Here is a 72,089-nt window from a genome sequence, read left to right as displayed (position 1 = left end):
AATGTGCATAACATAAAATTTACCATTTTAAGCATTTTAAATTAATTAATTAATATTAGAGAGAGAAAGTACGAGTAGGGGAGAGTGGCAGAGGGGGAGAGAGCGAGAATCTCAAGCAGGCTCTATGCTCAGTGCAGAGCCCAATGTGGAGCTCAATCCCACCACCCTGGGATCATAACCTGAGCTGAAAACAAGAGTCGATTTCTGAACTGACTGAGCCACCCAGGTGCCCCTATTTTGAGCACTTTTTGTAAACTGTAGAGTTCAGTTTAACTAAATATATTCACATTGTTGTACAACCATCACCACCATCCATCTTCTCTTTTTATAACTTTACATTTTGCACAATCTTTAAATTATTTTATTTAGCTTATTTAAAGCCCTTGTGAAATTTAATGGAATACAATTCAATCAATTCAGTCTGGGGTGACTTCTTTTAAGAAACATGCTTTTTCTCCCCCCTTTATTAAATTTTTCCTTTGTGTCAGCAAACTTTTGAAATGATGTATCTAAATATCCTGCATAGTTTTTGCTAAGTTTATTCCAAGATAGATACTATGTTTTGCACCACTATGAATGGAATTTTTCCATTGTGTGGTTTTAAATTTGGTCATAGTTGGTCTACAGCTTTGCTACTCAATATTGGGCCACAGAGTGGTACAAGTTGGAGAAATGTTTACTTTTTGATGACCAAACAAGAAGTTTGTGACAGAATGTAAATTAACTAAGGACACAGTTTAGTTTAGCTGACTTTATCAAGACAGCCCTGATAAGAGAAGCTGTGGATTCATTTATGTTTTATATTTCGGGGGGAACACTCTATATTGTTATAGGCTAGTAAGAAAATGGTTGCAGATGAATTGTTTTGAGCACTGGACTATATAAAAAACTATTAATTTATTTTAATTTGCTTGTAACAAATATTCATGCTGAATTCTTTTAAAAACTGTTTGGATAGCTCTCTTTAAAACCCTGTTGCAAGTCTGAAACAATTATATTAACCACAAAATGGGTAATTAAAAAATGCTTATTTTGAGACAAACAGAGAGAGAAAGAGAGAGAGCACAGATGCACAAGAAGGGGAGGAACAGAAAGGCTGAAAGATAGGGAGAGAGAATGCCAGGCACTTCCATGCTCTCAACACTGTGCCAGAATCAGGGTTGGGCTAGAACTCACCAATGAGTGAGTGAGATCTCACCATGTGAGATCATGACCTGAACTGAAAGTAAGAGTCAAAGGCTTAACTGACTGAGCCACCCAAGCTGCCCTTAGTTAAACTATTTTAAATGTCATGTTAAGAAAGTATTCTTCCTTTAAGTGTTTAAACTCAAGTATCATGATGAAGACAAATAATTACACATTATGTATTAAAGTCCTATGCCATTTATATCTCCAACTTTGGAGTAGTTAAATTCTTGGAGCTATCTCTCATCTGTAAGATTGTGTAGTGGGTTGAATGGTAGCCCCCAAAAGATACGTCCTTGTCTTATTTCCTAGAATCTGTGAATGCTAAATTATTTGGACAAATGATCACTGCAGATTTAATTAAGGATCTTGGATAAAATCATCCTAAATTACCTAGGTGGGCTCTAAACCCAATGTCTTTATAACAGTGTCTTTATAAAAGACAGTAAAGGAAAAATCACAATACACAGAAAAGGCAATGTGAAGACAGAGGCAACAATAATAGAGATGTGGCCCAAACCAAAGAAGTCAATAAATGTTTACAGCCACCATAAACTGGAAGAGGATCCCCTAGGGGCATGCCATGCCAATTCCATGATTCTGCCATGCATAATTGTGACAACAAATTTTGGTTCTTTAAGCCACCCAATCGTGATAAATTTTGTTGTGGTGGACCCAAGAAACTAATACAGATAGAGAAAATAATAAATAACTCATAGATTTTTGGAAATTAAAGAAAAAATACATGGCAATCTTGGCTTATGGTGAACACTCAATCATTTTAAGTATTAAAATTATCCTTTTAAACCAATCATAACATTTTAATTCTCTCTCTCTTTTGTTTTAAAGATATAGGTTAAATTTTCAAACCATTTCCTATTTAGAAATTATATCAAATTTGTATATTCTCTTTAAGAATTATAATAACATTTTCATAATATATCCCAACTTTATTTAGAACAATTATTTAGTTTCAATTCTAAGATTAAATTAGCTTAATGCTCACTGCCTCTATACCATACCTTCTCTTATCTCAAACTCTTACCTTTTTTCCTTTATTGAAGTATATCTGCTATACAAAAACTTGCACACATTTAATATATACATACTTAGACATAAGCATCCCATGATACCATTACCACAACCATTACCCCTAAAAACTTCCTTGTGTTCTTCTGTAAATTGGTTTTGTTTTTGTTTTTGTTTTTGGTACTAACACTTAATACAAGACCTACTCTTTTAACATATTGTAAAGTGCTCAATACTGTATTGTTAACTATAGGTACTATGCCATACAGTAGATTTCAAGAACTTAACTTGCATAACAGAAACTTTCTACCCATTGAAAAACAATTCCCCATTTCCTCATCTCCCCAGCCCCTGATTACCATTATTCTCCATTTCTAAGCATTTGTTTATTTTAGATATTTCATGTAAGTAAAAACATGCAATATTTGTCTGTCACTGGCTTATTTCACTGAGGATAATGTCCTCCAGGTTCATCATGTTGTCGCAAGTGGCAGGATTTCCTTCTTTTTTTAACACTGAATTACATTCCACTGTGTTTAAATACCTCATATTCTTTATCCATTCATCATCAATAGACATTTAGGTGTTTCCATATCTTGGCTATTCTGAATAATGATGCAATGATCATGGGAATGTAGATACATTTTGAGATCCTGATTTCAATTCTTTTGGATTCTATACTCAAAAGTGGGATTGCTGGGTCACATGAAAGTTTGATTTTTAATGTTTTGAGGATCCTCCATACTATTTTCATACTGTAGAATGGCTGTGCTATTCTACATTCCCACCAAAATTGTATAAGGGTTCCAATTTCTCTACTTCTTTGCAACACTATTTATGTTCTGTTCTGTTTGTTTGTTTGTTTGTTTGTTTGATTGTTTATAGTAGCCATTCAGATAGGTAGGAAATGATCTTCCTTTTGACTTTGATCTTCTTTTCCCTGTTGATTAGTGATGTTGAGCATCCTTCCATAAACTTGTTGGCCATTTGTATGTCTTATTTAGACATATATCTATTCAAATTCTTTGCCCACTTTTTAATTGGGCCATTTGTTTTTGTGTTACTAAATGAAACTCTTAATTTTCCATGATGACTCTTCTTGATGGTGTTTTTAAGTCTTGATTTATTAAGGACAACTTTCTGGGCTTCTTCAATGAGTGATAATTTGACAATGAATATGTTTTTGGCTTTGCAAAATTTTTTACTCAAAATTTGGTTGAGGTAATACAATATTTTTTTTCTTAAAATATTGTTGCAAAAAATATTGAGGGGTGCCTGGGTAGTTCAGTTGTTTGAGTGTCTGACTCTTGATTTTGGTTCAGGTCATGATCCCAAAGTTGTGCGATCAACTTTCATGTCCAGCTTTGCACTGAGCATGGAGCCTGCTTTAGAGTCTCTCTGTCTCCCACTGCCCCTCTCCCCTGTTTATGCTCTCTCTCTCTCTCAAATAATAATAATAATAATAATAATAATAATAATAATAATAAAAGAATATTGAAAGCCTTTGTAGGTAAACTTTATTATTTTTTCCAGCTGAATTCTTTGCTGTTCTATTTTTCCTGATGAATTTAAGCCTGCTATTGTCTTTTTTAGGTAATGTTTTTTTTTTAATCTAAAAAATCCAAAGTTATTTTGTTTGTTTAATTTTTATTTATTTTTTATAATAGCTCCAGACTGTTTTTATTCTATTATCTATTATTGTTTCTTAATTTAAAATTACTGTGAAAATTGCTCTGTTTCATCTTTTCTACTCTTCAAAAACATTGATTATTTGCATTTTAGATTTCCATTCTCTATTCTTAATACCAAGTCTTTTCTCTGATTATTTTCACTTCTTATTTGTCTTCTTCCACATATTGAGGTTCCTCAAGGCTTCCATTCACTCATTTCATATGATTTTTTTTAACAATATCAGTTCTACTTTCAAGGGCTTGTAAGTATTTTTTAATGTCCTCATGGTTTTAAAAACTGTCCTTTAATCTATTGAGTCTTTCTTTATATGTCTGTCTTTCAGCTAGTTTCATTTTTAGTTAAGTGCTGTCATATTTCAGACCTTGTTTTATGTGTCTGATATTTATTTCCATTTTCTGAAAAAATATTTTCATGCATTTTCTTCCTGTCTTTTTGTTATGTACTTTTTGACTCATACTACAGTATCTGTGTAGTAGTAAGTTTGGCCTCACAAAATAGAATGTCTGGCCTTTGCTCTTAACTTCTGAGTGATAATCTCTGGACCCTTGGAACATTATGCTTAACAACTTGGAATGCCTTTGTTTGTCTGAGGGCCTTAGATGACTGGATAGTCATAAAATCTTAGGATAGGGGCTGACCACCCCAAGGGAACTGGCTTGGGATCATTTGGTCTAAGTTGACCTGGAGACAGAGATCAACAATATAGGCCACTCATTCATTATCTATGTGAAAGAAGTCTCAATAAAAGCTCTGGATTTTAAAACTTGGTAAACTTACCAAATTTTATACGTTCTCTCTGTATGATCACACATCAATTTCAGGGAAGTAATGATTCCTGACTCTATGGGGAAAAGATAATGGCAGGTCTGCATTTGGTACTTCTCCTGGACTCCTCATATGCTTCTTTCCTTGGCTCATGTTTAACTGTATCTTTTCCTTGTAATAAACTATAACCATGAGTATAATAGCTTTTGTTGTGTTCTGTAAGTTCATCTAGAGAATTACTGAAACTGAGGCTAACTTTAGGACTCATCCAAACTTGCAGTTGGTGTTAAAAGTGAGGGCAGTCTTGTGAACTATGCCTTCCAAGTTTGTAGTTGGCCCAAACTCTTTGAAGTATTTGTCCATAGACTTTGAGGTAATGTTTTCTTTATTAGTCAGAGAAAATTTTAATCCAGGTCTGGAATTTTTATCATAAATGGGATAAAGTATCCTTAAATCTTTTCTATTTTGAGCTGAAAGCCTTATTCCTCATTCAGTGAAATGATCATCAGAGACTATCAGGGAAGGGCATTACAAACATGCCTATTATTTTAGCACATTGAGTGTGTGTGTGTGTGTGTGTGTGTGTGTGTGTGTGTGTGTGTGTGAATGAAACTACCATGCCATGTGCTGACACGTGTTGAGTTAGGCTTTTTCCAGGTTTTGATACATTGCTGTATATTCAGCTCAAATTTGGTAAGCATCTGCCTGGAACATTAATTAGTGAAAGCAGAGCATAAACTTAGAAATCCATCCCTTCAGATCACTCACTTACAGTGATACACTGCTATCATGCATTGCAACTCTCTGTGGCCCAGGTCAATAGGCCCAGTTTCTCCAGGCAACTGTCCCTGCACAGAGAATCAAAAGTGCAGAGATATTACAATTTCAGATACCTGAGCTCATAAACCTGGCTGCAATTGTTGTTTTGAATGTAAACATCTCTAGTGATGACAAAAGGGATGACAAATGGAGCTTTTGTATTCCTGTTGTTTTTACTGTCCATTCCTCATTCTAGTCCCCTTGTTGGTTAGCCCCAACATCTCTTCATGGGATGATATCTGAGAATAATCAAGAGTGCTATTAAGTAGGTAAAAGAGGACTAGATGATGGGGCACCTGGGTGGCTCAGTCAGTTAAGCCTCTGATTCTTGATTTTGGCTCAGGTCATTATCTCACAGTCATGAGATTGAGCTCCATGTTGGGTTCCACACCAGGTGTGGGGTCTGCTTAAGAGTCTCTCTCTCTCCCTCTCCCTCTGCCTTACCCTCCTTTCTCTCTCTCTCTCTCTCTCTTTCTCTCTCTCTTTCTCTCTCTCTCTCTCAAAAAAAAGGACTAGATTAATGAATAGCTTAAAGGCTGAGCTTAGCGTGTAAAGTGGCAAGAGTACCAAGTGAAGGAGTCAAGGGATCTATACTCCAGTCATATATTTGTCTTCATTTTAATTTCTACCCTTGGTCAAGTTAGTTAACCTCTATTAGTAGGTTTTCTTCATTTCTAAAACAAGACCAATAATGTGTACTTTCTCTAGTAAAAATAAGCTGATATACTTTGCAATAATTTGAAAAATAAGCCGCATCAGATGGATGGCAGGAGCTATTATTTTTTCACACATGAAAAGCATTATTTCTAAACTGGTTAGTAATATGATGAGTTTGGCACCCATGCAAGAAGAAATGAAGTAGGAATGTAATGAGTGAATTGGGGTGGTGCATTAAGTGGCCACTCCAAAAAGAGAAGATGGGTGCAATCTTAGGGATATTTCAAGTAATGAATCAATGGAACATGAAAACTAATGGGACATGAATTGAAGGAAAATAGTCTAAGCCAATCTCAGAGTTTCTAATTTTGTGAACCAGAAGAATGCTTATATGATTCACATATACAATGACTTTTGAAAAGAAAACCAGAGAAGGCCAAAAAAATAAAAAAGGAGAGGCAAAGAGAAAGAAAACAGGAAAATAATAGAAGATATGTATATATTTTCTTAATATTGTTTACATCTACAATTAAAAAAAATAATATCTTTCAAAGCCCTAGATTTGTACATATATTCCTTAAGTCATTTTCTCTTTTCTTTGTTAAGGACTGTTCAAGTCTATATAATTTGTTTAAAAAGTGAGTTCTGTAATGCTTCAGGATATAAGAAAAGATTGGAACTGTGCTTTAAAAAGCCACATTTAAAGATTACTATCAAGGTGTTTTCATTTCAAACTAAAAGTGCCCTTTTATCTAAACAATAGCAGATTAGATATGCATGGAATAGACATACTTATCTCATGCTTTTCTTCCCATTTTGAAAGGGCTGAAATAAAACACCATTAAAAAATGTAATTGTTTTCTTTTAAGAAATCATTGCATAAGGAAAAATAAAAATGTAAGATCTTTGAAATAATATAAAAATGTTGTTAGGGATATTTCTTTTTTATTATAATTACCATTCTTTGAATTGTTTGTTATTCTCATTCATTGTTGTGGGCAGAGACTGTGGTGAGAAAAGACACTAACAGAACCTACTTAAAGGGTAATGGAAAAAAAATTACCTATTATTACAAAGTAGTCTTACTCCTTGAAACATGTAACCCCCATTATACTAATGGAATAATGTTAACACATTGAATATAGTAGGCTTCTTTTGCTGCAAATAGAATATTTCATTTTCTGTCTTTAAAGTACTACTAATCAAGTAAAATGACCTTGCCAGGTCTGAAAATTAAGGTACAAAAAAGTTGGAAAGCTAGTTTTCCCATTAAATGCGTTATTGATAAGCTTGGTATTTTTCTTAGTGTCCTCAAAATCTTAAAATGATCTAGCCTCGTTATGTCTCAAATGGTGCTTCCAACATGAGCTGCAGCTGAACCTTAGCCTTCCACAGTAAGTTAGGGTGAGAAAATGAAGGTCACCAAACTTTTTCTAATATGTTTTGTTATTGCATTATGCAACTAAATAACTTATTAAAGTAGCCAGTAAGTAATAAGCATAACTGATTCATATTTATCTTCATCAGCTTATATAGTATATATATACCCACACACTCTCTTTTCTGCACAAAAGACGAACACATATACATACTCTGCTAAAACTATACATGAAACATGGAATTTGACGTAGTTGTCTTCTTCTTCCACTTTCTTGTAAAAGATTCTCACTTCTTAGATCTTGTAACTCTTAGACTGTAGTGGTTCCCTTCCTTTTTACCTCTCCTAGTAAGGGTGTTTTAACCCTCCCACCCTTGTTGGAGAACACTGTGCTTTTCCTAGGGTAATTTCTTTTCTCTCTGTCTATATCTGGAACTTCTCTCCTGATGTTACGTCTTGTATTTTCAGCTACTTTGTAGATATTTCACACTGAACCTGACAAGTTCTCTTGAGACCAGCTTTTATTTACAAATAGTCTCTCTATTAATAGCACTAATATATATTCTTTTCATCAGACTTCCTTAATTCCTTACTATCTCTCCATATTGAATCAGTCCACAATCACCATCAATTTTTTCCCGTATTGCTAATTTTCCCCATTTCTATCCTTCAACTCTGTCCTTCTCTAGGCTCTCATTACTGTTTCTGAAAATTTATTCATCCTCAACAGAATTTGTTTATGGATCTATAGGAAACAGAAAGATGAAGAAATTTTGAACCTTGTCAACACAGTTGATAATCTAGAAGGATGGACAAGATATGTCAAAGTGATAATAAAGAACAATATCGTTTATACCCTAAGTTAAGGAAGACCTACACTACGGAGTGGGTGACTGGGGAAGATTTCACTGAAAAGATAGTATTTGAAGTAGAATGTGGGTAAATTGAGGCCATAGCAATTCTAGGTGAAAGCAATTGAATAATCCAAGGTGGAAAAACAGGAAGGCCCAATCTGGATGGGGCATAACAAACGTGTATGACAGCAGTGAAACATTGGGATGGGAGCATAACTATGGACAGCTCTCTGTGATGGCCAAATACACTAGGATCTTATTCTATAAGAGTCAAGAGCCATTAGATATGATTGATAAATGTTAATTTGGAGTTAGATGACTTATCTTCAAGGTTTGATTCTACTGTATTCTGCATAAATAACCTGGACTAAGATATTTCACTATTCTATACAACTGCTTTCTCCTTTCAAAGTGAAAATAACCATATTAATCTTGCTTATGTCACAGTGCTAACTAAATATTTGAAAGGAAGATATTTTAAAAATTACAAAATTCCATGGGTATATCTAACATGAAGTTTGTGATGCTCTTGAGTGTGGCCATTTAAGCATAGGGACAGATACTTTGACAGATACTCCTTAAAACTGGTATAATCTTTGTCTTGGTAAGAAGTGAAAAACTATACTCCTTATTTTTTTCCTTTTATTGTAATATGATCTGACTTAGTGAGCATTTCCCCTCAATTATGTTCTATACATGTCTAGTCAATGAATGAATTTGAAGACTATGAGAATGAGGACTATAAGCAATTCTGTAGATAGCCATCTTCTATATGAACAAAAATATTTAAAATATTATTTAAGTAAACATTATGTTATATTCTACTAATATGGTGGGTATCTTTAAAATATGTAATGTATACATATGATTCTTTAAACATAAAACTCTATCAGTGAAAATCTTATTTTTCTTCTGTCCACAAAAATTCTCCTTCCTTCTGCCCTAATAGCTAGCTATTTCTAAAAATCTTTCTGTGTATTATTTCACTTTATTTATGAAATTTCCAGTGAAGATGAATATATTCAGTCCTATCTTCTTTTTTATTTGTATAAAAAACAGCACACTATATATTATTCTGCTCTTTGCTTTTGTCATTTATGATGTATCATAGAGATATATGTCATATCATTATATATGTCATTATCAGTACATATAGATATATGTCATTATCAGTACATATGGAGATTTCTCATGATAATAGTTCCATGGCATTCTAGTTTTGATAATTTTCCATTGTTTATTTAAATAGTCACCTCTGGAGGGAAATTTGGGTTGTTACTAGCTTTTCGCTATTATAAACAATGCTTCATTGAATATCTTGTTCATTCATTTCACAAATATGCTGGTTTATTCATAGGTAATCTGTAAGTCCTTTTATAATACTGCTCTCTGTTATTAAATTACCCTTTCTGGAGTTGTACCATTTATCATTACCTCCAGCAACGTGGAACAGTGGTTGGTTTCCCTACAGCCACTACAACACCGTGTGCTGTTAACTTTGGATTTTTGCCCATCCCATAGATATGAAATGAGAATACTGTTAGTTTTAATTAGCATTTCTTTTTTTTTTTTTTAATTAGGATCAACAACTTTATATCCACTTAAGGACCATTGGTAGTTCTCTACTATGACATTTCAATTCATTGTATTTGATAATTTTTTTTGTTTGTTTAGTCGTAGTGTTTTATTTCTTGATTTCCAGCAATTTTACATATTAAAAGGATTATCCCCATTTTCTAAATTTTTTTTTTCAACGTTTATTTTTATTTTTGGGACAGAGAGAGACAGAGCATGAACGGGGGAAGGGCAGAGAGAGAGGGAGACACAGAATCAGAAACAGGCTCCAGGCTCTGAGCCATCAGCCCAGAGCCCGACGCCGCGGGGCTCGAACTCATGGACCGCGAGATCGTGACCTGGCTGAAGTCGGACGCTTAACCGACTGCGCCACCCAGGCGCCCCTATCCCCATTTTCTACAACAGATACTACCAAGCTTTTGTTCATTTGTTTTTTGTCTTTTGACGTTGTTGTTGTTGTTGTTGTTGTTGTTGTTCTTCTTCTTCTTCTTCTTCTTCTTCTTCTTCTTCTTCCTTCTTCTTCTTCTTCTTCTTCTTCTTCTTCTTCTTCTTCTTCTTCCTCCTCCTCCTCCTCCTCCTCCTACCTCCTCCTCCCTCCCCCTCCTCCTCCTCCTCCTCCTGCTTCTTCTTCTTCTTCTTGTTCTTCTTCTTCTTCTTCTTCGCCAGGCAGACTTTTAAATGTATAAAATTACCCATCTTTTCTTTTATGGAATCTGGATTTTTAAGTCTCAACTCCAAATTTATGAAGGCGTTTTACCATGTTTTCTTCTAATCCTTAATAGTTTCAGATTTTACATTTAATTTTTATTCTGTTTTTACTTTATTGCATTAGAAATGTGGTTTATGGATGAAATTTTATTTTTCTCTAAATGACTTGTTTCCAAATACCATTTACTTAAAAAAAGAAAACAAGAAAAGAAAGAAAAGTCTTTACTGCATCTATTAGAATGCTGCCTTTCTCATACAGATTTCCCACTTTGTGTCCACTGTTAGACTTTGCAAATCATTCCAGTGGTTTCTTTATCTTTTTATACATTAGTGGAGTAAACCTACATTTTTGAATAATTACCATATATATGTATATATGTAATTTTCTGTACCATTACAATACTGTACCATTTGTTTTTAATTAAAGGGGGAATTATTTTCATTATTTCTATGAGAAATTTATCCCTAAGTGTTGCAACAGTTATAAAATCCTTCCCTCTCTGTTACTCTGATCCCCACTATCCCCAATCTCCCCACACATAGTTTCTATTTTGATTGAATTTCAGTTGCTTGCTCAGATTCAGACCTTTTATGGTCAAGACTTTGGCAAGGAGAATGACAAGCTTTGATATAATACTAGATGTGTTTTGCTGAGGCTGTCATCTGGCAATGGGACATTTAATGGTTGAATGACAGAGAATCAGAATACTACTTACAAGGCAGGCATAATTTTGCAGGCTGCCATCTATCTATGAGTTAAAGAAGTCAATAGAAATAGCTGAAGGAAAGACAAATGGAATTTCTTTGCAATAATTTGAAAATAAAAAAATGCTTTATACCTTTAAAAACAAGTATTGAAAGAGCAACTGACTCATTTTTCCCCATTTTATGTTTTATCTGGCTCTGAAAATTAGAAGACTGTGTTTTCATATCAATCACATCATTACTACCATTGATTAAGCAATATGCAATAACTGTGATTTAAGTTCACATGAACAATCTGGGCTTTTTTAATATGAAAAAAAGTAAAATTTTCCATTTTCTTACCAAGTAACACATGTTAGTGAAGTTACAATGTTCAATATGATGTCACAGATAAATTAGGGAAATAGAAACTATTCAAGCATAAATCTGACATTTATCTAATTTATAGCAGAAACAGGCATATAAAAAGTTAGCTAAAAGTAAAGGCTGCTTGGGGCGCCTGGGTGGCGCAGTCGGTGAAGCGTCCGACTTCAGCCAGGTCACGATCTCGCGGTCCGTGAGTTCGAGCCCCGCGTCAGGCTCTGGGCTGATGGCTCAGAGCCTGGAGCCTGTTTCCGATTCTGTGTCTCCCTCTCTCTCTGCCCCTCCCCCGTTCATGCTCTGTCTCTCTGTGTCCCAAAAATAAATAAACGTTGAAAAAGTAAAGGCTGCTCAGAATAAGTGACAAATGGATGAAGAGAAATTAAAGTTTCTACTAATTCGAATAAGGGAGATGACTTTCCATGGTTAGAGGGGTAGAAATGCTTTTTGAAGGCATGGGCTTTGAAACTGACTTTGAAGGGCAAATCATATTCAATAAATAAGGAAGAAGGAGAACTTGAGAAGCCTCAAGTGTTTGGGCCAGTGAGCTGAAAAATACCATAGTTCTTCTGGCTCAGTGTAAGAGTATTCTCATTGCTCTTGGTGATTAACAGTGTAGCCTTGTGAGTTATTTGAGCATTTTGATTAAAGGTTGAATCCTAACTATTTTTCATCTTCCTTTGAGAAATTGTGCATTACAGTTACCCTGTTTTAGAACTTCCATTTCAGTATACAGTGAAGTTTGTCTTTATTATGCTAAATTCTGGCAGCATGAGGCATCATCTGCTGGGATGAATCTGGGCCCATCCATCTTAGGTCCTATTTAAATGAAGCATATTTTCTACAATTTCTGTTCATGATGTTATATTTTCTTGAATGATGAGGAATGACTTGTGATCTAAATGCTTGAGATACCATATGTTTATTCTCATAATTACACTCGAATAATGTCATTTTTTCTATTTATTTATTTATTTATTTATTTATTTATTTATTTATTTATTTATTTATTTATTTTAATATAAGAAATTTATTTTCAAATTGGTTTCCATACAACACCCAGTGCTCATCCCAAAAGATGCCCTCTTCAGTACCCACCACCTACCCTCTCCGCCCTCCCACCCCCCATCAACCCTCAGTTTGTTCTCAGTTTTTAACAGTCTCTTATGCTTTGGCTCTCTCCCACTCTAACCTCTCTTTTTTTTTTTCCTTCCCCTCCCCCATGGGTTTCTGTTAAGTTTCTCAGGATCCACATAAGAGTGAAACCATATGGTATCTGTCTTTCTCTGTATGGCTTATTTCACTTAGCATCACACTCTCCAGTTCCATCCACGTTGCTACAAAGGGCCATATTTCATTCTTTCTCATTGCCACGTAATACTCCATTGTGTATATAAACCACAATTTCTTTATCCATTCATCACTTGCTGGACATTTAGGCTCTTTCCATAATTTGGCTATTGTTGAGAGTGCTGCTATAAACATTGGGGTACAAGTGCCCCTATGCATCCATACTCCTGTATCCTTTGGGTAAATTCCTAGCAGTGCTACTGCTGGGTCATAGGGTAGGTCTATTTTTAATTTTTTGAGGAACCTCCACACTGTTCTCCAGAGTGGCTGCACCAATTTGCATTCCCACCAACAGTGCAAGAGGGTTCCCGTTTCTCCACATCCTCGCCAGTGTCTATAGTCTCCTGATTTGTTCATTTTGGCCACTCTGACTGGCGTGAGGTGGTATCTGAGTGTGGTTTTGACTTGTATTTCCCTGATAAGGAGCATCTTTTCATGTGCCTGTTGGCCATCTGGATGTCTTCTTTAGAGAAGTGTCTATTCATGTTTTATGCCCATTTCTTCACTGGATTATTTGTTTTTTGGGTGTGGAGTTTGGTGAGCTCTTTATAGATTTTGGATACTAGCCCTTTGTCTGATACGTCATTCGCAAATATCTTTTCCCATTCGGTTGGTTGCCTTTTAGTTTTGTTGATTGTTTCCTTTGCTGTGCAGAAGCTTTTTATCTTCATAAGGTCCCAATAGTTCATTTTTTGCTTTTAATTCCCTTGCCTTTGGGGATGTGTCAAGTAAGAAATTGCTGCGGCTGAGGTCAGAGAGGTCTTTTCCTGCTTTCTCCTCTAGGATTTTGATGGTTTCCTGTCTCACATTCAGGTCCTTTATCCATTCTGAGTTTATTTTTGTGAATGTTGTGAGAAAGTGGTCTAGTTTCATTCTTCTGCATGTTGCTATCCAGTTCTCCCAGCACCATTTGTTAAAGAGACTGTCTTTTTTCCATTGGATATTCTTTCCTGCTTTGTCAAAGATTAGTTGGCCACGTGTTTGTGGGTCTAGTTCTGGGGTTTCTATTCTATTCCATTGGTCTATGTGTCTGTTTTTGTGCCAATACCATGCTGTCTTGATGATGACAGCTTTGTAGTAGAGGCTAAAGTCTGGGATGGTGATGCCTCCTGCTTTGGTCTTATTCTTCAAAATTACTTTGGCTATTCGGGGCCTTTTGTGGTTCCATATGAATTTTAGGATTGCTTGTTCCAGTTTCGAGAAGAATGCTGGTGCAATTTTGATTGGGATTGCACTGAATGTGTAGATAGCTTTGGGTAGTATTGACATTTTGACAATATTTATTCTTCCAACCCATGAGCACGGTATGTTTTTCCACTTCTTTATATCTTCTTCAATTTCCTTCATCAGCTTTCTATAGTTTTCAGCATACAGATCTTTTACATCTTTGGTTAGATTTATTCCTAGGTATTTTATGCTTCTGGGTGCAATTGTGAATGGGATCAGTTTCTTTATTTGTCTTTCTGTTGCTTCATTATTAGTGTATAAGAATGCAACTGATTTCTGTACATTGATTTTGTATCCTGCAACTTTGCTGAATTCCTGTATCAGTTTTAGCAGACTTTTGGTGGAGTCTATCGGATTTTCCACATATAATATTATGTCATCTGCAAAAAGTGAAAGCTTGACTTCATCTTTGCCAATTTTGATGCCTTTGATTTCCTTTTGTTGTCTGATTGCTGATGTGAGCACATCCATAACTATGTTAAACAACAGCGGTGAGAGTGGGCATCTCTGTTGTGTTCCTGATCTCAGGGGGAAAGCTCTCAGTTTTTCCCCATTGAGGATGATGTTAGCTGTGGGCTTTTCATAAATGGCTTTTATGATGTTTAAGTATGTTCCTTCCATCCCGACTTTCTTGAGGGTTTTTATTAAGAAAGGATGCAGAATTTTGTCAAATGTTTTTTCTGCATTGATTGACAGGATCACATGATTGTTATCTTTTCTTTTATTAATGTGATGTATCACGTTGATTGATTTGCGAATGTTGAACCAGCCCTGCATCCCAGGAATGAATCCCACTTGATCATGGTGAATAATTCTTTTTATATGCTGTTGAATTCGATTTGCTAGTATCTTATTGAGAATTTTTGCATCCCTATTCATCAGGGATATTGGCCTATAGTTCTCTTGTTTTACTGGGTCTCTGTCTGGTTTAGGAATCAAAGTAATACTGGCTTCATAGAATGAGTCTGGAAGTATTCCTTCCCTTTCTATTTTTTGGAATAGCTTGAGAAGGATAGGTATTATCTCTGCTTTAAACGTCTGGTAGAATTCCCCAGGGAAGCCATCTGTTCCTGGACTCATTTTTTGGGAGATTTTTGATAACCGATTCAATTTCTTTGCTGGTTATGGGTCTGTTCAAGCTTTCTCTTTCCTCCTGATTGAGTTTTGGAAGTGTGTGGGTGTTTAGGAATTTGTCAATTTCTTCCAGGTTGTCCAGTTTGTTGGCATACAATTTTTCATAGTATTCCCTGATAATTGTTTGTATTTCTGAGGGATTGGTTGTAATCATTCCATTTTCATCCATGATTTTATCTATTTGGGTCATCTCCCTTTTCTTTTTGAGAAGCCTGGCTAGAGGTTTGTCAATTTTGTTTATTTTTTCAAAAAACCAACTCTTGGTTTCGTTGATCTGCTCTACAGTTTTATTTTAGATTCTATATTGTTTATTTCTGCTCTGATCTTTATTATTTCTCTTCTTCTGCTGGGTTTAGGCTGCCTTTGCTGTTCTGCTTCTAGTTCCTTTAGGTGTGCTGTTAGATTTTGTATTTGGGATTTTTCTTGTTTCTTGAGATAGGCCTGGATTGCAATGTATTTTCCTCTCAGGACTGCCTTCGCTGCATCCCAAAGCATTTGGATTGTTGTATTTTCATTTTCGTTTGTTTCCATATAATTTTAATTTCTTCTCTAATTGCCTGGTTGACCCACTCATTCTTTAGTAGGGTGTTCTTTAACCTCCATGCTTTTGGAGGTTTTCCAGACTTTTTCCTGTGGTTGATTTCAAGCTTCATAGCATTGTGGTCTGAAAGTATGCATGGTATGATTTCAATTCTTGTATACTTAAGAAGGGCTGTTTTGTGACCCAGTATATGATCTATCTTGGAGAATGTTCCATGTGCACTCGAGAAGAAGTATATTCTGTTGCTTTGGGATGTAGAGTTCTAAATCTATCTGTCAAGTCCATCTGATCCAATGTATCATTCAGGGCCATTGTTTCTTTATTGACCGTGTGTCTAGATGATCTATCCATTTCTGTAAGTGGAGTGTTAAAGTCCCCTGCAATGACCACATTCTTATCAATAAGGTTGCTTATGTTTATGAGTAATTGTTTTATATATTTGGGGGCTCCCATATTCGGCACATAGACATTTATAACTGTTAGCTCTTCCTGATGGATAGACCCTGTAATGAGTATATAATGCCCTTCTTCATCTCTTGTTACAGCCTTGAATTTAAAGTCTAGTTTGTCTGATATAAGTATGGCTACTCCAGCTTTCTTTTGGCTTCCAGTAGCATGATAAATAGTTCTCCATCCCCTCACTCTCAATCTAAAGGTGTCGTCAGATCTAAAATGAGTCTCTTGTAGACAGCAAATAGATGGATCTTGTTTTTTTATCCATTCTGATACCCCATGTCTTTTGGTTGGTGCATTTAGTCCATTTACATGCAGTGTTATTATAGGAAGATATGGGTTTAGAGTCACTGTGAAGTCTGTAGGTTTCATGCTTGTAGCGATGTCTCTGGTACTTTGTCTCACAGGATCCCCCTTAGGATCTCTTGTAGGGCTTGTTTAGTGGTGACGAATTCCTTCAGTTTTTGTTTGTTTGGGAAGACCTTTATCTCTCCTTCTATTCTAAATGACAGACTTGCTGGATAAAGGATTCTCGGCTGCATATTTTTTCTGTTCATTACATTGAAGATTTCCTGCCTTTCCTTTCTGGCCTGCCAAGTTTCAGTAGAGAGATCAGTCACTAGCCTTATCGGTCTCCCTTTATATGTTAGAGCAAATTCATCCCTAGCTGCTTTCAGAATTTTCTCTTTATCCTTTTATTTACCAGTTTCACTATGATATGTCGTGCAGAAGATCGATTCAAGTTATGTCTTAAGGGATTTCTCTGTGCCTCTTGGATTTCAATGCCTTTTTCCTTCCCCAGATCAGGGAAGTTCTCAGCTATTATTTCTTCAAGTACCCCTTCAGCACCTTTTCCTCTCTCTTCCTCCTCTGGAATACCAATTATGCATAGATTATTTCTCTTTAGTGTGTCACTTAGGTTCTAATTTTCCCCTCATACTCCTGGATTTTTTTTTTATCTCTCTTCTTCTCAGCTTCTTCTTTTTCCATAATTTTATCTTCTAGTTCACCTATTCTCTCCTCTGCCTCTTCAAACTGAGCTGCGGTCATCTCCATTTTATTTCGCATCTCATTAATAGCATTTTTTAGCTCCTCCTGGCTGTTTCTTAGTCCCTTGATTTCTGTAGCAATAGATTCTCTGCTGTCCTTTATACTTTTTTCCAGCCCAATGATTAATTTTATGAGTATTACTCTAAATTCACTTTGTTTAAATCCTTTTTGATCAGTTCGTTAGCTGTCATTATTTCCTGGAGGATTTTTTGAGGGGAATTCTTCCGTTTTGTCATTTTGGATAGTCCCTGGAGTTGTGCGGAACTGCAGGGCACTTCCCCTGTGTTGTGGTGTATAACTGGAGTTGTTGGGTGGGGCAGCAGTCAGACCTGATGTCTGCCCCCAGCCCACCCCTGAGGCCATAGTCAGACTGGTGTGTACTTTCTCTTCCCTTCTCCTATGGGTGGGATTCACTGTGGGGTGGGGTGGCCTGTCTGGGCTACTTGCACAATGCCAGGCTTGTGGTGCTGGGGATCTGACATATTAGCTGGTGTGGATAGGAAAGTTGCCGAGGGGCGGGAGGGGCAGGCTCAGCTAGCTTTTCATTTGGTGATCCACTTTGGGAGGGGCCCTGAGGCACCGGGAGGGAGTCAGACCTGCCACCACCATAGGAGGGATGGATCCGCAGGAGCAGAGAGTTAGGTGTTTGCGTGGTGCAAGCAAGTTCCATGACAGGAATTGGTTCCCTTTGGGATTTTGGCTGGGGGATGGGTGAGGGAGATGGCGCTGGTGAGTGCCTTTGTTCCCCGCCATGCTCTTAGCTTATAACCTTCCAGATGTTAAGTCCCGCTTGCTCTCAGAACACACTCCATCTGGCCCCTCCGCTTTTGCAAGCCAGGTTCAGGGGCTCCGCTTTGCCAGCGGGCTGCCCCTCCGCCTGGGCTCCCTCCTGCCAGTCCGTGTAGTGCTCACCGCCTATCCACCCTTCTTACTCTCTTCCGTGGGCCTCTTGTCTACACTTGGCTCCAGAGAATCCACTCTGCTAGTCTTCAGGTGGTTTTCTGGGTTATTTAGGCAGGTATGGGTGGAATCTAAGTGATCTGCAGGAGGCGGTGAGCCCAGCGTCCTCCTACGCTGCCATCTTCCATTCAGCAGTCTGAATAATGTCATTTTTAAAGGCAGGTCTTGTCAAGAACCTATTGTTATTGATGTATTTTTTTCACATAAGATTAAAGAATTTATTTTTTGAGAATTTAAATAAAGATAAACCATGTATATTTCTCTCAAAAAGTTTATTTAATAGGGGGAGCTGGGTGGCTCAGTTGGTTAAGTGTCTGACTCTGAATTTTGGCTCAGGTCATAATCTCACAGTTGGTGAGATCAAGCCCTACATTGGGCTCTGTGCTGACAGCACAAAGCCTGCTTGGTATTCTCTCTCTTCCTCTCGGTCTGCTCCTCCCCTGCTCTCTCTCTTTCTCTCAAAATACATAAACATTGCAAAAAGTTTGTTGAATAGCATATTCCACTGTTTCATAGCATGCAGTATCGCAATAGCAAAAATAGCAACAACAACACATAACAATAAAACGCTTATACAGTTCTTCCTATTTGCAAGGTACTTTTCAAGTGCCTAATGTATAAATTTATACAATAATTATAACAACCTTATTTACTTCTACTTCACAAAAGAAAACTGAGGCACAGAGTTTTTAACTTGCCAAAGGCCAGGCAATGAGTAAATGGCAGCATTGGGGTTTGAACCCAGATTATTTCTCTCTAGAGGCTATTTATAACCACACAAAAATTTCAATGTGTTTTAGCTCTACAGCACATTTGAGTTTATCATACAGTCCTATGTTTATGAAATGATATTATAAATTCTGTTAATTTGAATTATAAGTTTCTTTTGATGACTAGAGACTTTAAAATGCATTTTTTCTCCTTTAGGTTTTATAAGTGTTGGTTTATTGATTAGTAACATCTCGTGTTTGTTTTCAGTTGGTTTTAGAATTCATATTTTTGCCTTTTATTAAATTTGAGGAAAATTTAAAATTTGTCCATGCTTTAACCATATATTCTTTAGTTTGTAGCTTTACAATTCCAAAGGAATGAAACAATAATAAATCTTGGGTAAACAGTACAGGAGAAAATAGATTTTGCAACTGTTTATTTTAGGTAATTACTTAATCAATAATAACCAAACAAAGAAGTTACTTAGAGAAATAATCTTTTTTAGATATTTTAATGATTTTGAACATAAGAGATAATATGTATGCAATAATTCTCCCTGAGATCCAGTTAATAGAAGATTTTATAAAATCTTTAAACTGTTACAGTAATTTTTCTTCATTTTGCAAAATATCACTGATATCTTCTTCATTGAACATTTATTGCCAGTGTGGTCTTTGGTACTGTATGAGAAATTTTCAACTTACTCCTTTAAAAAAAAAAAAACGATAATATTCCCAGGAAAGATGGCTAAGGGAGAACATCTCCAATTCTGGCTAATTTCAAAGGGAAGAATGATTAAGGGTCTGATCAAATATCCTTATTTTGGTAAAGTTAATTAGGAAGGAGGAGGTAATTTAAACTTGACTCTACATAGTATAGTGTGATTTATTTTGTGGGAGAGCAAAGGGCATTTCAGAGTAGATGACTGTTGGAAAATATCTTTCTCATTTTAGGATATATTGTTCTATCCTATCCTGGGAAATGCTGAACCCAACAGGGATATTAGCCAATAAAAAACCTAGTCTTCAACTGAATCTGGAGAGGAGAATGAGACAGGAGATCCTATCTAAAGGAACCATATCACTCAGCATCTGGTCCCTTCCCAACATTTACCTTGCTCTTATGATGAAAACTTTGAGTGGGTTAATTAGAATTTAAGTTACTCAGGTTGGGGAAAAGAACTAAAGAAGGAAGGGGAAGGACCCAGGCAGCAAAACCACTTTATGTTGGAGATCTTTCTAAAAAGATGAGTAGAGAATTACACAGAAAAGTTTGTAAAAAGCATTGCTTTTCAGGGTGCTGCAGAGCCAATGAAAGAAACCCAAGGGGGAATAAGAATGTGCAGAGGAGAGTCTAGAAGTTTAGAGGAGAAATGTGCGAAGGGCTTCATTTACTAAGCGAGTGTCTTTGGATTAAGAAAAGTTTTAAGAACAGCTTTAATTTTTCCCCAGTTACACATTAATTAAAAATTTCCCCCTGTCTTCAGTAAATCAATTCCTACATAACTTCTTCAGAGTATTGCCCTCATGGAGAGTGGAAAAAGATGGTTTAAATAAAAAAAAAAACAGTCCATTCCATCTCTATTTTTATATTCCTAAATGAGGTCAGGAAGCTAGAATTATTTAACTGAATGGGTTATTTTCTGTCATCCAGGCATGAAGTAATGATCCATTTACAGACTATAGGATGTACAGTTTATAGCACGGTTAACTTTTGGTGAAAAGCATATAAACTTGAGGGCCACTTTCTGAGTGTGGAAGAAGGAAGTTCCCAGCAGAGGGAGGTGCTGAATCCATATAATGGGAGTTGATGTTATTATCTCCCAACAAAGAAGGTAGCCATCAAAAACTAGGGAGTTTTTGGATTGCATACATAATTGCTCCTGGAGTACTTTTCCTTTTGAGGCTATGCCTGATACTTGAGGCATGTGATGGGAAAGAAAATTCATGTAGCAAGCTTTTTCTTCTTGCTCAACATGGAGACTACTAAGGCCCAATACATCCACCAAACATTTATCCCTGGACAGTGTTTGTTTGGAAACTATCCAGAATGGTAAGCCACTAGAATGCATATGGAGAGATTGTCATTAGATGGTTGTGATCTTGACTATATTCTTAAGGGTGATTAATTCTCTTTGTTGGTGATCAACAGTCACCAATCCTTTATATTCACTCCTACTTTGGGTAAAATACTTTTCAAAATTTGTATTCCCTGTCAAAAATCTACTCCCATTGTGAAATAGTTTTTGATAGTGGATTATTATATGACATCTTCTATAACTGCTACTCTGATTAGGTTCTTCAGTGAGAGTTTCATCAATACTTAATAAAGATATTAGAGGGGCGCCTGGGTGGCACAGTCGGTTAAGCGTCCGACTTCAGCCAGGTCATGATCTCGCGGTCCGTGAGTTCGAGCCCCACGTCGGGCTCTGGGCTGATGGCTCAGAGCCTGGAGCCTGTTTCCGATTCTGTGTCTCCCTCTCTCTCTGCCCCTCCCCATTCATGCTCTGTCTCTCTCTGTCCCAAAAATAAATAAACGTTGAAAAAAAATTAAAAAAAAGATAAAGATATTAGAACTATAATGGCCATACTAAAGGGGCAGTATATCCCATGTGGAATTTCTAGTTCATTGGGCCAAGAATTATTACTGCACTAAATTTACTCTTCAGGTTTAGATGTTTGGACAAAAGCTTCAATCAATTATTGATCTCTACTTTGGCATAGGAGATGAGAGTGAAAAATAGATTATGTTTCCCCAAAGCAGATAAACTAAAAGATAAACTTTCAGAAGCTTATCACTTGATTATTGCAGTTTACAATATGTTTAGACAAAAATATCTGTATCTAACTTAACCACCATTTTAGAAGCTTTAAGCTTCTATTACAGAATTTAGGCATTACTGATTTATGTGTAAATGTTATACATGTGTCCGGAAATAAAGATAAAAGGTCTTTATAGAATTCCACAGATTTCCTCAAATTAGGAAGTGGAGGGCTGGGGGTGAGGGCAAGCCATAGCCATCAAAGAGATGGAGTTCAGCATTGAGAGACACAAACAAAGAAACAAACGAAAACCAGACTCTAAATTATAGAGAAGAAACTGATTGTTACCAGAGGGGAGGTGGGTGAGGGGAGGAGTAAATAGTTGATGGGGATTAAGGGGTGCACTTGTTGTGACGAACAACAGGTGATGTGTAGAAGTATTAAATATCTATATTGCACACCTGAAACTAATATTATACTGTATGTTAACTAACTGGAATTTAAAAGAAAACCTTTTAAAAATAGCATAAAAAAGTAATCTTCCAACTGATGATAGTGACTGAAGGATAGGAAACAAACAAACCCTGGTAGATTGTAAAGAATCAAAATTGGGAAGCACAGGTTCATAAAGTATCTATTTTTTATTTGCTTTTTAATTTTTTTAAGTTCATTTTGAGAGAGAGAACATGAGTGGGGTAGGGATAAAGAGAGGGAGAAAGAATTCCAAGCAGGATCTGTGCTGCCAACTCAGAGTCCCCCCACATGAGTCCCCCACTCACACACTGTGAGATCACTACCTGAACCAAGGATGCTTAACCAACTAAGCCACCCTGGAACCCCAGCTATCTACTTTTTAATTAGATTATGCATTCTGGGATGTTGTTTTATAAGTTGTTTATACATTTTGGGTACTAACCCTTTATCAGCTGTGTCATTTGCAAGTATATTCTCCTATTCCATATGTTGCCTTTTAGTTTTGTGATTGTTTCCTTCATGGTGCAGAAGTTTTTACTTTCATGAAGTCACAACAGTTTATGTTTGCTTTTGTTTTCCTTTCCTCAGGAGACATATCTAGTAAGACATAGCTACAGCTGATGTCAAAGACATTATTGCTGGTGTTCTCATCTAGGATTTTTATGGTTTCAGGTCTCACGTTTAGGTCTTCAATCCATTTTGAATTTAATTTTGTGTATGGTGTAAGGAAGTGGTCCAGTTTCATTCTTTTGCATGTTGCTGTCCAGTTTTCCCAACACCATTTGTTAAAGAAACATTCTTTTTCTCATTTGATATTCTTTCCTGCTTTGTTGAAGATTAATTGACCATATAGTTCTGAGTTCATTTCTGGATTTTCTACTCTGTGCTATTCATTTACGTGTTTATTTTGTGCTAGTACCTTACTGTTTTGATCACTACAGCTTTGTAATATAACTTGAAGTCTGGAATTGTGATGCCTCCAGATTTGCTTTTCTTTTCAAGATTGCTTTGGCTTTTTGGGGTCATTTGTGGTGCCATACAAATTTAAAGATTGTTTTTTCTAGCTCTGTGAAAAATGCTAGTGGTATTTTGATAGGGATTGCATTATATGTGTAGATTGCTTTGGATTTTGTAGACATTTTAACAATATTCGTTCTTCCAATCCATGACCATGGAATGTTTTTCCATTTCTTTGTGTTTTCTTCAATTTCTTACATCAGTGTTTTAGAGTTTCAGAGTATAGGTCTTTCACCTCTTTGGTTAGGTATCTTGTTATTTTTGGTGCAAATGTAAATGGGATGTATTCCTTAATTTCTCTCTCTGCTGATTCATTATAAGTGTATAGAAATGCAATGGATTTCTGATTTTTTTATCCTGTGACTTTACTGAATTTGTGTATCAGTTCTAGTAGTATTTTGGTGTAGTCTTTAAGGTTTTCTATATATTGTATAATGTCATTTGCAAATAATGAAAGTTTTACTTCTTCCATGCCAATTTATATGTTTTGTATTTCTTTTTGTTGTCTAACTGCTATGGCTAGGACTTCCAGTACTATGATAAATAAAAGTGGTGAGAATGAACATCTTTGTCTTACTCCTTACCTTAGAGGAAAGGCTCTCAATTTTTCCCCATGAGGATGATGTTAGTTGTGGGTTTTTCATATACAGTCTTTATCATGTTGAGGTATGTTCCCACTAAACCTACTTTGTTGAAGTAGGTGAATGGATGATGTACTTTGTAAAATGGTTTTTCTAGAGTGATGATTTATGATAAATCTGGTAGACTTGCTGTAATCTTTCATTCTCTTGTAGATAATTCCCTTTGTGACCAGATAATATGCATTTTTTGAACTTGTCTGTGGAATATTGTTTCTACAGTTTAGTATATTGTGAAACTAAGTAAATATAAGAAGATCAAATATGCTAAAAATATGAGGGCTTTTGTTATTGCGCATTACAATAATGCCAACACTGGCACTTAAATTTTATATCTTCCCAATGGACATCTGTTTACATAACATTGGTAATATTTTCAGGCCCTTGTTATCAGTAGTAAAGCCACAATCCTTTTTTTCTGACAAGAAAGGAAGTAAATGAAAGTACATAATAGCCTGGATAGCAGGTGTGGAAAAGCTTTTATTATTTTTTTTTTATAGCAGAAATGTTAATGTGAAATTGTTATTTTTCTAACTGTCCTGAAACAATTATAATGCTAATTAGTATTTCAACTTCCATAAAAATTAGACAGGAATTTATGAAGAGTAAAAATTCATTCCATTTTAAATCAGCTACTTTGATACACTACTCCACAGAAATCTTATGATTTTCAGATGTGCCACTTTTTATTGAAAAGTTGCAGAAGCAGAATCCCCTGGTAACATATCAACTGTGCACCTGAAGACTTTTCAAATAATGTACAGAACATACATAAAACTGTTAAGCAAATAATGGATTTTGTGCGAGGCATGTTCCCAGGTGGTATTTTGCAAATATAGCTTGTCTTGTACTGTTATATCAGGTGAACCCAAGAACAGAGGGCAAAATTGCTATCAAGAGTAAATGATTGGAATCCAATTTTTCTGTTAACTGAACTGAACCCATATGCACATTCTAATATTCCTCAGGTTTGATAGGCATATTCTATTAGCAATTTTCTACTCACCACATACTGTAATTGGGTATTTAATTATTTGCATGAAATAAATCATCAGTTGAAACATACTGTATTAAAAACACAAAAATAAGCCCTTTTTTTACACACACCAGCGCTTTGAAAAACTGGCTTGCCAAACTCAAGATGGCAAAATTAATAAAACGAGTAGCTAAGCATCTTATTTGCAATTGTACTCTTGGAAGTATTTTTAAAGCATAATTGAGAAAAAAGCATATTTATTGACTTTCCAATAAGGAAATGTTTACTTTCTTTTATCTCGTAATTATAGAACCAAATTGCCTGGTCACATTTGAAACAAAGAAAATTTGAGTCAATTTGTTATAGATAACTAATAAATTACATGGTTGCTGTTTTTTCACAGAGCATTTTTTAAAAAAAATTAAAGTAATTGGAAAATATGTAGGCACTTAATCAATATGTAACAATTTGCAGAAAACTCTTAGTATGAAGTGTTGAAGGCTCAGGGGTGATTTGATAGTTGTCTATGAAAAGCTTATCTCCAATAAATAAAAAAAAAACTAGGCAGGAGGGTAAGCTCCTTGAGAGACTGATTTATAGAGTAGAAAGATTTTTTTCCATTGTATACTTTCAGGGTATGAATTCTTAAAGATTAAGAGAACTATTCTGCTGTAGATCCAGAAGCACTTCCTTTTTGAGGTAGTTAAAAATAGGAAAATTGTTTTCAAAGGTTACAATGTAGTCTTCATAGAAATTGGGCAAAGATACCTGATATTTTAAGTTCCTGTTATGGATAAAATTTAAATATATGATATACATTTTAGGATAGAAATGCAGTAAGTCCTCATTTCTTTGTTCAAAAGATTTTCCCCAGGAAAAGAAATGGGGAGGGATACAGTCCAAATGCTCTCTGGTGGTAAATGAACTATTTTGTATGTCCTGATTTCTGTCTTTTAGGAATCATATCTCACACACAAGTCCCTGCTCAGTTTATGGAGGGAGGCCAATCCCTGGGAAGGCAAAGAAAATGTGGTATATTCCCCTCTCCTTCATACTTGCCCAACTTGGGGCACTTCCTCAGGCTCACATGTAGCCCCTGAATGACAGGTGTATTCATTCTATTCAGCAATTCTATTCATTCTAACGGAAGGTGATTTTTTTTCTCTTTCTCTTTCTAACTTTCCCTTTTCTGTTTCCACCTTTCTCATTTTTTTCTGTCTCTGAGACTCTACATAACTTGTTTGTTTCCAGTAGGCAAGGTGACAATGGGTGATTGGTTCTACATGATTTGATATGAATGCTTTCTCAGTACTAACCTGCTTTAGTCCCAGGGAATCCACTCATTTCCTTCTTCCCAAGAGACTGAGTTTCCTACATATCACAATGGTGCATCCCCCTTCACTCTACCAAGATTTGGATTTGATTTCTGTGTCTTCTTCAATTAGCTTTGCCTGTCCACAAAACAAAGAATCATTTTCTTATCCTTATTTTATGCTCTCATTTATGTCTGAGGAGTCTTCACACACTTGCTTTTATTAAAGGAGCAATTATATTATCTTTAAGATGAAGCACTAAGGTATTTATTAGTTTTAGTTCAATTTCCATAAATTAATGATAAGGTATTTTGTGCAGAATTAAAAGTTATTCCAGGAAATAGGGTCTTACATTATAGACAAAGCCATTACTGCCTACATCACCTTATTTTTAGTCAAGTGTTTTTGTTTAAGAGTGTGTTGAGTATGGAACAAAGGGAATAGAAATCTATTTAAAGGACTCTCTTTTAAAGTCATAGATTTCATTAGAAAAAGAGGCACTCTCTTTTAAGTCTATAGAATTCCTAGTGATCTTTGCTTATACCATCAAACATTGCAAAGTGTTATTTAATTTTTTCATAACTTTTGAAAACTATGCATTGTGAAGTTTATATTATATGATTATCAATGTTTAGTTTTTTCTACAGGGTAGATTAGATTATTTAAATGTTAATGAATGAACTATGATACGAGACTAATTAAAAATTGAATGAGTATAATTTCTTATCTTTTATAATCTTGATTATTTTTCGCTTTGTATTCGGATCCCTTATCTACTTCTCTTTTTTTTATAATGTAAGTGTTAAAATGAGCCTGGTGATTACTATATTAAAATACATGAACTATAAATTATTCTCCTTTTGTATTAGAAAACCATGGCTAGGCTGCAGTAGCATCTTGAGGTGCCTACGTATTTTCTTGTAGGAAATTTGTTTGGACCTTAAGGATAGGATCTGCTTGCCTCTACCCAAGGAACCAAAGACACATTTTTAGAGACTAGTGCTGTCCAATAGAATTTCCTGCAATGTTGGATATACTCTATTTCTACGCTGGCCAGTACCATAGCCACCTAGGTATACGAGGCTAATGAGCACTTGAAATGTAGCTAGTGAACCTGAGGAATTGTTTTGAATTTTATTTCATTTTAATTAATACCAATTTAAGTTTAGATAGCTACATAATGGATATCGTATTGAAAAATGCAGTCTAGAACTTCCTATGTCGCTCAGTAGCCCTGAACTTAATTTCTCTCATTTGTAGAATAAAAATAATCGCCCCTGACTGTCTAACAGAATTTTTATAAAATCAAATGAAAGAAGGAAAAGGATTCAAAGAGTGGTGAAAGGCCCCGGGTGGACTCTGACACTGCACTGCTTACACGTGGATTCTGATTCTACTATATGCCTTGTGCAAGATATTACCCCTGTCTTTCAGTTTTATCTTGTGTAAAATGGGAATAATAGTATCTAACCCATTGATTGTTGAGGTGATTAACCAAAACAATACATGAAAGGCTTTAGAAGAGTGCTAGCAAGTAGTTAACTTCCTAGATAAATGGCAGCTATTGTTCTTATTATTAACTATACAAACATGTAAAGAACATGCTCTAATGTTTAGAAGAAACTCAAATTGCTCTCCATTCATTCCCCCTGCCCCCGAAAAGAAAACTTTACAGGATTCAAGGAAAAATTTAGTTCTTTAGGACACATGGTGAATGAAACTTTGATTCAGTTGCAAAAAAGAGAAACATCTCCTTTAAAATTACCTTATTTTTTGTTCTACTATGTGATGGTTGTGTATGTTGCATCTGGATGAAATCATTTGAGGTAAAATTTTGAAGAAAGGAAACCTGCTATGGCTTAAAAGAAAGAGGGTGACAAAAGGGATATTGAATATTGTCGGTATCGTAATACTGTTTATAAGGGAAGAAACCAGAAAAAAAGAATTTGAAGCTGACTCTATTTTAGAAACACTTAGCATATGTATTAGCCTTGTGTTGGGTGTCTGGCTAGGTCTTGAGACATGGAATTCTGAGATCCACAATCCTGACATTCTATGAATCTGTTTTCCTTCAGAATCAAGGACAATAACAGCTAAAGTAGGTGGAGCATCTATACCATTTTGATTTTTTTTTACAGTTTTTATTTAAATTCCAGCGATTCAACACTGACATACAACACCCTGTGCTCATCACAACAAGCATACTCCTTAATCCTCATCACCTATTTTACCCATTCCTCACCCACCTCCCCTGTGGGAACCATCAGTTTGTTCTCTATAGTTAAAGAGTCTGCTTTTTTTTTTTTTAATTTTTTTTTTTCAACGTTTATTTATTTTTGGGACAGAGAGAGGCAGAGCATGAACGGGGGAGGGGCAGAGAGAGAGGGAGACACAGAATCGGAAACAGGCTCCAGGCTCTGAGCCATCAGCCCAGAGCCTGTCGCGGGGCTCGAACTCATGGACCGCGAGATCGTGACCTGGCTGAAGTCGGACGCTTAACCGACTGTGCCACCCAGGCGCCCCAAGAGTCTGCTTCTTGTAAACCATTTTGATGTTGCTGCCTGGAAAAAGCTGCTCCAATAATGGATCTTTTTCCGGAACATGCTCTATATGTCCTCTTTTTGATACATATTTTTAGGTTAGCAAGCAAGTTCTCCTAAGTGTAAGTCCTCCAGAAAGAAGAAAAAAAATGCTTATTTATAATTTGGTGTATAATATTCTGACAGCTGACTTAGAATAAAACTGATGGTGGCCAGACCTCTGATGGAGCCAGAGGAGTGTCTAACATGGAGGGATAGTGTGGAAGGCAGATAGGACAGTACTGAAGAAAAACATTTTTTGCCTAAGGCTGCTATTATATTTAATTTTTTTCCATGATCATCTGGACCATCTACATTTTGGATAATTTGTTTATTATACACTGAAAGTCATTTTTGGTATGTAATAATTTTTTTCAATTACTATCAATTTAGATGGAGAATGATGTAGTAGACTTTCATGAGAAAGACTTGGACCCACACCTAAGGTTTACATGAGTCAGAAAAATAACCACTTTAAAAAATACCACTATAGGGGCACCTGGGTGGCGCAGTCGGTTAAGCGTCCGACTTCAGCCAGGTCACGATCTCGCGGTCCGTGAGTTCGAGCCCCGCGTCAGGCTCTGGGCTGATGGCTCAGAGCCTGGAGCCTGTTTCCGATTCTGTGTCTCCCTCTCTCTCTGCCCCTCCCCCGTTCATGCTCTGTCTCTCTCTGTCCCAAAAATAAATAAACGTTGGGAAAAAATTTAAAAAAAAAATACCACTGTATCTGATTTTAACTGATATTTCCATGTTGAATTCCTAATTGAAAATGGTTTTTGTAAAATAGATGTGTGCTGGGTCCTAAATAAATGAAATATGCTTTTATTTGAAAATACAGACTTCAGCTTTTAGAACATATTTTTGCATTTTAAAATCCGATATTTCAAACATCTTTAAATTTAAAAAAATAGTTGTTTTTTTTTTTTTTAGTTGGAAGACACTGATTTTCTCTGTTTGAGGTGAAGATCTAAAAAAAAAGTAATATACTGTCACTTTTAAAGTATAAGTCTAATATGTAAGTGATGAATTACTAAATTCTACTCCTGAAACGAATATTACGCTATATGTTAACTAACTATAATTTAATAAAGATTAAAAAACAAATGGATAAGAACATGCCTGAGGCCAGAGCTCAAGAGAGTCAGCCAAAGTCTAACAGAAATCTGAGTCTAAGATACGCAAAGGGCCACGAATCCTGTGCATTAAGGAGGCCATACTGATTGGCCAATACTGAAAACTCAGGGATACCAGGACAGTAGTGCTGAGCCTTTGGGGGTTCTTGATAGGTGGGGAAGTATCTGAGAATAAATTAGGGAATGAGTTCAATTAATACTAAACTTTCTTAAATCCAGTGTAGAAAAAAAAAGTGTAAGTCTAAGAAAAGCTAGTGTTATTTTTCTTTGAATTGTTGAGCCAAATGGAAAAACATCATTTAGTTATTAACGGTACATAGGAGGCTAGAGAAAATTCATCATAGAGGTAAGTTTATCAAGCTAAAGAACATAAAGTATAGAGAAAGCACTAAATGTTGACACATATCTCTTTCTTCTTCATTCAATAAATAAATTTTTACTATTTATTTATTTGTTTGTTTTTTGAAGTTCCTAGAACCTTATTCATTCACAAAGTATTTGCTGGATTAGCTCATTAATTAACAAAAGGAATGAGGTATGGGTTTAGGCTACATAATCATGCTTAATGTTCAGGTACAAGTTTTAAATGAACAAAGCCACAGGTTCAAATCTATGTTTTACAAAGATACACATAGTGGCACTAGAAAGGGTGGATTATACTTTACTTTTTAAAATGCTAATTTGTGCAGGTACTGTGCTAGTTCCTGTTTCCAGCAAAAAGATTAAAAAAATCAAAATATAAAAAAAAACATAAAAATAACAAATGCAATAACTATAAAATAAATTGTATAATAAATAAAAATCTTATAAATGCCTAACAAATATACTTGAGACAATTATGAAAGTAGAAACAAGGAATGTTTTATTTGGTGTGGGTTAGTAAATTTGTCATCTATAGGTGACATTTAAGTTGATCCTTGAATAGAATTTTGAAAGGCAGTGAGAATGGAGAGCCATGCTAAGTGGAGGGCAAATGTGATGAGAAGCAAAGGTAGGTAAGGTGAGACAGGTTTATGAAAGCATGAAAAGCAAACAATAGTGGGTGAATTTATCCCTTAGATTAGTGGTTTGCAAACTGTGCACTAAAGAACCCTTCCATGGAGCCATTTCAATAGCTATGTAAGCTCTTACCAAATCAGAACTACACATATATTTTGCATGGTGTATTTTTATGTAAAAATTCATTTAAGCAAAAGATTTTACAGCTAAAAACTCTTCAGAAACTATATTGCAAATATATATATTGTATTGCAGATGATTATGCATTTTTCAACAGAATGACAAGGTAATTGGTTTATTTAAAAAATAATTTGGCACATATACTTTTACACTCCCCCCATATATATTTATATATTAGAGCTTATAAAATGTACCCACCTTAGGTTTGGCCCACAGAGGCTATAAATTTCTTTGGGGGTATTTGCTAGTCTTCTAGGTGGATGCTTGTATTCAAGATTGTGCTTTGATGTGAAAGTGACATCACTCAGCAAAGAAGCTGCTAAAATCCACTTGTTACTGCATATAAGTGATTCAGAGCATATATACCAAAGGAAAATTTTCAGTGCCCTGTGTTTTATCTGCATGATGCCAAGACCCCAAATAGTGGCAGACGTTTGTAAATTTTCCAGTTTTCATTTGAATGCCTTGGTGTCATACAGACACTACCTCAAAAGACACGTCTTTAAGGACAGACTTATAGTGTGCTTCATAAAGGAAAAGACAAAAGAGACCACTTATTTTGAACATTGGTTAACGTACATGTATTCCTACTTAATTATTTGGGTTCTGAACCTCATAATGGACATCTGGTGCTGGAATTCTATAATGTCTAAAGCTGATGAACTGGTACAGTGCGATAACTTCACGCCACTCCATGTATCCCCTCTATAGAGAGGGTACATTTCTATGGAATTCAATAAAGCATTTGTGTTTCTACATGGACAGAATTAATCCTGACTGCAAATGCTAATATAACAAGGTGTTTGGCTTTGTAGTCTGTCAAAAGCACTCAGCGCTGTTAGTCATGGTTGTTAATTTTATCATAAAATATCTGCCTAAACACATCAGTGTTCTTAAGATTTTGAAGCCTTATTATTATAGGAAATAAAGGATTTGAAATTTTTTTATCAGTTTCTAGATAGAGTGATTATAAGTTTTTGCAACTCTTTAAGTAATTGCTCTAATTCTGGCAGAAATTTTGAAATGCTTCAGAATGCAACAAAGCCTTTTTTTTTTTCTAATGAGACATCATAAGCACAACTTTATTTCATGCCTGAAAGCCGTAAGAATCATGTGAATTCCTGAAACTCATTTTCCTATGACTCACTCTGCGACTACAACTTGGAGACTGCAAATACTATTACCCAATTAATTCTGAGTTACTAAGTACAGCAGCAAGATGTAAATGACAAAATATTGAAGTGAGAACTACTTAATTTTTTAAATGATACAGAGAAGCACAAGTAAAATAAATGTGCATATGTTTCAGGCATTCAATATTCTTTTATTCATTGAACAAATATTTATTAAGTGCATGCTGTGCCAACACTGTTTGAAGCCCTGGGTATTATACAGATTTGAATAAAAGCCAGAGTAAATGTAAGGGGTTCACGGGTGAATAGCATAGAAAAACACCTGCCTGGTGTTTTTCAAACCAGGCACAAATGCTGGAGAAACTCCCTTAAAGGAATGCCACCTAATATTTAAAGTGTGCCACATTCACTGACGCTCTCCATTCCTCTCATAACACATAATTCATTGATGTCCATGGGACCTGAAAGTTAGCGTAATTTGGGATGCTTTTCTGCTTTTACTACCATTAGTGTTACATGCCTACCAAGAGAACTGGCTACTCTTCCCAATCATGTTTATGCAAACTGAACTTACTGTCAATTTAATTGTTAAAAAATACACATAGCTTATATAATAAAGTGACACAGATTAAATATATTAATAATAATAAAACATATGCCATGTACCCATAATTAGCTTAATAAATAGGCCAATACTAATAATTTGCAACCCTGTCCATTTTTATAATTTCATAACTAAATTAATATTACATAAGTAGAAAATAGGGAATGAAAGAAAAATTGTCACATGAGCACTGTGAGAATGTTTTGAAAATAATGGGTAAGTCACTAAAACTCACTGTAGGTTTTAGATTTTATTGATTTTGGTGTGAGCGAAAAGCCTGCAAAAGTTGAGGGAAAAAAATCATAAAAATCATGAAATACATATATCTTCAGGATTTTTTACCTTTGTTTAAAAAAATTTTTTAAATGTTTATTTATTTTTGAGACAGAAAGAGACAGAGTGCAAGCTGGGGAGGGTCAGAGAGAGAGGGAGACACAGAATCTGAAGCAGGCTCCAAGCTCTGAGCTGTCAGCAGAGAGCCTGACTCAGGGCTCAAACTCACAAATGGTGAGATCATGACCTGAGCTGAAGTCGGACCCCAACCAACTGAGCTACCCAGGCGCCCCTTTTACTTTTAATTTCTTCTCATTCTACTTGAGCAAGATTAAAATTTGAATTGTCTAAGAAAGATGATGTAAATTTTAATCAGCAGCTTCATAGTCTGAGAAGTTTCACCTAATATCATAATATTGGCACACAAAAGTACATTAATATGTCATAAGTTAAAACAAAATCCTTCTCATGTGAATGTACTTCTTTTCCATTACTTGATTTCAAAGCCATTTTTTTGTTTACCTGAAAACTACCCCATTTAAGGATGACATATTAAAGAGTTTCAACTTTAATTACAATATAATGAGAAGTTTGGAAGAAGGTATCTATAAGGACACCTTCCTTACTCAAGTGTTCATTAATGCCACCCTCTCAGTCAGGTCTAATCAAGTGATCCTATCTAAACCAGTCTTCTTCAGTCCTCTTTATTCTTTAATTATGCTTTATTTTCCTTTATGGTACTATTACTACCAGTCACTACATTTTATTTACATATAGACTCCATCTTCACAAAAATAGGTGTTTCACAAGGGCAGGGGCTTTGTCTTATTTACCACTTTATCTTCAATGCTTAGGATGGAAGAGACACAGAGTTGCTGTTCAACAAATATGTGCTGAAGGTTCATTTCAAGACTCAGGGGTGGCTTGACTCTGAGCTCATGCTAGGGGAATTAATATGGATCTGGAATACTAGTGCTGAGGCTTCAGGGACAATAGCGATGCTCTAAGGAAAAGGGATGAGAAAGAACAATCCTGTCAGAGCAAGCAGCTCGTGCAAAAGTTTGCATCTGTGAAACCATGTGGTAAATGTTTAAGGATTTCACAATGATGCATGGATGGATTCTTATGAGATACTACTACAAAACAGGTTGGGGAAGAAATGTTTGGGCCAACTCATAAAGGACTAAAGGTTTTGCATTTCATCTTGTAAGTGATGGAGTCAGTGTTGTATTTCAAGCCTGAAAATGACATATTCATTTTGAAATTGCACTCAATTTAAAAGGTGGCATGGGCATTAATATGAAGAAACAAATCATGAATATACTAGAGTCAGGATGTCAACCAGGTCAACATCCACACAATAAATTAAGGATTTGCTGAATTTGTATGCAAGCAAGTAGATTTTGATGGCTAACACCAATCATGTACAAGAATACCTGGGACGGTTGAATTGAGTTTTAGGAAATGTGGGTAATTTAAAAAATTTGGCAAACATTTCACCTAAAGTGAGAATCTGCATTTGGAGGAGAGATTGTCTTTTATCCCTAAATATGTTCCATTTTGAGGAGGGGAAAGAAATGCAGGAATAGTGGAGGACCTGGAGGGAAGTGAGAACATTCTGATATATTATTATGCTGGTACTCAGTCTCTTCTACTAGCTTTGCTGATTCACATGGAACTATATGGAGCCACTCAAAGAGATGGAAAAACTTAAAAGCAGACGATATTTGGGTTACTTGACAATAATCTTGGCCAAACAAGATTGGTCTTACTTATTAGATGAATGATGCAGACAGCTGTTTCTTTATGGCAGACAGCTAAACATATATTGCCCATATTAGCATTATCAATATGAATCTGCATAGATTTTTTTTAAGTTATCACTTATTGTCAAATTGGCTAACATACAGTGTATACAGAGTGCTCTTGTTTTTCGGGGTAGGTTCTCGCATTTCATCACTTATGTACAACACCCAGTGCTCATCCCAACAAATGCCCTCCTCGATTTTTATATTATTTAGTGCTTATATTAATATATATCTTGATATCTCCTCTGTGCATCTATTATAATTACAGAAAAAGGAAGAATCAGAAATTGAAATAAAATTTTTTTTCAATCAGTTATTCCATAATTTGTTTCCTCTTAGAATCACAAAGAAGTGAGATCAGCTAAGCCAAATCAACTGATGGGTATAGAAAAAACAAAGCACTTAAAAATAATCTTGAATAAGTTATTATTCTAATCTTGTGTTTAACTACCACGTAGCTAAGAAGGACTTTTTAGGAATACAGAGAAATTGCTGAATAACTCTTTAATTTAGAGATAATTCATATTTGAACATTTCAGTTTTAACAACTTAAAGTTAGAAACTAATATACTTTTACATTTTAGAGAAAGGGATTTTAAAATATTAAGCTTTTGGGGTATGTATTAAATATCACTTAAAATATTTCTACAGCAGATAAGATATATTCAAAAGATTTCACTTATAATGAAGAAATATACCAAAAGTTTGGCTGCAATATAATTTTTTAAATTGGAGATTTTAAAATGTATTCTAACTTCAGAATTTTATTAATCTATTTTCAAAACTTTTTCTTGTTATAGCAAATCAAACTGCATCCTAGATGAATGTAGGAAATACTATCTTCTCAAACAGAGAAAAAAGGGATGAAAAATAATTTAGTTAAGCAGGCTTCACTATCTCTACTTCTGATTGCAGCAGAACATTGTTATGATATGAAAATAGAAGGTGATTTATCTTCTTCCTAGCAAAATACTTAAAAGTTCACAATGTATGTGAAAAACAGTTTTGCTATTCATAGTCAAGTGGACTGAATCAGTGGATCAATATTTTGGGTTCCTGTTTATGTTCTTGGCCTTTTTTTTTAAGTTTGTTTATTTATTTTTTAATGTTTATTTATTTATTTTTGAGAGAGAAAAAGACAGCAAGCGAGGGAAGGGAAGAGAGAGAGGGAGACAGAGAATCAGTGTTTGAACTCACGAACTGTGAGATAATGACCTGAGGCGAAATCAAAAATTGGATGCTTAACCATCTGAGCCACCCAGGTGCCCTGTGGTCCTTTTATATTTGCAGACTTTTTGGCCATGGTAGATTCTCTATTATCTATAACTAGGGGTTTGAAGAAGTCAAATGCTGATGATGTCAGCCAGGGCTGCTTGTCAGGGTGAGGATGGGAAGTAACATATTGATGTAGAGGGATGTATGCCTGAATGATAATCACGTGCCCCTTTCAATTGCTAGTTCCTAAGTAATCTTTAGGGTTTTGTTTGCTATAGTTTGTAGTTATCTATTCCTTTTCTTTTATGTTCTTATTTTCAGACTCATTTTATTATTTATTACTATCTTGAAAAAAAAGAATAAAATTTAAAATAGGTTCTTTTAATTTAATCATTGTTCATGGCTCTTAATGAGAACATATTTGGCACAGTGGTGATGAGGGATAGAAGCAAATAAATGTCCACCTTTAGCCCAGAAGGTTGACCTCTAGCCTGCATAGTTTGAAAAGTATGAAACGTGCTGGTTTTTGCACTCTTTTAATTTTTTTTAATGTTTATTTTTATTTTTGAGAGAGAGAGAGTGAACAGGGGAGGGGCAGAAAGAGAGGGAGACAGAGGATCTGACATGGGTTCTGTGCTGACAGCACTTGTGGGCTCGAACCCACAAGCCATGAGATCATGACTGAGCTGAAGTCAGACGCTCAACCGAATGAGCCACCCAGTCACCCCGTGTTGCTGCATTCTCAAAGGGTCTTATGACTATCTGTAAATCTCACCAACAGTTAATATCAAACTGAATAATGAGCACCAGAGAAATCTTGCAAAAGTAGTTTTACGAATAGAATTTCAATGACGTTTATGATCTTATACTCCCTGCATGTCACCTCCCCCTTGAGCACTAAGCATATAACCACCATCTTTGTACAGCAAAAAGTGCAGCTATTTCTGCCCAAGGGTCCTGTCCCTGTGCTACTTAAACAAACTTACAAAGTTGCATCCTAAAACGTCTCAAGAATTCTTTCTTGAATATCGTGCTCAATGATCCTGCAACAGTTGGGGGTTCAAACTACTGGATAAGTTATTTTTTGAAAATTTATCAGCTTCCACTAGTCTTAGTAAAACCTCTTCTTGGATAATCCTATTCATTTTTTAAGGTTTTTAATATTTGTATTTCTTTCCATAAGCAATTTCAATTATAGCTTTCAAATATTAATTTCTCATATTTGATAATCCTATATAATCATATGGTGTTAATTACCAACTGTCTGGATATGGGCCTCGAGTCTGTAACTTCAGCTTCGATATCTCTTCCATGCTGTAGAATCACACACCCAACTGCCTTCTGGACAACTACACCTATAAATCCAAAAGGCAACTCTAACTCAATATGTTCAAAACTGAGCTGACCATCTCCCTCTCTTACATGTTTCATATCTACTGGCATTACCATTTATCCCAAATCCCCAGAAACAATTCTAGGAGGCAACCTTGATTTTTGCCTTCTGTCTCACTGGTCATATTCAATCAACCATCTAGTCTTATCAATTGTACTGCCTTCTACTGTCTGATATTTTAATCTATCATTTTTTCTCCTTTTTCATCATACTACTTTATTGAGGATATTATTATTTCTTATCTGAATTACTACAAAAGCTTCTGAATTACCACACTTGCTCCTTTCCAACCCATTCTCCACACCGTACAATATATACTGCACTCTGAAGCAGACAGATATTTCTAAAAAGCAGATTTTACAGTTTCTTTTACCTGCTCAACAACAGGGGAAGTAATGTATTGCTATTGGGAATGGGGCCCGTGGAGCTAGACACCAGGGTTTGAACTTTGGATCTGCCTTTTACTAATGTGTGATTTGGGGCAAGTTCCTTAACTTCTGTGTTTATATTTTCTTCTCTGTAAATCTATATGCTAGCAATAGTACCAAACTCATGGGGTGTTATGAGAAGTAAATGACCTAATACTTGTGAAGAATTTATTATAGAAGGTAGCAGATTGTAACCATATGATACTGTTGATGATGGTGATTAATATTATTGTTATTACCTTTCTCTGGATGTGCTTGGTCTTAAAAATTGCTAAAATCTAAACTCAGTATTGTTAAAAAGGTTTTCTATGATCTTTTTTTTCTAGCTTGATCCATACCATTTTCTCACCCCTCCTACCTTCTATTTCTGGTGATACTAAGAGATTAGTTATCTGTTATTTTGTTACTCAAGCTATCATTTAAAGCTCTTCAAATATTAGACAAATGGTTTTTAATTATTAATTTAATTTGGTTTTTAAGCTTTAAACCAAGACCTTCATGCATGAGGCATTTACATCACTGCAATATATTTTTCAGCTTGTGTCATCTTCCATTTTCTTAGTTTTGGGGTTATTTTTCTTAATTTTATAATGATTCATTAGGAACATATCCCACGATCACATTGCAAATGGTCTTTTTTTGTGAAGTTTTTCCTCTAAATTACTATATAGCTAATTGAACATTTCATTTGGTTTGATTCATTATATCTCAACACTTTCTGCTCTCGTTGCAAGATGTTACTTACTGACTGCCTACTAGATGTTATAAAGTAGATTGAACATACGATTTATTATTTTCACTGGACATTTGGGAGTAGAAAAGGAGTGTTATTAATATTATGTGGAGACAAAAGATATAAAATGGTACTCTTCTGTACAAACTTAAGTGTATGGTCACTCTCTGTTTCTCACAGTAAAACCACAAATTAGGTTTTATTTATAACTTCCATTTTATGGGTAAGTAAACTTGTCTGATGAGTGACAGAACTGAGGCTGGAATCTAGAATCATTCTTTGATGTCCATATTCTTTGTACTACATAGGTTGCCTTAATTTAGTTTTTTTGGCTTTTGATGTCTTCACTCAATCAGCTAACTTAGCTCTAAGCCTTTCAAAAAGGAAGAGAATTCAATTAAATACTTGAAGGAGAAGAGGAATGGTACTCACTGATAGAAACATTTTTGTTGATGTGATAATAGTGAAGTATCTTGAAAAACACGACTATTCTATCAAGATTGGATAACCCTGTCCTCTACAAAAATTAAAAAAAAAAGTCATTTTAGTAACTGTTTGGGTCAAAGCAATGTTTTATAGAATTTCCTTGATCATTTGCCAATTTATTAAAAAAAAAAACAGAGCCGAAGTTCCATCTCATTCTTATGCAAATAAATCTGTTAATACATATGCCTATGCTCAAATATTAACATATATGTATATACTTATGACATATCCAAAGCAATCATATTGTTCCCGTGTTACTGCGGAATTACTATTTTTTGCTCTCAGTCCTCTATAAAACAAATTATGTTTCAGTTTCAGAAAGAAATGCAGTTTTAGTGTGTATTAATCTAAGTAAGAGGCAACTATGGCATCTTATAAATATTAACAGTTTATTCTGAATTTGTAAGTTTGACTTTATTGTGATTTTTAAACTGCTTGTGACTTATAAATTATATATCCATCCACTCTCATGCTGGGTAATATTTTCAAAGTTTCAAACCTGAAATATGCTTTCTAGGGGGCATCTGTTTTGAGAAAATGAATACAACAGAGTTATTATCCTTTGGATTTTTAAAACATATTGGCTCATCCTTGTGATTATTCATCATAACTCCAAAGGAGAAAAATAAAACTTAAATCACTTTCTATCTGTAGTTTAAGAACAAAAAGGAAGCAGGCAACAGCTAGCAAGCGGGTGGTGGTGGCATGATCACTGAGTAGAGCACTAATTCTTTCACCTTGTCAGAATGAGAACAACATGCTTTAAGCAACCAGCCACTAAATTCCTTAAGGGAGAAGAGAGATAACTGGAATCTTCCATGTGATAGAACGAGTGGGGGGGGGGGGAGGAAAACAGCCCAAGCCATGTTTATGGCTCCAACATTAAATTTGCTTTTGTAATGACTTGATTAAAATGCAGTCCTCAGATCTGGGTCATGTGTATCATCTGAATAGATACATTTATGTTTTCAAATCAAACATTACTGCTGTACTGCATGATTTAGTGTCATTTAGGATAAGCCAACATGTTTTAAATCATATAATGATTTAGATTTAGATACAAAAAGAACAAGATTATTAAGAGACCCAAGCAATTGAGCTCCAGAAAATGAATTTGCGGCAAAATTTGTTAGTTGTAAATACTGTGTTGACACAATTTGACACCACAATGAAGGTTTTATTTTAAGACCTTAGCATTTGTCTGCCAATAAAAGAAGAGTGTTTGCTGTATTCTATAGGCACTTGTGTGGACGGTAACCTCAAAAAGGTTGGAGAAATTTTATTTTAGATATATTGAGAGTAGACGTAACCAAAGTGACTAATCAGCTAATTAATGGTGTTTTAAAAATAAAAACTATTGAGAAAACTAAGAGAAGGCAGAATGAACCAAGAGAGCAAGAGACATGCTGGGAGAAGGTAAAATATATGTGTGTGTGTGTGTGTATATATATATATATATATATATATATATATGTATATGTATATATATGTATATGTATATATATGTATATATGTATATGTATATATATGTATATATATGTATATATGTATATGTATATATATGTATATATACATATATATGTATATGTATATGTATATATGTATGTATATATGTATATGTATATATATACATATTTTTTCATATATATATATATGAATGAAAGTAAATGTGATTGAAATAAACTCTGCCTTTGAAAATCTGAAGTCATAAAACTGATTAACTAGAAGACCAGTGATTAATTTCATTGGAAACGCTACTTACCTTATGAAAGGATTAACCCAAAGGTCTCTTTCATAACATCTTAAATGTTTTGCAAGGTATTATCTACTTATCAGAGCCTTGGTACAGAGAAATCTGTAGCTGAAGCATTAGAAGCGAAAGCTAATGAAATGTTAATGAGAGAAAAAATTTTTAAAAATATGTAATTATGAAAGTAAAAGTCAGCCAGTAAAGTAAGATCTTCTATTCTTAAATTTGGATGTAACCTTAGGATTTCCCCAATGAACTATAGTATCATTGACTGTGTCTCTTTTTAGTTCCAAATAGGAACATTACATTCTACCTATCAGTCTCAGTTACAAAGATTGCCTGGGAATTAACATGAAGTGAGGAATAAGAATTCAGAATTTTGTAGAGGAAAATGGATATCAATTAGGGAGAATCAGGGCATTTCATATGTTTTGGAATTGGAACAATGTACACTACATTGCCCCCTGTTAAAGTAAGAAATTTTACAAAGAATTGACTTGAGGCAGTATATACCCCCCCACCCCCCACCCAAACATGCTGGAATGGATGTGAAACTTGTAGAACTTACATGCCCTTTGATGCATTCAGACAGGTAAGGCCGGCTCTGAGACACAATCTTATCTTAAATTATACTGTTGATGAATATTCAATCCCAAAGTTAAGTTGTTTTAAAAGTCATAATTTTCTTCTCCATCTCTATTCCTTATCTAGATACAACTCCTGCCCTTCCCACTTTCTCTCTTGCCTTCGCCATGTAAATATCTTATGTTCAGCACATATTTTAATCTATCTGTGTTTGTGGAACAGAGAGGGTAGTAGCATACCTGATTTTGCCACATTCACTCAAGTAGTTTTATGCCAGTGTTTTTATTTTAACAATAAATAAAGGCATCATTTATAACCTCTGGCATCTCAATTGCACAGATCTTCTAACAGAGATGTTGAGTATGAAGTGATAGATTAAAAATGAAAACATATCAAAATTTACATGGAAGAATTTAATTACTGAGATAAGAGTGGAACATATAGCAATGGGAAAATATTTGTGAAGGAATAGTAGGGTATACTTATTGGTACATTGTGCTCAAACAGCGGAAATGAAACTATATCCATCTTTTATCATCTCTTCAATTTTAATATTCATCATTTTTTACTGAGCAATACATTATATTTAAGTGCTCATGACATTTGGACTACCAAGTAAATACTTTCTGCTTGTAACTACGATTCTATTTAGAAATAAAAATGAAATAATTTGCAGGAGCATAATTTCTCTGTTTGCATTGATTTGCATGAGTAAGTATAACATTGTTTATGCAAAACAAATGAAGGTAAGAACAAAGAAAGCTAAATAAATATGCATTTAGTTTTCATTTCAAAAATTTTTAAATATACACATCTGTAGATGTCTAAGAAACACAATTAAGCAATTAATCATTGCATAAACAGGCTAAAAAGTTATGAAAACATTAGCAGAGGGTGCAATTATTATTTGAATCTTTTATTTATTTACTTTTCTTTTCTTCAAAATAGCATAATTGAATGGCTTGTGAATGTACTTGTGAATGTGTCATTGAGTTAATTAATGGTTAGAAATACCTGAATTAGCAGTTAATCAGAATATGGCCTAAAGCAAGGCTTCCAAAATCCAGCTAAGTATCATAACCTCCAGGGAAGTTTTTCTTTTATTTTGTTTTGTTTGTTTTTTTGCTTTTTTAAATATGGACGCTCAGACTTTATTTTTGCAGGTTTTGTGTTTTCACTTTTTTGTTTTTATTTTTTAATTTTTAAAATATGTTCACTTACTTTTGAGAGAGAGAGAACAAGCACAAGCAGGGGAGGAGCAAAGAGAGGGAAACACAGAATCTCAAACAGGCTCCAGGCTCTGAGCTATCACCATAGAGTCCAAAGTAGGGCTTGAACCCAGGAACAGTGAGATCATGACCTGAGCTGAAGTCGGATGCTCAACCAACTGAGATTTTCATTCTTTTTGGAGATTTTGATTCAGTAAAATGTGGGAACTGAATATTCTTAAATGGAATCTTACACATTCCGTTTCCAATAATCTTTTCTATTCTTTCTCTGTCACATTTCTCTGCCTACCAGTATCATCCTTTCTCTCTTTCTCTCTATATTATACATACATGTATAATATATATTTAATTTAGCTCTATTGCCATATTCTCAAAGGTCTGTAGATTCTCCAGGTTTTTAATTTGTGATTAAATTTTCGTGATAACTCATTGTATGATTCCATTTATATGAAATGTTCAGAAAAAGCAAATTCATGGGGGCAGAAAATAGATTAGTGGTTGCCAGGGGTTGAAGGAAGAGGGAAAATGGGAGTGACTACTAATGGGTATAGGATTTCTTTTTGGGGTGATGAAAATGTTCTAAAACAGTGGTGAGGGTTGCAGAACCCTACAAATGTACTAACAACCACTGAATGGTATGCTTAAAAAGATGCGATTTATTATATATTAATTATATATCCCAATTTTATTTTTTTATTTTTTATTTTATTTTTTATTTATTTATTTATTTTTAACATTTATTTATTTTTGAGACAGAGAGAGACAGAGCATGAACGGGGGAGGGTCAGAGAGAGAGGGAGACACAGAATCTGAAACAGGCTCCAGGCTCTGAGCAGTCAGCACAGAGCCTGACGTGGGGCTTGAACTCACATATCGCGAGATCATGACCTGAGCCGAAGTCAGACGCTTAACCAACTGAGCCACCCAGGCGCCCCTATATCCCAATTTTAAAAAGGGATGATGCAAAAACACTTTTTGACGATAATGTAAAATTTGATATTCGCATGTTCTGGACTATTCATGTTACTGCTAAATAACATCTTTTGTCTGCATTTGTTCGTGTCAAGTTGTAGTACTTTATATTCAGAAGTAGAAGAAACATGAAATGGGAGGATTGAATGTATAAAGTATATACTTGGACAACTAGAAGCCAAATACGATGCACAGTTTTGCAGCTAGAGGAAAACAGTGGGAGAATTGAACCCTGACAGTCCCTATGTCCCACAGACAGGCCCAGGCAAAGACCATGCAAGAGAGAGTTGGCACCATGCTCATGTTGTGAGCAGCATTTGGTTTCTACAAAGCAAAATCCTTGAAGTTAGGTTGGGGCTGTCCATGCCATCCATATCCAGCTAATGTCTCATTCATGTGGGACCATTTCCTGTACAGAAATATTCCTTTCTTGTTGCTGTGATAGATTGCCTCACCTTTGGATCCATCGCAACCCTTTTGTATCTCACTTATATGGTTTTTAAAAAAGTGTATTTCAGAAGAAAAGCACAGTGAAAACTATGAGGAGGCGTTAAAAATAATCTCAGATCATCTCTGCTTATCTTGTCATTGATTACCCAGGGATTTTTCTTGAGAATTTTATTACATGACTTTAAAGGGAATCTTCATGTGAAACACAATGTATAAAATGACTGATTCTAGGGTTTTCCACATACTCCTCAACCCTATTAATACATTTATTTTTCTGAATTATTTTTGGGTAAAGAATTTTAATTGAAAAGTGATTTTTGATGTTAGTAAGGTTTTCATTTTGTAAAAAGTAGACTTTGCACACAGTATGTAAAGGCAAGAATTAAATTATAAGCAAGTACTGTTAATAAAACATTAATCAAAAAACATATTCAAAACCCTTTAGAAAGGAAGAGCTATTTTGGTTTTAAAAAATTTTTTTTAATGTTTTATTTATTCTTGAGAGAGAGAGAGAGAGAGAGAGAATGAGCAAGGAAGGGGAAGAGAGAGAGAGAGGGACACAGAATCCAAAGCAGACTCCAGGCTCCAAGCTGTCAACACAGTGCCTGACATGGGGCTTGAACTCACGAGCCGTGAGATCATGACCTGAGCCAAAATAATATGCTCAACCGACTGAACCACCCAGGAGCCCCAAAAGAGTTATTTTATATATGACATTACCATGTCAAATTCCAGCCATATTAAAAAGTAAAAGTCCCAGGAACGGAGGAATCACAATATTACAATAAGAGTATTTTTTCCTGGGGTGCCTAGGGATACAGTCCGTCAAGTGTCCAACTCTGGATTTTGGCTCAGGTCATGATCTCCCAATCGTGAGATTGAGCTCTGAGAGCTCAGCTCTGAGCTGTGTGTGGGGCCTGCTTTAAGGCTCTGTCTCTCCCTCTTCTTCTGCCCCTCCACTTGCTCACACTTCCGCTTTGTCCACCTGCCCCCCCCCCAACCCCAGCCAAAAAGTAATTTTTCCTTGACTTGCTGGTTAATGATTAAAACCAGTTTACTTGTTAGCTTACTGTGTATCTGTACTTGTGCTAAATGCATGATATGTGTTATATGGATTCTATTTACCTATGAATTCCATTTTACAGTAGAGGAAATTGAAGCTTAGAGAATTGAAACAGCTTGAACATGTTTAAAAAAAAAAACAAAACTAAGAACAACCAAAACTGATAAATGACAGGACCTAAAGGAGCCTGGAAACACACATTTTTTTAAATGTTTGTTTGTTTGTTTGCTTGTTTGTTTAGAGAGTACAAGCAGCTGGAGGGGCAGAGAGAGAGGGAGAGAGAGAGAATCTCAAGCAGGCTCTGGGCTGTCAGCTTGGGATTCTCTCTTTCCCTCTCTCAAAAGGATGACAGATGACTTCCCTTTTAAAACTGGATAATTGAAGATGTCTATGCTGATCAGCTAACATAAAGCTAATAAGTATATTTGGGGAAAGTTTTGTGGAAAAAGAGAATTTCTACTCACGACAGAGGTTTTCAATATGCTACCAAGTTGTACACAATCGGCTCATTTATTCTCTTTTGGAGGGCTGTTAAGTTTTGCTGAAATGATAGTCACTTTAATTCAATTTTTTTTTAACGTTTATTTATTTTTGGGACAGAGAGAGACAGAGCATGAACGGGGGAGGGACAGAGAGAGAGGGAGACACAGAATCGGAAACAGGCTCCAGGCTCTGAGCCATCAGCCCAGAGCCTGACGCGGGGCTCGAACTCACAGACCGCGAGATTGTGACCTGGCTGAAGTCGGATGCTTAACTGACTGTGCCACCCAGGCGCCCCGGTAGTCACTTTAATTCAAGAGGAAACAGAAGATTAATCTCCCTTCCTTTTGTTTCAAAACCAGAGAATTTGATTTTAAATATTTTACCTTTTAATTGATTTCCAATTATCCTCAGTTTTATTTTACCATTTTCATATGCAGGGTATACAGTTCTGCTTTTACGGTTTCCTTCTTCCTTTATTATTTTATTTCCTTTGGTTTCTTGGCAATGGAATGATAAATTAATGTTTACTGCAACACATTATCTATGTTAACATATCAGCACTACCCATGGATCTGTTTTCCTTTTCATCACGATAAGAAATGTGCTGCTTGATGATAAAATATATCCCAGACAAGCATTTTGAGGTATTGTTTTTTTGTTGGTATTCTCCGTAGGCATTCTTTCCAAGGGAAGAAAATTTGTCTTCCATTGGCAAATTGTTATTCTGCTCATTACCTTGATCTCATTATAATGTCTTCATCTTAGCAATGCACGATTTCTGTGCACAATGTGTCTTGCTGTGTTTATGTGGGTTTTAGTACTGAGATGCTGCCTTTGACATGACAGAGGTTTGTGTCCTGACTGGTAGATAAGAAATCTTCTGTGAACAGAGTGATCAACAGAATCACTATGGATCAACAGAAATAGCTATCTGTGATTAGGTAGGTAAGATCAGTGATCTATATATTGAGTCAACATCTATCATGTGCTCCTTGAGCACAGACCAGGATAAAAATGATTTGGAGAATTTGTAAGGAAAATTAAAAAGCTAATTTGAACTAGTTTATAACCTATAATCTAGTCGTATTCGCCATACGCAGAACTTCTGATTCTATGGAAATGCGGCTGTGCAGTGAGAGAGCTAGAAATTCTTTCCAAAAATTACCTTAGGTATTGCTCTCGTTTCCAACATGAACGTATTCAGATCACCTCCCTAAGGGGATAAAAATCCCCTTTCAGGAAAGACCCCCACAATTTATGTTTCCACTGATAGTATATCTAACTTTGGAAGACTTCCCTTGTAACTAGACACTGAAATAAGCTCGTTATGTGCCGTGTATTATTTCCCTCAATAAATCTACCAGTCTCACATTAAAAATAGGAACTACAGACTTCATGGTGTTAAGGAATCTAGGCTTGTCTGGCCTCAGAGGTAGAGTTCTTAATCACTGTATTCAACTCATGAAATGCTTCACATGTTACATTAATGTATTTTTCATTCATCAGACAAAATAAATTCCACAACTTATAAACAAATTATTTTCTTTTTCTCCTTTCAAGCTTTTTTTGCTTTTCCATTTAGGTAGTATGATTTGGTTTTAAATCTCTGAGAAAAACATATAAGTGAATCAATTGTAAAAAAATTCTCTCCATAATTTCTTCTTGGAATAGATCTTGCTTCAATTCACCCTCTTTCTTATGAATATACCTTGCTTGTGGATGCAATTCTTCCTATGCCACTTTTCAAATGCACTGTATTATATTTCAGAAGTTTGGTGTTGTTTTTGTTATTCTATTTTAAAGTAGATTCAGGCATTTTATCTTCCCAATACAGAATTCTTTATTATTCTATTTCAATTTTTTTGCTTTTTCTTTTTAGGGTACTGCTGTCTTTGTGACTGATTAACTACTGTATTTACAGATAGGATAATTTTATTGTGACTTTATATGAGATCATTAACTAATAAGCAGACCCTTACATATTTCTAGGTTTCAAGAAACAAGAATGTAAATGAACTTTTTTCCAATCAGCAATTACTCAAATTCACATGGAACTTAAATGTCTTTAATAAAATTTTAAAAATGTTTTATTAATTTTTGAGAGAGACAGAGACAGAGTATGAGCAGAACAGGGGCAGAGAGAGAGGGAGACACAGAATCTGAAGCAGGCTTCAGGCTCCCAGCTGTCAGCACAAAGCCTGATGCAGGGCTCAAATTCACAAACTGTGAAATCATGACCTAAGCCGAAGTCAGATGTTTAACTGCTTGAACCACCCAGGAGACCCTTAAATGTCTTTAATAATTTTATAACAGGTCTAAATAACACTTTCAACCAAAATGTGACTCAACATTTTTTGTTCTCCATTTATATGTAAAGAAAAAGCAGGGTGCCATTTTGATTCACTGATGACAGGACAGAAAATATAAGCAGTCGAGAGTTGGGGTAGTTTTGGGAAACTGGAATAAAGGGTTGAAAGAAGATTTGAAACAACATATCAACAACTCTGTGGGAAGAATCAATCCAAAATATATGAAAATGCTATTCTAATGATTAGAATAATCTAATAATCATCTAATCTAAATGACTACCTTTGGGAGCATTTGTCCTATGCCTATAAATAAGTAGATGCTTTTCTTTTGAGGAGGAGATTTAAACTAACTTTGTAAAAGTTACAAGCAGAGAGAGAGAGAGAGAGAGAGGGAGAATTGTTAGACTTTTAGAAGACTGGGGTTTAAAAAGTCTATTGATTTCATTTTTTCTCATTGCCATGTAATATTCCATTGTGTATATAAACCACAATTTCTTTATCCATTCATCAGTTGATGGACATTTAGGCTCTTTCCATAATTTGGCTATTGTTGAGAGTGCATGGCCTTTTGTAGCAACGTGGATGGAACTGGAGAGTGTGATGCTAAGTGAAATAAGCCATACAGAGAAAGACAGATACCATATGGTTTCACTCTTATGTGGATCCTGAGAAACTTAACAGGAACCCATGGGGGAGGGGAAGAAAAAAAAAAGAGGTTAGAATGGGAGAGAGCCAAAGCATAAGAGACTGTTAAAAACTGAGAACAAACTGAGGGTTGATGGGGGGTGGGAGGGAGGAGAGGGTGGGTGATGGGTATTGAGGAGGGCACCTTTTGGGATGAGCACTGGGTGTTGTATGGAAACCAATTTGTCAATAAATTTCATTAAAAAAATAAAATAAAATAAAATAAAAAGTGTATTGATTATTGTTGCTAAGTATATGATTTCCAACAGAATCCAGAATATATTTTTGATGCATAATATAAATGTGTTAAAAATGTGATAGAATTGTGCAAAGTAACCTAAGTAATAAATGAATATGGATTTCTAGTATTCAAGAACTTTTTGACAAAAAAAAATATTCTTCCTGTAGATCTGAGTAAAATACCAAGAGAAATCAAAATACCAATTTATTCAGGATTTATTTCTTTCACCTGAATATGTGACAGTGATGTTTTGAAAGTTAATACAGAATTATGCAAAATATGCAACTGACACACAGATTTCAACAAGGGTAAATGAGGGTAATCACCAAGCTTTTTCACATTACTGAGAATTGTCAAAATGCTGTGACAGTGTACTTTGCAATGAGTTAGGCGATTCGCACGTTACTTTGTACACATCTTGACTATTGTGAATCTAACAGAGGGCGTTAATAAGGATGGATTTTGCTATCTGTTTTTTTGACTGGATGAAATAAGATTCTGGCACTTTTGAATTTTCATATGGAGTCTATCTTTGCATGGCTCCCATAGGACTCTCTGTCAAGAGGGATTCAGTCTCTTTGTCAGTTGTATAAGAGAGTTAGTGACATTAAATAGAAATTGTCTTCACTCTATTCTACAAAATATCTGAACCAGAAGAGCTCTACCTCATTTCGATTACCACACTTCACCCTTAAATAAAATATGTGTAAACTAGGATAAGGCGTGAAACTCTATCATGGGATTATAGCATCTCAATCCAAGAAGGTTGTACAAAGACTAGTATTTAAATTGTCATTTTGTTTGGCCTCCTGGCAAGTTTTGCCCTCCTTTAGGTAATACTACCCTCAAGTACACCGTACTTAAACCATAATAGGATTTTGAGTGATGAGATGTACGCTTCTCTTTTGTAAAGTGGAAAAAGGGCTATAGCAAGTACTGACGTGGGAAAGGACAAAAGCCCGGCACCTTGCTTTTAGAAAGAGGACGTAAGGGATTTGAGGATCTAGAATTGATTTTGGTAAAACCGTCTGTTGTTTACATTAGCCACCAGGACACATGTACCTCTGTTTGAAGTCCATTGAGTTCAACAGTTTTAAAAGAAATACTCAGCCTTTTTTTGGAGTTAAAAAAAAAAAAAAGAAAAAAGAGTTCAATCTCTAATTGTTCTCTGCTTTGAAGCCTGTTTCACAAGGACATAGGATAGCATCTGGGGGTATAAGGTGGAGAACGATAAATGGTTATATGCCTGGGTAGTTTTTGGGAACTATTCTTCCCTTTCCTTCCTTTCTTCATTCCTGTGTCTGCATGTACAATGACTGTTATTTAACGGTCTCTCTATGCCCTGCCCACTCGAATGCTGTGCACTCTCCAAGTCTCTGACACTAAAGTCTGAAGACAGTGTAACTTGTGATCTGTTTTATATTCTTTAGGCAAGATTTGGACGGATGGGGTTTTACACCATATTCAGTATCACTGAGTCTAAAGTTGAAATTAAGACCTCCTCAATCTTACAAACCAAATTATGTACTCATTCTCTTCCATTCCATCACTATTTATTAGGCATCCATTCTATTCCAGACACTGGGCTCAGTTTTAAGAAAAATAAGATGTGATCTCATTGTGGAATGAACTCATAGACTTTGGACTTTCAGAACATAATAAGCAAGATTTTGTAATACTATTTGAAAAGAGTTGTAAATAAGATGTACACCAATTATCTTTGGAGATGTACACCAGAGGGAAAATGACAAATTCTCTCCTGGAGGAGTTGGGAAGGCTTTAGCAAGAAGATGACATTTGAGCAGTGAAGGTACTTAAAACACAGTTGTTAGAAAAGATCAATTTCACCTAGAGGCAGAAGACACTCTGCTGCTATATAAGGGACAATGTATTCCATCAGCTCTGTTTTCTAGGTATAACATTTCTAAGAAAACTTAGAAATATCAGAACTGAAATAGAGGCTGAACTTAACAGTTACTGAAAGGACTGAGAGTTTTGAAATGACCAGCATCTGCTTCTAAGGAAATATTCAGGGATTTTATCTGCCTACTTTAAAAGTATAGTGGCACATCAGGGTTATCTCATTTTAAGATCCAAAATAATGGACTTTAGTTTTTGTTACTCTTTTAGTTTTATCATTGCCTTCTGCAATAAATAGATTTTAAAATTAATATCAGTACTTTTGGACTGCTACAACTGAGTTCCAAAAACTGGGTGGCTTACAAACAATAGAAATTTATTTCTCACAGTGCTGGAGGATGGGAAGTCCATGATCAACGTGCTGGCAGATTCAGTGTATGGTGAGGATTTGCTTTCTGATTCACAGATGGATGTTTTTTTGCTATAACCTCACATGGTAGAAGGGGTGCAGGAACCTCGCTAGGGTCTCTTTTAGAAAGGCACAGCTACCATTCCGAGAGCTCCACTGTCATGACCTAATCACTTCCCAAGGTGCACCATCAAACACCATCACAATGGGTGTTAAGCTTCAATATATGAATTTTAGGGACACAACCAACATGCAGTCGATGGCAACATCTGCCTAGGGGTTCTTCCATCTGGCACTATTAACATTTTTTTCAAAGTTTTCCTTTAAATTCCAGTTAACTAACATACAGCGTAATATTAGCTTCAGGTGAACAATATAGGGATTCAACAATTCCATACAACACCTATGGCACTATTAACATTTGAAGCTAGCTTAATCTTTTGTTGTGCATGGGCTGTTCTGTGTTTTGTATTCTGGTTAGCAGCATCTCTAGCCTTTGCTTTTTAGAAGTCAGTAGAACCCCCTGGTTTGTGACGACCAAATATATTTCCAGACATTACCAACTGTCTGGGGGGGGGGGGGTGGCAAGATCATCTCAGTTGAGAATTACAGATTTAACTTAATCCCAATGTTTTTAAGACCACTTTATCTTTCTTTTTTAAATCAGATTTTGACCCAGAATCTCTCTTGTCATATAGCGTATTATTATTATTACTGTCATTATTATTTTGTGTCTGGATGGTTACTAACAACATAATTTTCTAAGCAAGGAGAAGTGTTAACTTTCATCACATCTAGGATTTTCTTAGGCAATTGAGCCTGGCTTGGATAATTCACTGAGTGATACAGATCACCTGTAACTCCCTCAGAGGACCAGATACATTAGATGATTTTAAATAGAATCATAGGAAAAGCACAGGCTCAAGGTGTATTGCTACCCCTGTCTTGCTACCCCTGGGTCATGTCTCGTGCATAATGTTTCCACGATACAACAGAACACTGCTTGAAATTCTTTTGTGAGCTTATAGGTTATAACGTATTTCCCCAGTTAGTGGTGGGGAGGGGCAGATGAACAGTAAAAAAACTGCGTGGTAGGAAGAACCGATCCCACTTCAGTCTGAACGAGCTGTGAATGCCTCCTACTCCCATCTAATAGAGGCAGCAAATCATAAGAAAATGGAAAAAATAGTTATTGCTCAGAGACTTCTTTGAGATGCTTCCCAATTTAAAACTAGGGGCAGTCAGGCCAGGATACAATACTAAGAACAGAAATAAAACCGCATATTTACCACTTCAGCGCTACTTCTTGATATGAGGGAAAAAAAATCTCTTTGCTTACCCTCTGCACTCTCGAGGTTTCTTCATTAAATTGTCAAAAGTTCCATTGAGCACCACAGAAATTGAGTTTCCTGTTTTCAGAGCAAAAGGGAGAACGTTGAATGAATGGTGAATGAACACGGTGCGTTAAAGAAAACTAAGTTCAGCAATCACGTTATGAAATGCAGGATACTCACAGAGAAAGAATCATCCTAAAGTCTGTCTCATTTTTCTAGTTTAGTATTTTATGTATGTGCGAACACATGGAAAACATTTTGAACCAGTTCTCTTCTTAAAGAGAAACCTGTGAAAATTGCACAACTTAGCTAATCAAAATGAGCGATAGCCCAGTTGCCAAAGAATGCTCGTTTGAAATTCCGTTCTAGAATCTCCTCTTTAGCATCTATTAAACACAGCTCCATTGGGGTGCTGACTACAAAATTAAAAAAAAATCTGTACAAATACTTTCTGGTTTTCAAAGAGCTTCTAATTTACACTGAAAAACTAAATATTTATATAGAGTATTAGTGGTAAGAAAATCAGTGGAAATAAATATTTTTTAAATATTCCAACATTTAAATTAATGATAAATACCATATAGTTACAGAGGGAGGCTTTTCTGCAACTGTTTGGAGGACAAAATCTAGTTGCATTTATATAATGATGAAATTCTAGGCATGAGGTCCATTTTTTTGTACAAAGTCTAGAGTAAAAACCAGGATGATATGGGTGCTAATCTACAGATCTATTTTTATTTTATTTTGCTTTTTACTAAAGCAGGCAGGCACATTTTTAATGAGTTATATAGTGCTGTAACATCTCTCCCCACTTTCCTTCCATATGCATATTCCATTCTCCAGAAAAAAAATCTGCAATTCATAGTTATTTTTTCTTGAATTTAACTCATAGTTCTATATACTATACTAATTTTTCTATTGTTTAATCTATAGATTTTGGTCATAGTTTATTGACTTATAATAGTTTAGTATGCTAGGTCTCATGTGACACCCAATTAGTTCAATTAGATGAAGATGGAAATTGCTAGATAGGTGTCTAATGAAGCTTCCTAAAAAGGGGAGTGAATCAGCTGGCAGGCACTGCTTACAATTCCCTCTAAATCTTTTCTTCTTCTGGGAAGAAGGAAATAGTGACTAATTGCAGCACCTTTCTTGTGATCATGAAATCACACCAAGAAAAGGAGAGGTTGTCAGCAGAAATACAGCCCATAGTAGTCCTCAATGACATCCATGTTCTAATCCCAGGAATGTGTGACTATGTTGCTTTACGTGGCAAAAAGGACTTTGCAGGTGTGATTAAGGATATGGATACATGATTCTTTAAAAACAAAGACCTTTCCTAGTTGTGGTCAGAAAGAGACATGATAATTTAAGAAGGGTTAGAGAGAAACCTACTTTTTTAAAAACAAAAAGAAACTATTTATGAAGAACATCTGACTTAAAGATGTAAGCATTTTTTTTTCACAGTTATGGTTCTAGAGACCTGGTGATTCCAGTGTTCAAGAAGTGTATTTAAAAAAAAAATAAGTATATATCAAAATTAATTGCAAAAACAAACCCACACCAACCACACACAGCTGAATGAATGAATGAATGAATGAATGAATGAATGAATGAATAAATAAATAAATAAATAAAGCCAGCTTTTAGTTGTCTTGGAATGTACTGCCATGGATTTCAGCTGTTCTTTGAAAAAGGCTCACCACTTCTTTGGAAATCACTAGAGATGGAGTCAGTCACAGAAGGAAATGTCTTTTAACAAGCAAGCTGCTTGTGATGATTACATTTATATGTCAGCTTGACCACAGGGGGCCTGGATATCTGGTCAAATATTATTCTGGGTGTTTCTGTGAGGGTATTTTGTACGAGCTTAACATTTATGTATGTATGTTTTGTTTCAAGTTTCTATTTAAATGCTAGTTAATTAACATGCAGTGTAATATTAGTTCCAGAAGTAGAATTTAGTGATTCATCACTTATATATAATACTCAATGGATGGGCTTAACATTTAAATTGGGGGCGCCTGGGTGGCTCAGTCGATTAAGCGGCCGACTTCGGCTCAGGTCATGATCTCACGGTCGGTGAGTTTGAGCCCCGCATCGGGCTCTGTGCTGACCCCCCCCCCCCCCTCGGAGCCTGGAGCCTGTTTCAGATTCTGTGTCTCCCTCTCTCTGACCCTACCCCATTCATGCTCTGTCTCTCTCTGTCTCAAAAATAAATAAACGTTAAAAAAAATTAAAAAAATAAATTGGTAGACTGAGCAAAGCAATTTGTCGTCTGTCATCCAATGAACTGAAGGCCTAAATAGACAAAAAAGGCTGGTCCTCCCCTACCTAAGAAAAATTCTTACTGCCTTCCTACCTTTGGGCTGTGACAACAGCATTTTCCCTTCTTTGGATATGAACTGAAACACAGGCTTTTTCTGGTTCTTGAGCTTGCCAGTGTTTGGACTATAGACGTTAGTTTTGAGTCCTGCTCCCCCCGCTCCAGTGTCGGTTCTTGAGTTCTGCCAAGAAATAATTTGGAGCCAAACTCTTAAGCAAGCTAGTGTTTAACAGGGGTCAAAGCTAAAGTACACCCTAAAGGTAGGAAAGGAGACAAGCCCAGAAGCGGCATCTTACTGGGGTAAGGGGGGTCTTACCTGAATCTGGGTTGAAGAGTGTCACTATGGGCGGTCTTTGTTCTCCAATCACCTGGGAGTCTCCTCCTACAAGTCAGTAGAGGGTAGTCTATGACCAAGTATGGTCCTTAGGGGACCAGTCATGGCAGCCATCCCCCTCAAGGCAGGTCAAAACCATGAGGTAAATGTATTGTAATGAAGCTAAAGGTTACTTTAGGGCAGTGGTTATGGGGAAGAGTGCACACGTGTGCCCCAGGGTTTTTACCACCAATTGTGGGAAACTTTCCCTTTGCAGCCCTGCAGGTGGTTAGAGGTGTCTATCTTTTAGATGTCTTTTTGAGTTTTATCTTTTTCAGTGGTTGTGAAGTCCCATTCTTTGCTCTAATCTAGCTAAGTGCCTACTCTGTCAGAACTACTAGAACTATACCATTGGCTCTCTTGAGTCTTTAGCTTACCATTGCAGATCTTGGGACTTGTCATCCCCTATAATTGAAAGAGTCAATTCCTTATAATAAATGTCTTTTCCTGTCTCTTTCCCTCTTCTCTTTTCCCTACATACACACACACACACACACACACACACACACACACACACACACACACACACAATTGGTTTTGTTTCTCTAATAAACAACTTGATTAAAACTACTTGCTTCTTAGAAAATACAATAAGATTACAAGGCCCAGCTGGTTGAGTAAATGGTTCACCACCAATTCACAGGGAGTTTACAGGCTGATGAGATCAGCAGTTGTTGGCCTATGGCGCACAAAATAAGAGCATTCACTGAAAGTGGAAAAAGAATATTGAGGGGAAGGATGTTTCCTTCAGTTCCCACTCAGCCTTTTAGCTTACTAACAGTAAAGAATGTGTTCTGCAACATCTCAGGGAAAACATTTGAAACGATTGTAAAAAAAGTCTACCTACCTACTATTACTTCCCAGAAAGGCTGTCTCTGAAAAGAAAGAGGAACCCACACAACGTTTCACTGGAGGGGAGGAGGAAGCGTTCTGTCTCCCATACACTTTGGCTCCTATATAAGACATCATCCAGGAGACTGTTCTACCAAAGCTCCACCCCACCCCCACCCACACTCCAGTCATGTCTCTCATAGGATGGTAACTGAGATGTGGAAAGATACTTGAAGCACATCTCAAAGTTAATGGAACCATGCAACACTTGTACAGTCAGATGGAGGAAAAGTAAACCTGCTCAAAAATATCATTGTAAGTCACATTTGCATTGACATCATTTTTATAAAATAGTATCTCACTGTGGGAAGTCTGCTTTGACTTTTCTCTGCTTTATCCACAAACATTCCTCCAAATACAAATAACTGTTGAAATTCAGGCAGTGAGTTGGCTGTCTCTGTGTGTTCAAGATTGGCTTTAAATCTCAGGACATACCCAGAAGAGAAGTATTTACCATTGAACTGCTGGAACTTGGTTCCCTTTTTGCTCCACTAATAAAACAAACCAAAAGCCAAGGAATTTAGGTGGTCTCTAGAAACTGAGGATGGCAACGAAACCAATTCTTCCCTAATGCCTCAGTAAGGAATGCAATCCTACTGACACTTTAATTTTAGTTTAGTAAGACTCATGTTGGACGTCTGACCTATGGAACTATAAGATAGTAAATTTGTATTTTTAAGCCACTTAATTTGCAGTAGTTTATTATGACAAAAGAGAAAGTTAATGTAGAAGCCAATTGTCAGAATACAGAAGAAAAATAGAAGGAACCTAGGACAATAATGATCGCCTGTAGCAAAGGAGGACTACATTTAAACATTGTGTGTTTGAGAGAGAGAAAATGAAATCTCCATCTTCTATATGCCATTGTTTTGTGTCTCATTATTAAGATCCATTTTTTCACTAATACAATGAGGAGTTCTCTTATACATTCTTTTCTCTTCCCTCATCCTCTAAATTAATAGTTTAATTTTTGCTGAAGTGAATATTCAGTTTTTATATTATTAAAACAATATAAGTAATTATTTTTGAGCTAAGAAATCTACTATTATATCTTTTCCTCCTTTGAAGAATATTTTATTTCCAGAAGTGTAAGTGTATGTATGTGTTTCTAAATAGTTAAAGCTATCAACTTAGCTATTAATTCTGTTTTTCTATTCTTGAGCATCTCCTGGAAGCTTCCATCTGCCTTTGCCATACAGACTGGTTATACTATGGGCTTGCTGGCCACCCTCTATTTTGAGGAATACTTTTGCCTCTTTTCTGTGTTGGATCCTCTGATTCTTGGATTCTTGGATTAATTTTCTTGGTTTACTTGTTTTGATGGAATATATAGTTTAATAGATTTCTGAGAAATCTACATGGAAAGTACATTTTTAAAGGATTACACATGTCTGAACCATTTTAATTCTTATTGCACACTTGACTGATATTTAGGATAGGTAGACATTATAAAGTATTTTTTTTCCTCAGGATTTTGTTCCATGTACAATAATTTTGTCATCATAATCATTATAATCATTTTGTTCCATAATTATATAACTTTTAATATTTGTATTGAAAAGTCCCATACTAATAGCATGAGCCATTTCTCTGGAAGCTGTTAATGTTCTCTTAGTATCAGGTTTCTGAAAATTCCCAGTGTTTCATCTTGTGGTGAAATTTTTCCCAATAATTGTGCTGGGTTCTTGGGTTTTTTTTTCCCATATGTAGACTCATTTTCTTCAGTACTGGAATATGTTCTTATATTATTTCTTCAGAATGCTTTTTATCTTTTGCATTCCTAGTTCAGGGATTCCTATTAGATGCTAATTTTCTTGAACTTTTATTTCCTTTCCTCCTATTTTCTTTCTTTTGCATTTTTTTCTACTTACCATATTTCTTGAATTTTATTTTCCAACAGTTTGGCACTTCTGTTGATTTTTTTCTTTATGGTTTCTTTAAAAATTTTTTTTAATGTTTATTTTTCAGAGAGAGAGAGAGAGACAGACAGAGCACATGGGGAGAGTGCTGAGAGGGAGACACAGCATCCAAAGCAGGTTCCAGGCTCTGAGCTGTCAGCACAGAGCCTGATGCAGGGCATGAACCCATGAGATCATGACTTGAGCTGAAGTTGGATGCTTAACTGACTGAGCCACCCAGGCACCCTTCTAATCATATTTTTAGCATCTTGCTATGATTCATGAATTAATGCATGTGTTTACTCTCTGTATATATTATCTCTAAGCTGTTTCTTCTGTTTGTCCATTGTCTTGGTTTGTAATAGTGGAAGTTTAGTAAATTTTTCACAATGTTTTCTAGTTTCACTCATATTTAAATCAGTAATTAAGGAAAATTTAGAAGTTTTATGGTCCTGCTCAGCCTTGTCTACAGATTGGTTTTACTGGAACGATTCTTCCAGTGGAAGACCCTTAAATGTCGCTTTATGTAAGTCTCTTCTCTGGTGTGTTCCAGGTTCCTCAGGAAAAGGTCTTTTAACCTCTTGCCTTGGGGCAATTAATATGCCCACTTGATTTATAATTAATCCTTTATTTTCAGTCCATCACAGCATTTTCTCTCTTTTCTGTGCCTATTTTTCTCAAGTCCAGATCTTTTCTGGTTCTATTTTTTTCTAGAGAATTATTTTCCCACTTCCTTCAAACATAAGAGAGCAGTATTTGCCTGGTTGAGACAGGAGGGAGGATCTTTACATGCTCTTCTTTAGATTTGTCATCTTTGCTTTACTGCAGATTCCTGTGGCAACTAGTGCTTCCAATTATGAAGCTTTCTGGGGATTTGCAGAGCAAATGAGCTTGAGTCTTGTTGACATCTTCATTCACCTTTCTGTCCTCTATAAATTCAGTTTGTACTTTTTAATCTTTCATTCCTTTTAAAAAATCCTTATTTATCTATTGGGAGAGAGAGAGAGAGAGAGCGAGCAGTCAGGGGAGGGGCAGAGAGAGAGACAGAGAATCCCTAGCAGGGTTGGAACTCAGGAACCAGAGCTAAAATCAAGGGTCAGATGCTTAACTGACTGAGCCACTCTGGCTCCCCATAATCTTTCATTCTTTATATGTGCTGTTTTGCATTATAGATATCTACTAATTTCTTTGAAGATGAAGTTGGTGGATCCCATTCTAACTTGAATTGTATTTTGTTACTTTGATTTGCATTTTTAAATAAGCATAAAATAGAGTTTTTGCCTTTATCTTAAAGCTGAAATTCCATTTTAGATATTTAATGATATAACAACATTTCTAAATAAGTGGCATGATTTTTTTAAAATAAAGTCTTTTTTTAGCAAATAACTTAAAAGTTACCTACTATACAGAAGCAAAACAATAGTTTAATTAATTTTAGTTGCTTAATTTTAATTAGTTAACATCAGAACATGAACAGTTTTAATCATATAATTTGTTTAAAAAGTCTGTTCAAAAATTAAAGGGCAGGTAAATTTAGACATCATTTAGGCAAAACCACTGACTTAGAAATGATAGTTCTCAAAATGTTAAGTTCACAGTCTTTGTGGCTGTGGCAGTATGAACAAGGCCACTGATCACGGAAATCTCAATATTGTGTTTGTCTCCACTGTATAGCTTTATATTTTGCTTGTATTCTATGGTAACATAAAGGGAACAGATTAGTGAGTGAACAAGTAGAGGTCAGAAATATAAGAAAAAAACCAAAGCATGAGGAAGGAAGCAATAATACATTTAAAAATTTTTAAATGTTTATTTATTTTTGAGAGACAGAGAATGAGTGGGGGAGGAGCAGACAGAGAGGGAGACAAAGAATCGAAGCAGGCTCCAGGCTCTGAGCTATCAGCACACAGCCTGACGTGGTGGTTGAACCCACAAACTATGAGATCATGACCTGAGCGGAAGTTGGATGCTTAACCGACTGAACCACCCAGGCGCCCTAACAATAATACATTTTAGAGTCAGATGTGTATGATAAGACAAAGAAATACAGAAAGACCCTGAGATCTACCATTAACAAACTAGTCACTAATGTACTTTCACATCTCTATTTCCATGTTTTACTCTATACCATTATCTAAATTTGAAATGCTTGAATAGAAGTTTGGGAGGTTGTCCGTGTGTGTGTTGATACTTGAACCTAATTTAGAAACCAAATTTGGGGCGCCTGGGTGGTGCAGTCGGTTGAGCGTCCGACTTCAGCCAGGTCACGATCTCGCGGTCCGTGAGTTCGAGCCCGGCTCGGGCTCTGGGCTGATGGCTCAGAGCCTGGAGCCTGTTTCCGATTCTGTGTCTCCCTCTCTCTCTGCCCCTCCCCCGTTCATGCTCTGTCTCTCTCTGTCCCAAAAATAAATAAACGTTGAAAAAAAAAATTAAAAAAAAAAAGAAACCAAATTATGTTTTATACTATTCGTATAGTATTTCTATTTGCATTAATTCCTTAGGTGGATTACAAACTGGCTTTATATCCCAACATATAGCAAAATGCCTATATATGGAAGCTATTTCATAAGTCTTTGAATTGAAGTTCACAGCAAATCCCCACATTAACTAAGCCCACAGCAAATCCCCAATAATCTTAACTTATAAGGTCATCATTTTCTATGCCATTTTTGAAAACAGTTTCACCATTTTAAATTTGTTTTCATTCAAAACCTAAGTATAAAGGAAATGTCTTATGTATTGGCAGTATGATTTTAATTCTTGTTTCTCTCTCAGCACTTCTCACAATGTCTTCCGCATAGAAAATTCAATGTGCCTGGGTTTATAGAACAAATTGCAAAGAGATGCACTTAGGTAGAGGGCAAAAGAGTACGAAAAATGTATACTGACAATGAAATCAAAAGACAGAACTATATCTCTATTTTCTTGGTGAATCATCACAAAAGATATAATCAAAACCAAAGTATTTTATGCTATTGTAATTTATAAACACTGAGATGTCAGTCTACCTTGTGTAGCAGGTATTCCTGTGTGTGAGTGTGAGTGGAAAGCACAGGGAGGCTAACACTTATTCAAAAATCACCTGGCACTAAGTGACAAATTTATTGTTAATAATATTATTATAATTATTAATATTCTTATTATCATATTATTATATTAGTGGTGATGATGAGGGTAGATATGGCTGCCAAGTATTTATGTTTTCATAAGTACAGTTACACAAGGGAATATCATATCTAAATACTAGTCCTGTGCACTTGATGAATGTGAATGGCCTGGTCACTTTTGCCTACTCTTAAGCAATACTATTAATTTCAGAACCTGGGGATAGGAACTGTGTGAAAGAAAACATTTTTTTTGGAGCAATTCCTTTTAGCATTATATATAACACAAAGGTTATAAGGAAGCCGTGTGCTGATATGGGGATAAGAAATAAATACCATACTTGCTAACTCTAATAATTTAACAGTGGAATAAAAAGAATATTTAATTATCACAGGGAATTATTTATTATTATTAACTTCTTTAGGTGATGCTGAAAAGAAGAGCAAAATAAAGGGAATTTCGGTTTCAGAATAGGTGAGTCTAGAACAATTATATATAAAGATAGATTTAAAATACTCAGAGTTTAAGGGTACCTGGGTGGCTCAGTCCACGAAGCATCTGGCTTCAGATCCAGTCATGATCTCACACTTCATGAGTTTGAGCCCAGCATTGGGCTCTGCGCTAAGAGTGAGAGTAGAGAGCCTGCTTGGCATTTTCCCTCTTTTTCTGCCCCTCACCCACTCATACTGTCTCTCATTCTCATAAATTGATAAATGTTTTTAAAAAATGCTCAAAGTTTAAATAACATAAATAGCTGATGAGTTCCTATGATGAGCATCATCATAGAGGAAATCTTTACCCTGTAATTTATCTCATTGTGAATATGTTTAAAAATTTTTTTAAATGTTTATTTACTTTTGATAGAGACTGTGTGATAGGGGGAGGGGCAGAGAGAGGGAGACACAGAATCCAAAGGGGGCTCCAGGCTCTGAGATGTCAGTACAGAGCCCCACGTTGGGCTGGAGCCCACCAGCTGTGAGATCATGACCTGAGCCAAAGTCTGACACTTAACTGACTGAACCAGCCAGACACCCCTGATTATGAATACCAAATTGGCTGAATTGATTATATCCCATACATATCTTTCATTATTATTGATATCAAGCACATAAAGCACATGAGATCTTATGCATATGGTTCTTTCTCTTTAAGCTTTAGATTGAAAATCTTACTCAACTTCTAGGTTATTAGTTGCTGAAGTTTTTAACTTCTCTGTTTTAGAAGTAAACATGATACAAATTAAATTTTCTTATGTGCTAAATTGTTCCTCTTAGGAACATTTTGCTTTGTCCCATGTTTCCTTTCATCAAAAGTACTTTAAAACTACTTGTGGAGATAGAAAATTAGTATGTAACATGTCCATATTTTAATTTCTAAGTCTTAAAAAATCAATTGAATTTAAAACAGTAAAATGAACCCAACAAACAGCAGTGTGACTGGTATCACTTCTTCCCATAATCAAAGTTATTGAGAAATATTTATCAACATGAATCCCCTTAGTCCCAGGTGCCTATATGATATGGTGTTTGCCTTTAATAAGTGCAATATATTTTTTTCTAGACTCCAAGTTCTCATTCAACTGGGCTATATTTTCATCATCATTATCATAATAATTATAAATATTAAGCACTAAATGCATGTGAATCACGCTGCTAAGGTTCTTACATGTGTATTCCTCACTTAATACGGGTAATGATGCTATGAGGTAGTTATAACCTCTATCATCCAGGTAGGGAGAGTAAGGTACATGGAGAAGGTTGGACATCATCCGGGGTCTACAGAGAGTAGTACTAGAACAAGACTCAAATTTGGATAGTAGGATCAGGAACAATTGCCCTCTTGAAGGTCTTCAGAGATGGATGTATTTTAACTTCAAAATGTAAAAAAAAAGGATTGGATTAGACATTGAAGTAGAGCTGAAAATAATAATCTGTAATCACAAAATATTTGTTAGAATTGTAATGGGACACTGAAGTCTTATTAAGGTGCTCACTTGTACTTCCTTTTTAAAAAATCTATTTTATCTCAATTTATCTCACCTCAAATACATCTGAGTAGACTTAAGGGTGTTAGGAAATGTAGTCTTTTGCAGAACTTCTGTAAGTTAAAATTAAATATTCAAAATGAAAATAGAATGATAAACATAGTGTTTTATTTACAATATATTATTTATGAGAATTAAAAGTCAATATAGAAATTTGCATATCTAGGGTCTCCCGGGTGGCTCAGTCGGTTAAGCGTCTGACTTCAGCTCAGGTCACGATCTCATGGTTTGTGGGTTCGAGCCCTATGTTGGGCTCTCTACTGGCAGCTCAGAGCCTGGAGCCTGTTTCAGATCTGTTCTCCCTCTCTTTCTCTCTGTCCCTCCCCTGCTCGCACTCTGTCTTTCTCCCTCAAAAATAAAGAAACATAAAAAAAAATTTCCATATCTAATTTTTCATGGATATTGGTTTTTCTCAAATGATAAGTAATTTTGGAGAATGTTACCTTTTTAAGTTACTTTAAAATTCATTCAAGGGTTTACTGACACAAATTGTAATAACATAACATTAAAGTATTATGAATCCGAGTTAAATATGAAAGTGTTTGTTTTTTAAACTTGAGTAGAGATAAATCCATTTTGAAAATAATGTTTATATTTAAATAAAGAGCAGATGTAAATGACTTGACATGAACTGACAATTTGTTTTTACAATTTACTATTCCACAAAAAGTTCAAATGACTCCCTGAGGTAAATTTTCTATGTGTAATGATGGTTCAATTTAATTGTTTACTAACAGATATGAATTCACACATAAAGTTCAGTTTTTTAATTTATTTTCTTAATTTTTAAATTTTTATTTATTTTTAATTTTTAATGCTTTTTAATTTTATTTTAGAGAGAGAGAGAGTCAGAGTGCAAGCGGGAGAGGGGCAGAAAGAGAGGGAGACACAGAAACCGAAGGAGGTTCCAGGCTCTGACCTGTTAGCACAGAGCCTGATGCGGGGTTTGAACTCATGAACTGTGAAATCATGACTTGAGCTGAGGGCAGATGCCCAACCGACTGAGCCACCTAGCTGCCCCAATTTTTCAATTTATAATGTTAAAGTTAAAATCCACAGACCAGTGTGTGTGTGTGTTTGTGTGTGAGATTGTAGTCCATGATTTTCCTAATCAACTTAAAAAAAAGTGTTCATATTAATCTTTCACTGACATATATTGATGAGGGAACATAAGGCAAGCTGAGGGCAAAGTATAAGTTACCACACACCCCCAGCCCCGGTGGAATATGTGTAATATTCCTCGGACACTCCTGGTTACCCAATAACAAAGGAAAAGGTGTAAGTGCTTGCCATGGTAATGTGGGAAACAAAGGCAATTGAAAAATTAAATCCCTTTACTGCCTACAGCCCACTGACAAGTCTTTGAAACAGGCATAGTGACCTCCCTCTAGGAGCTCAGCTGCCTCGATGATGACACTTTGTTAGGGGCAAAAGGGAATCTTGACTTAACATTATCCTGATCCCCACCCCCCCCTCCCAGGATCCTGTAAGTCTACTTTAACATATAAAAAATTCTTTTGGAAACTTCTTTTATCTCAACAACCCCAAGATATATGCTGGCAATCATACTCCAAGCTTATGGCCCCCTGATATACATCTGAAGGGTCTCATGACTGAGATTTTACTAAACCATAATAAATGATGTTTTCCCAACAACAGCTAGCCCCTCAAATCCTGGAAACCTTGCTTCCCAAATTCCTTACAGACTTTCGCTGTCCCTAACTCCCTCCCAACCTGAGAGTATATAATCAGTCACTCTTCACAACTCTAGTGCAGCTTTTTCTGCCTACAGGTCCTCTCCCGGGCTTTAATAAAATCACCTTTTTTTGCACCAAAGATATCTTCACGAATTCCTTCTTGGCCGCCAGCTATGAACCTCACCATCACCCCCAAGCCCCATCATATATCACTATATTTTATGTAAATTTTTGAACTTTCACTAGGCATCACCCGATACTTTCTATTCATCTCTCATAAATTTGTAAACAGGCTGTTCTTCTACCATGTTCTTATTTCTCTCACCTTTCTTGATGGATGCTGCACATTAAGTTATTTTAGACATCTCACAACGCTCTGAAATCGAGTTTACTGAGACATTTAAAAATGATATTATTTATATTAACGTGCCAGTTATGAATTTAGTCTCTCAGCTTTAAATCCACATTGGATTGCCTTTTCTGTGACTCGAGCTGGATCCTGGAACTATTCCCTTTTTGCCAGCCATCTTGAGACGAAGCTTTGTCAGTTGTGTGCATTAGAGGGACATGGGAGAGCAAAGAGATTTCTCTTCTGGAGCTATGTGGGTTGCTATAAGCAGGATCCTAGAGTGCATATGGTTTCTGAAGTGACCTGAACTTGCAGCAGTGACCTGAACTTGCAGCTTCTGTAGGACTAGGCTTCTGGAGGATCTTGCTGAATACAGTCAGGTAGAGTGGTACCTTCTCTGAATGGCCTGCCCCAGAACCCACTCAGGCAGCTTGGTAGTGTTTAGGAGGAAGAGCTTCCTCTGCCCTGTGGTCCTTCTAGCAGAACTTAAAATCAAATTGACATGAAACAAATTAACACGAAAAAAACCCAAATTTAGTAGGTTACCTATGGGAAATCCACATAGATATGAAATTCCAAAGGTCACACGTGTCTCATATGAGCTAAGCAGAGGAGTATGAGGCTGAAGATACAAAGGGGAGAGAACTCATTAGCTAGAAGGTGAAAGGACATGTTTGGAAAACCAAGATTGCTCTATTATGAAAATAAATTCCTTAGGTAAAAGGGAGTCTCTGTTAATAGCTCTCTTTCTATTATAGGATCTCCATTCCAGTGTAAGTTTAGGCAGTTGTGGGGGAGACAGAGAGATTTTCCTGTATCTTCTGGATTTTGATTACTTTTAACTCAAAATAATCTTTATGCCAAAGTGGCCCATCTTGGGGCAGTCTGCCCTGAGTCCCTGCTGTAGCCTCACTGAATGTCTCCACTACCCAGAGTAACAGCTATTTACTTTCCAAAAAGGTCTGGAACTCAGCCCTTTTAAATGACCAGCATGGGGAGGGAACTCTTCTATGTGTGTTCCTTTCCTAGGGTGCTCTGTCTGAGCCCTAGGGGTAGTAGCTCTCTTCTACATCTTTTACTCTTATGTTCTTTAGAGTTCTTTTACTCCTTTCTAGCCAATCCTCTTTTCTCTAATTTTCTATTATAATTGGCAATTCTTTATATTAAACTTTCCCTGTTCAAATTACTGTATAGTTTGTCTTCTGGTTAGACTCTCATTATTAATATAATCAATAATAAACTATTATATATAATATACATCTTCAGTAAGACTGAAGATTCTTCAGTGTATATTGTTGAAGAGGTGTCTATGTATAAGATATGCCTACTATGATGAGGGACCATGAGGCAGGCTGAGGGGCGAAGCATAAGCTAGCAACACTCCCAACCCCCACCCAGGTGGAATCTGTGTGATATTCCTTGGACACTCCCAGCTACCCAAAAACAAAGGAAAGGAGTTTAAGTGCTTGTCATGGTGATGTGGGAAACTAAGGCAAATGAAAAATTAAATTCCCTTACTGCCTACAGCCCACTGACAAGTCCTTGAAACAGGCAAAGTGAGCTCCCTCTAGGGGCTCAGCTGTCTTGATTATAACACTTCACTAGGGCAAAAGAGAACCTTGGCTTAACATTGTTTCAACCTTGAGGATCCTGTAAGTCTATTTCCTCAACTGGCCACGATATATGCTAGAAATCCTGCTCTAAGCTTATGTCCCATTCCCACCCCCCACCCCAAATGCATCTGAGAGGTCTCATGACTGAGGTTTTATTAAACGGCGCTAAATGGTGTTTCCCTAGCAACAGCTAGCTCCTCAACGTGCTGGAAACCTTGCTTCCAAAATACCTTAGAGACTTACTCTATCCCTGTCCCCTTCCAACCTGAGGGTATATAATGAGTTACCCATCACAACCCCAGGGCAGCTCTTCCTGCCATGGGTCCCATCCCCATGCTTTAATAAAATCACCTTTTTGCACCAAAGATGTCTACAAGAATTCTTTCTTGGCCATTGGCTCCATACCACCCCACAAACCCCCACCCCCAAAAAACTTCTTCAGATGATACCTTTGGAGTAGATGGAAGACCAGGAACTCACCAAACCAGCATTTATTTATAATACAACTTCCTTATAATAACTTAGTTTACTGTGACCTTGGAACATAGCTAATAAGGCACTGGAAAGCATTTAATTAATGGAGGTAACTCACCTAGGCAAATAAATTAATCCAAATAATCACAACAAGATAGTTTTAAACATATCAACCTGGCAAGTTCCTTGTCAATTTTATTTTCATATTGAAATAAATAAATTTAATGCATGAATGTGTAGGAGTAGTTATTCCTAGGCAATTTTATATCCCTGTTATTAGCAAGTGATGCATGAGTCCAGGCAGACTTCAAAGGTTTAAAACTGAAAGGTACTTAAAAGGTACTTTACTTCAAATATCTCCACTCTAAAAATGCCTATTAAGGTAGGAGTCAATGGAATCCTAAGTAGAACAAAGTAAACACTAATCAAGGAGTGACTTCATCATCTAGGCATTCTTAGCAGCTAGCACAGGTCCTCATGCATTTTGGGCACTTAATAAAATGTGTTAAATGGATGGGTGGATTTAGCTATATGTGTCTAGGATTTTCCTTTTCTTTTTATAAAGTAAAATGTTAAAAGAAGAAGAGTTTAAAACTATATTATGTATCTATTATAGAAACTAATCTTTGCTTATGAAGTATAGCCCTAATTGTAGGTAGTCAGGTAGTAGCTGTTTTCACTCTTTACTGGCAACATGAAGAGAGTGGAAAAGATAGAAGCTTTGTTTTTTAAACTTTGGAAATTGTTCATAGGTTTTATAACATTGGAAAGTCACTATTATCACTACTAGTCACCTCTTGACTTGCTATCAGTAGGTCAAATTTTTACCATGTGTTTATTTTACATTTTCTTTCTATATAAACAGTTGCATTCTAGTGGCTACTAGGAAAATTCTTGTCTTCTAAGGAGTCAGTATAGTGGGGTGAAAAGAAATACCATGAGGTAAAATATATGGGTTCTTGTTCCCAGTCCTCTGCATTCCCCATCGAGCCCCATCCCACACCACTCCATCTCTGGTCTCTAGGACAAAGTAAGATAAATATCAAAGTCTTAATTTCTCCATTGAAGATGGCGAATTTGCTTTGTCTTATACCCCTTATGTTGTTTTGAGGACCCAAGAAGGTAGTATAATAATGTTTTAAAAATTAACTAATAATATGTATAAGTTTATACACATTGAATCTATGTGTATCCAGGGGATTAATGCCTCAAAGTACCTTGGGTGATTCTGATCTGAGTGATGCTACTTTGAGAGTTATTGCTCTAGTGTATGTCATTTTCAGGAGGGTGATGCTGGTTATAGCACGATAAGGCCATGCTATAAGGCATGCATAAAAGTAGGCTTCCACAAAGATAGTACAGGTATAATGATTAGTATTTTCATAGGAGCCTTTCTGGCAGTAGTGGGTGCTATGGAAGTATGTTGACATTATGATGTAGTAGACAAAAGCACAGGTTTGAAATCAATCCAGCATAAGTTAAGATCCACAATCTGTCCTTTACTAACTGAAATACTTTAGTCAAGGTATTTAATTTTCACTGATCTCATTTTTTCTCATCTTTAAAATGGGATAATAATGCTTAGAGTTGTGAGATATAAAGCGAACATCTCAAGCACTTATCACACAGTATATGGGGCATACTAATTCCCCTATTAACAATATCTCATTATATAATTAATCAGTCACTTTGCCCACAGATGACAAGTTGGACTGATTGTATATGCCGAAATTGGAATTTTTGTACAACTGCTTTAGGCACCTCTTCATTTTTCTAAAACCTTTGGATGCAGATCAGATCAGAATTGAGGTAAGGTGTTAAAATAACACAGAGTAGATGCACTTGGAATTCTGTTGAATTGACTTGGTCAGTAGTTCTTAATTTTATGTGCATAAAAATTACTTGGGGTGCTTCTTACAAATATAGATTCTTATATTGAATCTGTGTGGATCCAGGGGATTAATGCCTCAAAGTACCTTGGGTGATTCTGATCTGAGTGATGCTACTTTGAGAGTTATTGCTCTAGTGTATGTCATTTTCAGGAGGGTGATGCTGGTTATAACACGATTACAACATTTTCATTGTTTCATTCCAGCATAATCTATGATTTCTACTTTTTCTTCTAAAATATTTCCCTTTGTTATATTAAGACAAATATTTTGGATCCACATAATAAGATACAGTTGAAATTGCTTCATTGTAAAAACAAATTCCAAATGTCATAATATAATAATAAGATTGAGACTTAGAGTCCAAAAAGACTTAAAGAAATAAAACCATGAAATATATATTTGCTTTATAAATATTTCTGTACACTTTGACTTGCTGTATTTTGTGATGTTGATTTGTTTTCCACTTGCATTTCCGACAGTTTTTAGAGGGTGGTCATGAAAACAGAAAACAGAAAAAGAATTAGTTTTGCTTGCTTTCCATAGATAACATAAAATCCCTGAGGACATTTGTAGTATTTGTTTTATTTGCTCAATCTTTGAGTTGTTTGCATAAGATATTCTGTAAATTTAGAGACTTGCTAACAATCATACTAATTTCATTGATTTCCTTCTGGTTCAAGTTGTCTGTTTTGATACTTGTGTTAATTAAGTTTTTTTTTTTCAAATAGTAAAAGTCTTACCAAATTAAAAAAAAGGAAATTATTCATTTAAATGTGTTTATATAAGCACAACAACCTAATACTCATACTTAGAAGACTTTAGGATTAAGCTAAAGGATTTGTTGAGCAATTGAGATTAATATTATTTATCATCAACTATTATTGCACTAATAATAGTGATAATTTTGATGGTTAATATGGCTGAACCCTGATAATTTACCACTTACACTTCATTACAATTTGTGAAATTTTTATTTATTTTATTTTATTTTATTTTACTATTTTATTTTATTTTATTTTATTTTATTTTATTTTATTTTATTTTATTTTATTTTATGGATGAGGAAACAGGTTGAGAGTAGGATGCCCAAGTTTCCATAGGTTGTAAGTGGGATTTAAGATAGTTTATCTGATTCTGAATTTGAAAATTTAAGTGATACACTAATAATTTGCTTTAAGAAAAAAGAATAAGTTCTAAGTGTTAAGAAAAGAGAACACAAAATTTCTAGGATGAAATAAACTATTTTCTTTCATTTGGAAGGAAGTGGGAAATAAAAACATGAACTTAGTTCCCTTTAAATATCTAATTAATTTTCCTAGTAAATTCACAAATACATTCCAATTAACTTTATTTGAAAATTCACTGTTGCTAGGATAGAAATTGACAAAAGGTATCAATAGACACAGGCAAATAAGAGGAGATTCTTTAAAGTAACATCTGCAGGAAAATGGCTTCCACCTATAGCAGAACAGGGCAGCATCAACGCAACAAAGTTTGGCTTTCTTAGTCTGTGCAACTTCCTCAGAGGTCACACCTTGACAGGATGCCTCTATTTACCCTAAAAATCCTTTCAGGTCATCTGAAAAACTAATCCTGGGTTTTCCTCAAGTATTTTTTCTCTTGTACATACTTCTGACTGTATGTATAGAAATGGTTGGGTCTGCTGACTTGCCAGGATTATGGGCAAGACTTAAAGCAACTGTCGAAATGGTTCTCAGGTAAGTGCATATTCACTCTGAGGATATACATATTCATGTCAATATGCATATCTATCACAACTGTAAGTTTTGAAATAAGTAAGGACCTTTCACAGCATATTCCTGTGTGAAGCCTTTGAATAGGGCAGAATTAGTCTTTGATTTCCCACACTAAGAAGAACCACATCTCAGGACCTTATTGAAATTCTATTTTCATGCACCTAAAATTATCTAAATGTTTGGCAAAATGAATGTAAAAATTACAGTTTATTCAGACATTGACTATTTAGATAGTTTGAATTTTACTAAACTTTAAACAAAATTAAGAAAAATCATTTTTTAGTTTATAAAGAAAATTTGAGAACACATAAAAAATTGATGTTTTTAATGGTAAGTTATAATGTATTTCCCTGAATACGTCAGTGTTATGTTTAAATTTGGGGGAAGAGAGCTCAGGCAGAACAAAAAATTAAACTATTTGTTTTTATATTGAGCGTGGCTGTATTTATGTATTTTCTCAATAAATAAATGAAGGAAAGAAGGTATATTGGCAGGAAGGAATGATAAAGGAAAGAAGAAAGAGTGGGAAGAAGGGAAGAAGGAAGGGTGGAGGGAGGGAGGAAGGGAGAGGGAAGCAAGATAAAGATTAGAAGGTGGAGACTGGAGAAAAAAGAGTAGAGTCAGAAGGGAGTTTATATATGAGTAAATGGCATGACTAAGAAACTAGCATTGAAATAAAAATAACAGCATTTAAACGTGAGAAATGATGAAGAACTTGCTTCCATAAGGTAATGTTGAAGTAAAATATATCTAAGAAGAAATATTTTAGAGTAATAATTACATCCTAGGTATTGCAGTGGAAGTGTAAAGGTAAATGTAACGAGTTTTTTTTTTTCCTTTTTTTTGGTTTTGTTTTTATGTTGTATTTTTGTTGTTGTTGTTCTTGTTTTCCTTTTTAATAAAAAGAAATAACATAAAACCAAGGGCTGATGTTTGAGTGGGTTACCAGTTGACATTAAAAATTTACCAAAAAAATGGGGCGCCTGGGTGTCTCACTCTGTTGA

This window comes from Prionailurus viverrinus, chromosome A1, assembly GCF_022837055.1.
Source record: "Prionailurus viverrinus isolate Anna chromosome A1, UM_Priviv_1.0, whole genome shotgun sequence".
Classification (NCBI taxonomy): domain Eukaryota; kingdom Metazoa; phylum Chordata; class Mammalia; order Carnivora; family Felidae; genus Prionailurus; species Prionailurus viverrinus.
Note: the sequence above shows the minus strand (reverse complement) of the source record.